General features: G+C 34.7%; 6 protein-coding genes, 1 long non-coding RNA gene and 2 pseudogenes across 11 annotated transcripts in view; 4 read left to right on the top strand and 5 right to left on the bottom strand.

Annotated features, from left to right (window-relative positions):
* The window catches only part of LOC145610076 (uncharacterized), a 9,887-nt gene extending 3,512 nt beyond the window's left edge, over positions 1 to 6,375 (top strand). For both annotated transcript variants that reach the window (XM_081665337.1, XM_081665336.1), the window contains exons 5-11: positions 165 to 269; positions 355 to 434; positions 1,378 to 1,468; positions 3,729 to 3,836; positions 4,587 to 4,673; positions 5,783 to 5,851; positions 5,940 to 6,375. In XM_081665337.1, coding sequence (XP_081521463.1) covers positions 165 to 269; positions 355 to 434; positions 1,378 to 1,468; positions 3,729 to 3,836; positions 4,587 to 4,673; positions 5,783 to 5,851; positions 5,940 to 6,071 — 672 coding nt within the window. In that variant the 3' untranslated portion in view covers positions 6,072 to 6,375. The remainder of the gene's footprint in view (positions 1 to 164; positions 270 to 354; positions 435 to 1,377; positions 1,469 to 3,728; positions 3,837 to 4,586; positions 4,674 to 5,782; positions 5,852 to 5,939) is intronic.
* LOC145612659 (large ribosomal subunit protein uL29 pseudogene) lies at positions 2,034 to 2,607 on the bottom strand (annotated as a pseudogene).
* Positions 6,376 to 7,565: 1,190 nt separating the features above from the next.
* LOC145610075 (fe(2+) transport protein 1-like) lies at positions 7,566 to 8,937 on the top strand. The gene is made up of 3 exons (XM_081665335.1): positions 7,566 to 8,234; positions 8,356 to 8,505; positions 8,632 to 8,937. The coding sequence occupies exons 1-3, from the start codon at positions 7,566 to 7,568 to the stop codon at positions 8,935 to 8,937; spliced, it is 1,125 nt and encodes a 374-aa protein (XP_081521461.1).
* Positions 8,938 to 13,852: 4,915 nt separating this feature from the next.
* LOC145611581 (uncharacterized) lies at positions 13,853 to 17,641 on the bottom strand. Of its 2 annotated transcripts, none has more exons than XR_014106409.1 (3): positions 17,127 to 17,641; positions 14,545 to 15,195; positions 13,853 to 14,279 (listed from the first exon to the last, which is right to left on the bottom strand). It is a non-coding gene; the product is annotated as an uncharacterized LOC145611581 (long non-coding RNA). The 2 variants fall into 2 exon arrangements; XR_014106410.1 differs by having other exon boundaries at positions 14,545 to 15,156.
* Positions 17,642 to 22,738: 5,097 nt separating this feature from the next.
* LOC145612142 (zinc transporter 7-like) lies at positions 22,739 to 26,204 on the top strand. The gene is made up of 3 exons (XM_081667514.1): positions 22,739 to 23,401; positions 25,511 to 25,660; positions 25,899 to 26,204. The coding sequence occupies exons 1-3, from the start codon at positions 22,739 to 22,741 to the stop codon at positions 26,202 to 26,204; spliced, it is 1,119 nt and encodes a 372-aa protein (XP_081523640.1).
* Positions 26,205 to 28,097: 1,893 nt separating this feature from the next.
* On the top strand, positions 28,098 to 31,920 carry LOC145611945 (pentatricopeptide repeat-containing protein At4g21705, mitochondrial-like). Its single transcript, XM_081667330.1, has 2 exons — positions 28,098 to 28,520; positions 30,351 to 31,920. Exons 1-2 carry the CDS (start codon positions 28,218 to 28,220, stop codon positions 31,587 to 31,589), a joined length of 1,542 nt encoding a protein of 513 aa, XP_081523456.1. The 5' UTR covers positions 28,098 to 28,217; the 3' UTR covers positions 31,590 to 31,920.
* Positions 31,921 to 32,559: 639 nt separating this feature from the next.
* Positions 32,560 to 38,751, bottom strand: LOC145612373 (monothiol glutaredoxin-S17-like). Its single transcript, XM_081667748.1, has 3 exons — positions 38,375 to 38,751; positions 36,307 to 36,381; positions 32,560 to 34,216 (listed from the first exon to the last, which is right to left on the bottom strand). The coding sequence occupies exons 1-3, from the start codon at positions 38,546 to 38,548 to the stop codon at positions 32,987 to 32,989; spliced, it is 1,479 nt and encodes a 492-aa protein (XP_081523874.1). The 5' UTR covers positions 38,549 to 38,751; the 3' UTR covers positions 32,560 to 32,986.
* Positions 38,752 to 41,012: 2,261 nt separating this feature from the next.
* Positions 41,013 to 50,638, bottom strand: LOC145611800 (putative nuclear RNA export factor SDE5). Of its 2 annotated transcripts, XM_081667167.1 has the most exons (12): positions 50,319 to 50,638; positions 48,420 to 49,138; positions 48,010 to 48,035; positions 46,610 to 46,669; positions 45,276 to 45,337; positions 44,834 to 45,042; positions 42,965 to 43,047; positions 42,794 to 42,850; positions 42,298 to 42,365; positions 42,112 to 42,221; positions 41,958 to 42,022; positions 41,013 to 41,343 (listed from the first exon to the last, which is right to left on the bottom strand). In XM_081667167.1, exons 2-12 carry the CDS (start codon positions 49,126 to 49,128, stop codon positions 41,227 to 41,229), a joined length of 1,566 nt encoding a protein of 521 aa, XP_081523293.1. In that variant the 5' UTR covers positions 49,129 to 49,138; positions 50,319 to 50,638; the 3' UTR covers positions 41,013 to 41,226. The 2 variants fall into 2 exon arrangements, 1 of the variants encoding a protein (XP_081523293.1); XR_014106454.1 differs by lacking the exon at positions 42,112 to 42,221 and having other exon boundaries at positions 41,261 to 41,343.
* A 4,871-nt stretch (positions 50,639 to 55,509) lies between these two features.
* LOC145610137 (uncharacterized) lies at positions 55,510 to 68,218 on the bottom strand (annotated as a pseudogene). Its single transcript, XR_014106219.1, has 19 exons — positions 68,034 to 68,218; positions 65,981 to 66,074; positions 65,680 to 65,800; positions 65,355 to 65,428; positions 65,171 to 65,247; positions 64,943 to 64,979; positions 64,758 to 64,843; positions 64,599 to 64,658; positions 64,341 to 64,486; positions 64,053 to 64,179; positions 63,778 to 63,933; positions 63,571 to 63,681; positions 63,352 to 63,462; positions 63,084 to 63,182; positions 62,850 to 62,980; positions 59,035 to 60,001; positions 58,416 to 58,940; positions 56,866 to 57,312; positions 55,510 to 56,083 (listed from the first exon to the last, which is right to left on the bottom strand). The product of XR_014106219.1 is annotated as an uncharacterized LOC145610137 (transcript).
* Between the last annotated feature and the right edge of the window lie 3,094 nt (positions 68,219 to 71,312).

Here is a 71,312-nt window from a genome sequence, read left to right as displayed (position 1 = left end):
CTAAGTGGTGCAAGTATGAATTCTGTTCTGCTTGTCAGGTTATGGATGGCTAAATTATTTGCTTGCTAAGTAACCTATTGCCCTTCTGTTTCTTAGCCATTCCTTCTTTTTCTTTGAGTTTTTTTTGTTGAAGTTATCTATAATTTTACTCTTTGTTTGAGCAGGATAGAACTGCGTACTTGTTTCTTCTTTTTCCATCCATATTACTGATTCTTAGATCTTGGATGTGGGATGACTGCATGCCTGCTTTTCCAGTTCAACTCTATCAGGTACAGGCTACATTTAACCACATGACATCAGTTTTGTTCCATTGTATGCTTAAGTTATTTACTGCTGTTTTGTATACTTTGTAAGGCCTGGCTATTATTCCTTTACACTGGTTTGGCTTTGAGAGAGAACATCTTGAGAGTGAATGGGAGTGATATTCGTCCATGGTACTTGCTTTTGCTTCCTTCAAATCTTGCAGTCTCATTATTTCCTTGTTATTGCCTTCCAACTTAAGTGTGAATTTTTACTTGTGCATGGGTTGATTGTATTTGGAATAAAATGTATTACTGGCTTACTTCATTTTGCTAGTCATTTTCCTTTAACTTGCTGTTCACTGTTCTTTTTAGGTCTTTAATGAGCATGACATGTTTGAGTTAGATGCTGCTTTATTGGACTTATACACATCAGTTTGTGGTGCTCCTATAGTCAAAATTATTAAGTGGGATAAGTTTAAATTTGATCAGTAGCTTAAATAGTACCATGGAAACTGCACATGTACAGCCCATTGCATCTCTCCTTTTTTTTTTTTTTTTTTTTTTTTTTTGTTTGTTTGTTTTCTTCCATTCTCTGGCAGTGTGAGGAGTTTTATCTGCTATCACTATGCACCCAAGGTTGATTTTATCTGCACTCATCCCCTGTTATTGGAGGGGAGCCGTGTGACAATAACTGGCATTTTGGTATGCTATGTTATGTTATCAATTTTTTATGATGTGTCCTACTGTTGAACCAAAGAAAATGTCCTTGTAACACCTGATTTAAAATTTAGAACATAGAGAGTGGTTTCACATAAAGGAGGTTCTCCTTTAATATATATACTAGGGAGCCTGCTGTGCTATGAAATTTGATTAATGCAATTATTTTTTACGTCCAAGGAAACCTTTAAGAGCTTTAGAGCTCATATCAGCAGAAAAAGCCAAATTTGATTAAAAAAAAAAAAATACTACTGTGATGTTCTGTTTTCTGGAACCATATTTGTGGTGTTTGCATCATCCTTCAATATTTCATTTTTACCCTCCAATGGGCTCCCTTTGTGTCCTATTATCTTCCTAATGTTCTGATCAGGCAATGGTTTTGGAAAATGACTTTAGTGACCTTGTTTAAATTTTATAGGTGGATATATCATCACTATTGTGCAATGGTAATGGCCCTGGTGAGCCTTACTTGGGAAATAAAAGGCCAACCTGATTGTGCACAGAAGCAGGTCAGTCTTCTTAGAGTGCTTCATGACTTTTCATCTTTAACTAGAGCCTGAAGTGATGAAATCATCTCATTTTGTACCTGAATAAATTGATCCGCTACATTAGTGGATATACAGCTGCTTATTCCAATTATCTACACTGTTATGGGTCTATTAGAAGAATTACTGCGACAACAGCAACAATAACAAATTCTTACTCCCAAATTGATTTAGGATCGGCTAACATGAATCATCATAATGAACCGTGCGACAAAGAAACAAAGACATAACAAGATAACTAGTTGAATAAGTAGAAAAAAAAAAGATGTGTAGAGTGAGAAAAAGAAAGAGCATCCAAGCAAAATTTAAGAGAGTTGTAAAAGAGTGCCAAGAATAAATTTTAGGAAATTTTGTCAGAAACCACCCGTTTAAAACACTTTTTTGTCAAAAACCAGCTGAAAATTTTTTTGTTGTCTTAGACCACCCAATTTTAAAAATTTGTTGTCAAATGCCACAAGAGTCTATTTTCCGGCATTGACTCTGAACTCTGGCGTTGACCCTCCCCACATGCAAGGCACGTGACTTTTGAACCCCTCACTTCACGTTTTTTCCCCTTCGAAAAATTTGGAGTTACCTCCATTATCTCTCTCCTCTTCCTTCTCTCTCGTCTCTCTGTTTTATCTCTCTCCTCTTTCTGTTTCTGGGATGAAGATCAGGTGGCAGAAACTTCTTCTTGTAAGCTTCCCTCAATGCCGACTTCTGCTTCTGTGACATTACTGTCAATACTTGCACAATCCCTAACCTCGCCACCTTACTGCAAAATCCCCAAAACAAAACCCAATTAATTCATTCAAATCATACAATAAACCCTAAAATTAAAAACCATTGAAAATTGAAATAAAAAAATTACATTTTTGAGAGCTTGTTAGGAGCACCGCCGGTAACCTTAGCAACACGGAGAAGAGCGAGCTTGAGATTCTTAAGCTGATACAGCAAATCAGCCTTAGGCTTTTGCCTCATCTCATGTGGTTTAATTCTTGCTGCAAAATTTCACACACAAAAAAAAAGGTTTAATTGAATCAAAACAGCAGTTTGAAGACATTAAAAAAGCTTCAATTCATCGAAAATGGAGGAGGGAGAAAAGAAATCAGAAGTGTACCCATTACTGAGTTCCTGAGGTGGATTTTTGCTGCAAAACGACGACGAATATGGAAACTCCTAAAAAGGATTTTTCCTGAGGAGAGAGAAGGAAGAAGAAAGAGATGATGGGGGGAAGGGAGGGGTTTTTAAAAAGCCACATGCAAGGCACGTGGGTAAGGTCAACGCCGGAGTTCTGGGTCAATGCCGGGAAATACTCTTGTGGTGTTTGACAACAAATTTTTAAAATTGGGTGGTCTTAGACAGCAAATTTTTTTTTCGGGTGGTTTTTGACAAAAAAGTGTTTTTAACGGGTGCTATCTGACAAAATTTCCTAAATTTGGCAAAGGAAATCAATAACGTTTATAAAACATGAATTGAGTAAAATAATAAAAGTAACTACTAAGTCCCATGATGAACTATCAATTTAATTGATTTTTTGCACGTGATGTACCACCTCTATTTCATATTATTTGCAATTGTGGAGAGTGCACGGACTCCTAGGCAATATTTGTTTGTGAGGGTAAGATAGAGAGAGAAAAATAAGAATGCATGTGATGAGGAGAGAGATAGAGAGAAATGACAACCTTAAAAGAAAAGAAAACATTAGTTGCAAATAATGTGTAGCATTCATTTTTGGCAAAATTTGCAAAAAAATATGAAACGGAGGTAGTATTACTCATAAATTTATTTAGAATCGGAAAATAAATCTTTTTCTCCGTATTTATCTTCACTTGTCGGACCTTAGAGAGCTGAAGGGACAGGTACCCCCACATGTACCAAGGTCACCACCAGTGCCCCCTTTAGGTACTTACTCCTTTGAATAATACATTGTTGGGACTAGCGTGAAATAAATCTGATTGTTTTCCCTGGAACTGGTATTTTTCTGTTAAAACTACATCCGGAGCTGTAGATAATTTGTTAAGGGAACTATTTAAAGGTATATTGCATCCTTTTTTTTTTTTTTTTTTTGACGCATTGCATCCTTGAAGATGATTTACTTTCCTCAAAAAGTTAGAAGCCAATTGTACTCTGATATATAAATGTGTGTCAAGGGACTGGTTATTATTTGCAAGTTATAGCTATCAGGCGTATCAGCTATGTTTGTTTGTTGTTGTTTTTGTAACTCCTGGTCAATGTCATACAGAGAGGGGTAAAACTTTTCCTACAATGGGCCATGATGCAAGGAGTTGCAATGTTATTGCAAAACAGATATCAACGGCAGAGGCTGTACACTCGCATTGCACTTGGAAAGGTATGTGCTTTATAAGTTGATAATGTGCTCATGTATGCCTTGTATTTTGCTTAGATATTAGGAGTTGGATGCTCTGTAGTTGTTAAGCTGCATGAAGCTTGGACCGTTATTAACTTCCAAGGTTTGGGGTTTTTCCTTCTCATTGTTTGGCTTGTAGGACTTGTTTATTGTCGTCACCTCTTTCAACATCTGCATTCTCATAGAGTCATAGTGGATCTTCAGCCAAAGTTCTCGTCATTTTCTTCTGTAATATATATCATGTAGAATGTGAAGCAAACTACCTGCCCCTCCTAAGTAATATTACATAATGCGGTGAAAATCTTTCTGCCATAATTTTAGAAATAAAAAGAGGGGAAAAGAGAAAAGGGGTAATCAAGAGAACCTCCTCCCTCCGATACTTACACGTTATGTGTTATGGTGTAGCAGTCTGCTGTGAAATGATTTTATGGGAAGAAAAGTATTCTAAAATGTTGAATAATACAGTAATAAAGTTATTTGTAACTTGAAGGAGAAGCTAGTTTGTTTGTAAAGGAAAAGGCTCTGTTAATAGAGCTAGTTTGTTTGTAAGGGTTAGCTTATCTAGCTAAATTGGGGGAGCATCCACCTCTTGAAAGGGGAATCATCTGTAATTTCCGGCTTATAGTCAATCAAACACCTTATTGCCTTATTCTTACATTTCATCTCTAGATTCAGTCCAAAGATATGTTAATATATAGGAATCTTACGTTGTTATCTTCTGACATATTTCAGGCAAAGAGAATGGATGTTGTGTGGGGAGAAACAGCTGGAGAGCATGGCCAGCTTTGGCTGCTTTGCCCTATACTATTTATTTTGCAGGTAATTGAAGATTAATTTATCTGCTTTAGTAAGATCTTTTATTTTTTTAATCGCTGCAGGATTTTATATTACTGCATACAAGTATTTTTTTTTATTTTTTTATTTTGGATTATGGATCAAAATTACCTTAAAAAGAACAAAATAAAGATTGAGGCTTTATAATCCCATTTGGGGTTACAGTCCTTAGAAATTTAAACATGATAACATGCTTAGGCTTGCACTTCAAATGTTTTATTGGGTGATCTTAGGGAGGGGTGATTGTGAAAAAGAGCTAGGGAGGGGAAAATTAGCAGGCCATTTACTCAGCATGAATTGTGTTGGTGGAATCCAGGTATCCGTATGTAGATTTGACCAAAATAGCTATTATGGGAAAATATTTCCCGCCATAACAAGATGACCTAAAATAATGAATTTCACGTTCACGGATTACCCTTATGCCACAACTCCACCCCCATTCCGTCTCTATTGCTACAAACAGCTACCTAACCAAAAGAATAGATTTAGGAGAACAACCCCTAACCTGGCCAGTGAACAGCACGGCAACCCTCACTTTATCCTCATTCATTTTATTCATTAAACATAAAAATCAGCGACAATTTCCTTCTGCAAATAAAGAAATAAGTATAAACAAAAACAAAAGAAGAATAATATTTAAATGATGATATTTGGTTTTAGAGGTGGATTTCTTATCTCCATTCAGGCAGAGCGATTGTGCAAGGCTGAAATTCTTTGGAGATTGATTCTTTTAAGGTTGTGACTCTCGACTTTTACAGCTGATAAATAGACCTCGGCTTTTCTGATAAGTTTGGATAAGTCATACACTTCATTAGTGGGCAGAAGTTGGACGGGAATATGAGAGCTTGGTTTTTATTCTGTAACTTTTTTCCTCCCTTCTCCAATTTAGCCTCTTCTACATATAAAATTACCAAGTTACTGCTGGAAATATATTTGTAACTGAAGGCAATCAATTTACAGTACTTTTTTATAATAATATTGACATGAGTGTGTTGATGCATGCTTGTTAGAGGATGAGTTGAATCCTGATTGCAAAGATCTGCCTTGGTTGAAGACTATGTTTCTTGAATTCATGTACTCTGCAAAATTTTCAGGGTTTTGAGGCATATGTTGGGTTATTGTTGCTTCAAACAGCATTTGTTGGATTTGTATCTGAATGGCAGGTGAGCTACCTTGTCTGTCCGTGTAATTTCCAGAAAGGGATATATGGTTTTACTTTGTGTGAGCATTAATATTCTTGACCTATTTCAGGTTGTATTTTGTGGATTTCTCTTGGTTTTGATGGCAATTGGTAATTTCATAAATACTGTGAAAACTTTACTTGTGAAATCGCGGTTTAAGGCAAAGATGAAAAGGACTAAAAGTAAGCAACAGCTCGAATAGGGATGGCATTTCTGAAAGTTCAAGTCTCATACTCCCGAATTATTTTTTATTTATATCCTTGGTCTGTTGGCTTTGCGTTTCTCTAATGTAACTGAAGATTATATTCATGTAGTTGAGATGTACACATTGTTCTATAGCATAACTCCCTTCCCCCTAAGAAAAAGAACAGAGGTCATTATGTATTTGTAATTGTTGGCTTACCACAATCATTGAATATCTGCATTTTTTTTGATATTGCTTAGATTAGATTTGTATTAATCAATAATAAACGGGATGTTACCCAGTATTCAATTTTGACATTTTATTCCCTGTTTCTCCTAATCATCTTTCTCAAAATCAATCGAATTTTGAAGGTGCACTCACTCTACGTGTATTATGCAAACAATGTCTCAACTTAAGAGCTTACAGCTTGTTCTTTGTTTTCGATTTCTAAAAACTAAAAATTGTGTATGGATAGCCACATACTTTGGTTTATCACAAAGTCTTATATGTGGCTAGCCACACGGTGTGGCCAGCCACTATAGGGGTTACTTTGCTAGTGTAACGGGGGTTACTGGTTAGTGCTAAAGGGGTTACTTTGTCATTGTTATAAATTTACTCGGTCAGTGTTATAGGGGTTACTAGGTTAGTGTTATAGGAATTACTCAATCAATGTTATAGAGGTTACTTTAAGTGGCCACACGGTGTGGCCGGCTACACACAAGACGAGCTGTTAGTTTATTAATACTATTCTAACCTACGAGTAATTTTTTACTTAAATAAGTGAAATGGTAAACAAACTAAAGCTTCAATATAGCGTAAAGAAAATGAGTGTTTTTTTATGTTAGAAGAGATGAACAAAATTTAACATACTTAGGCCCTGTTCTCTTACGTTGAAATTCAATTCATTTCAGTTTAGTTCAGTTCAGCTCAGCTCAGTTCATTTCAGCTCAGTTCAATTCAGTTCAGCTGAGTTCAGTCAAGTTCAGTCAATGAGAACAGGCCCTTAATCATATTGAAGTTGATAGCAACTACTCAAATTATGCAAAAATACATCTTTGCTTGTAATTAACAACTCATTGACTTTCGCATTGTTATCTATTATTCATCCAAAGTAGTAACCGTTGACAAAAACTTATGATGAAATATAACATCCAATAAGAGGCATGATACTTGCTAACTTATATTCTGTAAGTACGTACGGGCGTGTACTTTGCGCACGGATTATTCACTTTCGACTACTCCCTACACATGCCATGCACAAGCTCATTATACCAATTTTAATCTCTATTAACAATTCTAAATTAATTAGTAATTACAAATAAACAACACTTAATTACTTAAACTTAGACTACTATAAGTACTCAATGATCTTAACCCCAAATCATCATCACCAATCACACTCTTTTATTTAAAACAATAGTTAAAACATACACAAACTAAGCTAAGAGGCAAAAAAAAACAAAAAAAAAAAAAAGAAAAAAAAGAAAAAGAAAAAAGAATATGGTTAGGGCAATGTCTAACAAGAGAATGAGGGTACTCCAAACACTCTCGATCTCGATCGCTCTCCTCATGATCATCCTCCAAGCCTCCTCGGCTCGAGGGCAGGACACCTCCGAGTGCGATGTGGCCGCTAGTGGTGGATGTTATGACAAGGAAAAATCCTTGAAGCTAAAAGTCATAGGCATTTTTACCATACTAGTAGCTAGTGTGATAGGAATAGGGTTACCCTTATTTTCAACGGCTTTTCCTGCGTTACACCCCGATCGTAACGCGGCTATAATAGTAAAAATCCTAGCAGCAGGGGTAATTTTGTCCACGGGTTTCATGCACGTACTTCCTGATTCTTGGAATGATTTAACTTCACCATGTTTGCCTGAAAACCCTTGGAGAATTTACCCTTTTTCTACTTTTATTGCTATGGTTACGACGGTCTTGACCATGATGATGGACACGGTTGCAACCGCGTACTTTAAGAAGAAAGGGTTGAAGAGAATGCACAACCATTGTGGTAACCATGGTACCGACAACGGTGGTGGTGTTGGTGCTATACATCACATGCAAAGTCCTAGGGAAGGTGACATGGAAATGGTTGATCATCATGACATTAGTAGCAATAAAAAACAAGGTGTGGAATCCGAGGAGAAGCAATCACAACTCTTGAGATATCGCATTATTGCTCAGGTACGTACTACAGTAGTTTATTTATTACCATCTACCAAACAGGCCAGGTCGTTTATTTTATGTTTTGATTTGCAGTGCATTGTGCAATAGATCATTGTTATTGATTTGTTGTTACATGTAGGTATTAGAGTTGGGGATAGTAGTGCACTCAGTGGTGATTGGAGTGGCAATGGGTGTTTCTAACAATCCATGCACAATAAGACCACTTGTCGCGGCTATGTGCTTCCATCAGCTCTTCGAGGGCATGGGTCTTGGTGGTTGCATCTTACAGGTACTCAAATATATGTTAAAATAAATCTATATGTAGATTTATGATTCTATAAACCTAACCCAAAATCAACTCGACTACTGAAAAACTAATTTTGATGGTGTATATGTATAATGTATGTTATTTTAGGCCGAGTATGGGATGAAGATGAAAGCAATAATGGTAGCATTCTTTTCAGCAACAACACCATTTGGGATAGCTCTTGGGATTGGCATGCTAAGTTTTTATAATGAGAATAGCCCGGCTGCCCTAATTGTTGTTGGAGTGTTGAATGCTATTTCTTCAGGACTACTAATTTACATGGCTTTGGTAGACTTGTTAGCAACTGATTTTATGGGACCTAAACTTCAAGGAAATATCAAACTTCAATTGGTTTGTTATCTTGCTGCCTTCCTAGGTATGGGAATTATGTCTCTCATGGCAAAATGGGCGTAACAACTTGAAATATATCATATGTATGAAGTTCGTTAATGCATAAGAATTCCTCTTGTAAGGAGGGTCTTTTAATATTTTTCCTTTTTATTAAAAGAATGTATGAAGCTTGTAATTTAATTTGTGTGTTTATTTGTGTATTGAAATTATCATTTTATAATTTATTCTTAACTGAAGTTTGAAGCAACATTTCCATTTTCTTCTTTAATAAATATGATGAGATAATTGTCGTTATCTAATGCGTCTACATCCACCAATACTACGATATATTTTAACGAAAATGAATTCTCTTTAATGGTACAAACAAATAAAGTCAATAGTCCTAATGTTATACAATTAGAAATTAGTAAAGGACTTAAGGAACACACATGTAACTTTGTTCCACGTTAAGCAATATTTTGGTGGAACTATATGGGCTTTATTTTGTTTGGTAAAGAGGGGAAAAAAGGGAGCAATATATGACCAAATTAGATGGTTGAATCTAGAGCTGTCAAAAAATGATCCGATCCGAGAACTTGACCTGAACCGACAATGATCTGAACCCAACCTGCATGTACCCAGAAAATGGGGTGAAACTAGTGACCTGTAATCCCACATGAACCTGACCATATGTTAACCAACAACCGATTTGATCCAATACTTTTGACCTGAACCCGAACCTGCTCCCGACCTGAGAGTAACCGTCAACCGATTTAATCCGACCCAACAACAATCTGTACCCGAACTAGTACCTGACCCAACTAGAACTTGTACCCGAGTCATTATGGAAGGTTTAATAAAATTTACATGCCTTTTGTTCAACTTATATACTGGTACAATTCTGTAAACCCACAATCAGTAACATCTTGTATACCTTTTGCTCTCTATTACTCATATATAGGTTTAATAAAATCTTGATAAAGCTGATCAAATTATGCAAGGCATAATTATATATATTCAACTTGAGCACATTGATATTTATTGGAATTGAACTTGAACCAAAACCCAACTTAACACTAACTCGAACCCGAACGTACCATCTATTAACCCACTCAAACCTTACTCACAAACAACCCGAACCTGAAATTGGATCCGATCTGAATTTGGCTCGAATTGAACCCGACATAAATCCAAATTGGTGAACGACCTAGAATAAACTCAACTGAAATTGACACGACCCGAACTGGAACCTGATATGAGGCTAGATTGACCCGGCATAACTAGATCCTAATTTAAACCGAGACATGATTTGACTCAACCCAAATCCGATTTCAATACCCGAATCAACAACTCTACTATAATACACGAAATTGGAGCGATTTAAAAGGTGTCGGGTGCTTGTGTTGGAATTTCACGGAACACTACGGGATGAATCCCGGAATCATATAATATTGTGTGGACCCATATATGACCATTAATCGGCAACGTAAAGGCCCGTGAGAGCTTATAGCCAATATAAGAGGCATGTACGAAAACGGGTAAAATGACCATTTAAAGGAAAATTGGATGGTTCCACCTACCCAATTAAACTATCGGAGGGTATTAGAGACCATGGTAAACAACTTGGAAATTCTTATTTCCCTGGCGAAAAAAGATAAAAAAAATTACAAAATTGAAGGCTATATAAGCCACAGTTTTTGAGGAATTTTTGAAGTTTCAGGGCTAGTGGCAAATAGGGTTGAGACCCTAAAGCTGTCAAAAACTGACCTGACCGAGGACCCGACCTTAACCGACAATGATCTGAACGCAGCCTAGACTCAAACAATGGGTTGGATTATAACCTTCAAATTTGCCACTTTTCGCCACAGAACCCCTAAACCTCAAAATTTCTTTAAAAAGCGTGGATTATAGCCTTCAATTTTGTAAAATTTCGACCTTTTTTTGCTCGAAAATAAAATGCTGAGATGTTTACAATGGTCCCTAATACCCTCCAAGAGTCCAATTCGGTTGGTGGAACCATCCAATATGCCCTTAAACGGTCATTTTACCCGTTCACAACTTGAAGTGATTTCGTAAAATAAGCCTACCACAGACGTTAATGACAACATATAATGATCATATATGGTTTCAAACGGAATTATATGACACCGAGATGTATCCCTTGGGGTCTCAAGGCTTTTCGCCACCGTGCCCCGAAACTTCAAAATTTCCTCAAAAAGCGTGGATTATAACCTTCAATTTTGTAAATTTTTGACCTTTTTTCGCTCGAAACTAAAAATTGCCAAGATGTTTACCATGGTCCCTAATACCCTCCGGGAGTACAATTGGGTCAGTGGAACCATCTAATACGCCATTAATTTGTCATTTTACCTGTTCACAACTTGTAGTGATTTCGTAAACTCAAGCCCACCACGAACGTTTATGACAACATATAATTATCATATATGGTTTCAAACAGCATTATATGACCCCGAGATGTATCCCTTAGGGTTTCAAGGCTTTCTGCCACCGTGCCCCGAAACCTCAAAATTTCCTCAAAAAGCGTGGATTATAGCCTTCAATTTTGTAAATTTTTTTACCTTCTTTCACCCGAAACCAAAAATTTCCAAGATGTTTACCATGGTCCCTAATACCCTTTGAGAGTACAGTTGAGTCGGTAGAACCATCCAATATGCTCTTAAACGATCATTTTATCCGTTCACAATTTGAAGTGATTTTGTAAAATCAAGCCTACCACGGACGTTTAAGACAACATATAATAATCATATGTGGTTTCAAACGAAATTATAGAACACCGAGATGTATCCCTTAAGGTTTCAAGCCTTTTCACCACCGTGCCCCAAAACCTCAAAATTTCCTCAAAAAGCGTGGATTATAGCCATTAATTTTGTAATTTTTTACCTTCTTTCGCCCGAAACTAAAAATTGCCAAGATGTTTACCATGGTTTCTAATACCCTCCGGGAGTACAATTGGGTTAGTGGAACCATCCAATATGCCCTTAAACGGTCATTTTACTCGTTCGCAACTTGTAGTGATTTCGTAAACTCAAGCCTACCACAGACGTTTGTGATAACATACAATGATCATATATGGTTTCAAACTAAATTATATTACCTTGAGATTTATCCCTTAGGGTTTCAAGGATTTCCGCCATCGTGCCCCGAAACCTCAAAATTTCCTTAAAAACCGTGGATTATAGCCTTCAATTTCTTAATTTTTTGACCTTTTATCGCTTGGAAATAAAAATTGCCCAAATGTTTACCATGGGCCCTAGTACCCTCTAAGAGTCCAATTGGGTCGGTAGAACCATCCAATATGCCCTTAAACGGTTATTTAACCTGTTCACAACTTGAAGTGATTTCGTAAAATCAAGCCTACCACAGACGTTTATGACAACATATAATGAATATATGTGGTTTCAAATGGTATTATATGATCCCGAGATGTATCTCTTAGGGTTTCAAGGCTTTTCGTCACCGTGCACCGAAACCTCAAAATATCCTTAAAAAGCATGGATTATAGCCTTCAATTTTGTAATTTTTTGACCTTTTTTTTGCTTGGTTATAAAAATTGCCCAGATGTTTACCATGGGCCTTTCTACTCTCCAAGAGTCCAATTGGGTTGGTAGAACCATCCAATATGCCCTCAAACGGTTATTTTACCCGTTCACAGCTTGAAGTTATTTCGTAAAATCAAGCCTACCACGGATGTTTATGACAACATATAATGAACATATGTGGTTTCAAACGGATTTATATGATCCCGGGATGTATCTCTTAGGGTTTCAAGACTTTTCACCACCGTGCTCCGAAACCTCAAAATTTCCTCAAAAACCGTGGATTAGCCTTCAATTTCTTAATTTTTTGACCTTTTTTCGCTTGGAAATAAAAATTGCCCATATGTTTACCATGGGCCCTAGTGCCCTCCAAGAGTCCAATTGAGTCGATGGAAACATTCAATTTGCCATTAAACGGTTATTTTACCCATTCACAACTTGAAATGATTTCGTAAAATCAAGCCTACCAACGATGTTTATGACAACATATAATGAAAATATGTGGTTTTGAATGAAATTATATGATCCCGAGATGTATGTCTTAGGGTTTCAAGGCTTTTCGCCACTGTGCCCCGAAACCTCAAAATTTCCTCAAAAAGCGTGAATTATAGCCTTGAATTTTGTAATTTTTTGACCTTTTTTCGCTTGGAAATAAAAATTGCCCAGATGTTTATCATGGGCCCTAGTACCCTCCAAGAGTCCAATTGGGTCGGTGGAACCATCCAATATAATATTAAACGGTCATTTTACCTGGCCCGTTCACAAGTTGTAATGATTTTGTAAACTCAAGCCTACCACGGACATTTGTGATAACATATAATGATCATATATGGTTTCAAACGGAATTATATGACCCCGAGATGTATCTCACTAGTACAAAACTAACCTTAGATAACACCCAAAAAGCGTTACATAAAGTAGTAAAAATGTTATTATAGACAATAGGTAACACTTTATTGGGTGATACTTCCGCCCATGTTCCCTAAGGTCTTTAGTAACACTTTGGGTAACGTATGGTAACACTTTCGATAGTGATACTATAAACCCTCTTATGTAACACTTTTTATATTATTAGTATCATTTTTAAGTGTTACTTTTTATTTCTGATGTAGCACTTACTTATCTTTAGTAACATTTTAAAATCATATAATATCACTTTGTCCGACATTATGTATCACTTTTTGAACTAATGGAACACAATGTTGATTATTAAGTAACATTTTTCAATCATCTTTTGACATATATAGTAAGCACTTTATTCGACATTATGTAACACTTTATGCAAACTAATTATTATTATTATTATTATTATTATTATTATTATTATTATTATTATTATTATTATTATTATTAAAAAATGCGATTTTTTTAAATGTATAAAAATAATATTAAAATTTACAACAATTAACCATGATAGTGAAATTCATATTTACGATAGACAATGATTTGAATTGATATAATTTCATATTTTCTTGTATTAAAATTCATATACAATCAAATAATCCAAACTAAACAAAAGCCGACTTTGTCTCTAGACCACCAAATTCAAAAACAGAATGAGCAAAATAGTAGTCAGCGCAGTTACAACACACGACATTATTAACAGCAGCAGCAGCTAGCCAGCTAGCAAGTCAACAAATAGTGATAGCAGCATTCAGCAGTAACAGTGACAGCAGTAACAATGACAGCAGCAATAGCGGTAATTGCAGAGAGCTCCGAACTTTTCAATCTCGGAAAAAAAACGTTTATCTAAGTTAATCTTGTACTCCGTAGTATCTCCTCAAACACCGGCAGCTACAAAATATGCAAATGTGTTTCTTGTGACATCAATACTTGCTACTCCAATCCTTCATCTTGATCCATTTGATCCTATATATGTGAGAAAGCATCATATATCAAAGAACCAAAAATAAAGCATTCATGAAAATCATTAAAAGTATCACATTAGTTTTTAACAATTGGCCAAGAATATAGATATATAAGCACATTCTTGTAAACTACTACTTATATATGTGACACATGTATCTATATAAACTTGAATATAGAGACAACCGCATTATTATCCTTCAAATTAAAGAGCAAATGATACGTCAACCATTCAATGAAACAACATAAACCCCATCAAATTAGTTACCATCAAATTTGTTATAAGGCAGCAAGGTATAGTGAACCAGACTGATCGAACACCACCAGGCTTCTGAATCCCCGATCAGCAAACGTCTCATAGTTGGTGTTCAGTGTGTTGAAAAGGGGGAAATCTGTGGTGTATAATGCAAGATTTCCATTATATCCCAAGTTGAATGAGAACCTGCCACTCGAGTAATTCTTTCTAGAAAAACTTGCAATGAGTCGGTTGCCTTGATTCAGCGTCTGTGTAGGCAAAAGAGTGTCAGTTGGCTCATCAAAGCTTTGCCAAAGTACAGCAGAAGCCCGATCCATTAGCATGAAGTTTCCAGTGTCGAGCATAGCTGCAAAGGCAAGTGTCACTCCTCTGCTGCCGCTGCTGCCAGCCAACAGCCTAGCTCTCCATACCTCGCGCCCACTTGGGTCAGTAAGTATCAAGCTTCTTGCAGTACGTTCTACTTTCGAACCCCTGGGTACTAGAATGTCTCTGTTGGCAAACCAAGTTATGGTCCTTTCGAGTATTCTATTGAACCATATGGCTAACAGAAAACTTCCAGACTCTATCTTATGAAACCCGAAAGCAAAGTCTTTGGAGGGAGATACCCAAGACAAAGAGATATCCCTAGCAATGAGGGATGAGCCCAAGGTTATGCTGTTGTAACTTTGAGCCGAGATAACGAAGCACATTAGAAAAGAAAAACAGATATAACAAGGTAATTTTACTGATAAAACCATGGTGATACTGTTGTTATTACAGTAGAAAAAAAAATGCAGCAAGCTTTGTTTATTTAAGCTCTGCTTTATTAATTAAAGCATGTTGTTCATGGTACATATCATATATAGTGGGTATAGACAACCATTTATGAAAGTTAAACTTTATAAAAGTATGTAGATGTATGTCATTTTTCAAGTCCAATGAAAATTAAGGCTCAAAATTGTTTTCAGAAGGTTGGACCAATTTAAATCATGCGCCATTCTAAATTGACTTTGCTTGAAGAATATTACGTATAATAATGGAGCTACATTATGATTTATGTCTATTCCTCAATCAGTTTTGCACCTAACAGGAACAGAGAATACCTAATTCATGTACTAATAAATTTTGCTATATGATTTTTCTAAGTTAAAAATCACAAGATCTTTATATTTTCACATATTGATTGGATAAGTTAAGGAAGAATCAAACTGTTAGATACCAATTCAAATATAATTAAGAGGAAACTTAGGTATAAAAATAAATCACTATTCTTATGATTATAAATAGTTCATCTAGAAATTCAACAGTCAACGTTTACAGTTTTGTGAATCAAATCCTTGATGTATTAATTAAGATCATCTATATTCATTAAGGTGTTCTATTCAACCAAAAAAAATAAAAAAAAAATTAAGGTGTTTCGTATCTACAGAAAATTGTATCCATTTTGACTAGACACATTTGTCAACATGCAAAGATCATTAATACATGTAAATATTTTAGCAAGAATAAAAAAATTGGTAACGTTTTAATAATAACATTGGTGTTTATATATTGTAGTAAAAAATGATCAAATTAAGCACAAGAATAGCATAAAAAGTCATGGTGTAAGATATTATGGGACGGAGGAAGTTTGTTATCTATTGTCAGCAAGACAATAGCAATTGCTACTACAAAGTCGATAAATTTGTCGAAGAAGCTAGATCAGTTGGAATTTGGAAAAAGAAGCTACCACTCACAAATTGGAAATATGACAGTTCTGCCTGGTGGTGTTCAATCAGTCTGGTTCACTGTCCAAATATTTCCTCCCTCAATGTAAGCTCCTCAACCTATTTCCCAAGCTGCCTTATAACTGAAATACACTATGATGCCAATAGTATCCCTTCCCTCCCAAGGTTAGTCTATTACACCTATCTAAGTGGTTAAGTTATTAGTAAAAATTAAGAAAAGAAGCAGTTTCATAAGATTAAGTAATGTTTTTTGTTTGAGCATTGTACCAATAGAGGGAAATGCAAAGTTGTAGATGCAACAGACAAACCTTTTAGAACTGCAAAGTGTCAGCCCAATGTTGGACACTAGACAATTCCCGTTGGGAACCAATAAAGGATTTACTTACAATCCATCCATAACACCTCCCTCTGCCTTTTCATTAACAACATTCTACACTCCTCTAGTAATCCCTATACAATTAAACAACATGCCAATTGTACTTTATGTTATAATGGAGAGAAATCAAAACGGAGGATCACCTATTTCTTTTTTACCAAAGCTAAAAGAGGCTATGTTACAAAAAATCAAAAACTCATCTAAAACTTCAACCATACTCATCTAATCAGCAGTAATTGAAATAAAGAAAAAACGAAAAATCCCAAACTCATCTAATCAGAAGTAATTGAAATAAAGAAAAAACGAAAAATCCCATACTCAAATAAATACTTCAACCAATACAGATTCATGCAAAATTGAGCATGAAAATCGTGAAATTAAATATATTGATATGCAAATTCAACATCAAATTAATAAATCATAACAAGATCAGAGAAAGAGAATTAAAACCCTAACTTTAGTTAGTTCAAATTCTTGTTGATAATGGAAAGGAGAGGAATCAGCTAACTAACCTTGACTTTAAGGTGGAAGCGGCCGAGGACAGAAGCTAATAGGTGGCAATCGTTGTCTCATCCATTGGAGCACTGGTTGTTGTGTACATCTTCGAGTTGGAGCAATAGTTCTGATTGATGCAGGTACGTTGCGGTGGACGGGGGCTATGATGGAGCAACGGGAGCGAGGAGAGGGTAGCGATGAAGCCGAGGAAAGGAGGTGTGGTGGAAGCCGAGGGAGGAAGGGAGGAAGAAAGTTAGGTTAGTATAAGTCTACGGAGGGTCGATTTTATTTTGAAGCAAGTAAGCAGTTTGATAAGAAAAAAGAAATTAAAAAACAAAAAAAAACAAAGTGTTACAACCAAGTGATACATAATATCAAAGTGTTACAAGAAAGTGCTACATAATTTTAAAGTGTTACAAAAAATGTTACCTAATACCACAATGTTACAAAAGTGTTACGTAAAAATCAAACAATCATGAATTTGTTAAAGTGTTACCAAAGGGTGTTACTTAAGCCCAATTTTGTACTAGTGTCTCTTAGGGTTTCGAGGCTTTTCGCCACCGTGCCCCGAAACCTCAAAATTTCCTCAAAAAGCGTGGATTATAGCCTTCAATTTTGTAATTTTTTTGACGTTTTTTCGCTTGGTTATAAAAATTGCCCAGATGTTTACCATGGGCCCTACTACCCTCCAAGAGTCCAATTGGGTTGGTGGAACCATCCAATATGCCTTTAAACGGTTATTTTACCCGTTCACAGCTTGAAGTTATTTCGTAAAATCAAGCCTACCACGGACGTTTATGACAACATATAATGAACATATGTGGTTTCAAACGGAATTATATGATCCCGAGATGTATCTCTTAGGGTTTCAAGGCTTTTTGCCACCGTGCTCTGAAACCTCAAAATTTCCTCAAAAAGATTGGATTATAGCCTTCAATTTTGTAATTTTTTGACCATTTTTCGTTTGGAAATAAAAATTGCCCAGTTGTTTACCATGGGCCCTAATACCCTCTAAGAGTCCAATTGGGTCAGTGGAACCATCCAATATGCCCTTAAACGGTTATTTTACCCGTTCAAAACTTGAAGTGATTTCGTAAAACAAGCCTACCACGGACGTTTATGACAACATATAATGAACAAACGGAATTATTATAATCCCGAGATGTATCCCTTGGGGTCTCAAGGCTTTTCGCCAGCGGACCCCGAAACTTCAAAATTTCCTCAAAAAGCGTGGATTATAGCCATCAATTTTGTAAATTTTTTACCTTCTTTCGCTCAAATTTAAAAATTTCCAAGATGTTTACCATGGTCCTTAATACCCTTAGGGAGTATAATTGGGTCGGTGGAACCATCTAATATGCCCTTAAACGGTCATTTCACCCGTTCAGAACTTGTAGTGATTTCGTAATCTCAAGCCTACCACGGACGTTTATGACAACCTATAATTATCATATATGGTTTCAAACGGCATTATATGACCCCGAAATGTATCCCTTAGGGTTTCAAGGCTTTTTTGCCACCGTGCCTCGAAATCTTAAAATTTCCTCAAAAAGCATGGATTATAGCCTTCAATTTTGTAAATTTTGGACCTTCATTCGCCCGAAACTAAAAATTTCCAAGATGTTTATCCTGGTCCTTAATACCCTCCGGTGTCCAATTGGGTCAGTGGAACCATCTAACATGCCGTTAATTGGTCGTTTTACCCGTTCACAACTTGCATTGATTTTTTAAACTCAAGCCTAGGCTCTCAACCACTTTTTGCCTCCGGGCTCGAAACCTCAAAATTTTCTCAAAAAGTGTGGATTATAGCTAGAGCTGTCAAAAACTGACCTGACCCGAGAACCTGACCTTAACGGACAAAAATCTGAACCCAGCCTATACTCGAACAATGGGGTTAGTGACTTGTAACCTGACCTGATCTTATTGACCTGAACCCGAACCTTCCCCTTAATCCGACCCGAAAACAATTCGATCCCGAACTAGTACCCAACTTAATTAAAACCTGAACCCGAGTCATGGAAGGTTTAATAAAATTTTATATACCTTTTATTCAGCTTATATACTAGTATAATTCTGTAAACCTTCAATCCGATTTGATAAAATCTTTTGTTCAGCTTATATAACTTATGTTCTTTATTACTCGTATATAGGTCTAATAAAATCTTGATGATGCTTGATCAAATTATGGAAGGCGTAATTATATATTTCAACTTGAATTGACCACATCGATATTTGTTAGAATTGAATTTGAACCAGAACCCGACTCAACACTAACCCGAACCCGAATGTACCATATTATTAACTCATCCAAACCCGACTCAACACAACCTGAACCTGAAATTGAACCCGATATGATTTTAACTCGAATTGAACCCTACCTATACCCGAAAAGGTGAACGAACCGTTATAACTTGAACTGAAATTGACCCGACCTGAACCTGATCTGAAGCTAGATTGACCCGACATATACCTGATCCTAATTTAACCCGAGACCTAATTTGACCCGACCCAAACCCGACTTGAATACCTGAATTGAGAGCTCTAGTTGACTCCACAAATTTAAACCTATCTCCAATTGAATTAACTGCAATACTTTGACCTTCACATTTGCTCTTAGTTACTCTGTACCTTTTATGAAAAAATAATATATATATTTTTTTTTTTTTTTATAAATATACATATTTTAACAACGCTTTCCGTAATTATAGTCAAGTGAGAAAAACCATAGTATATGGGCTTTACTTTGTTTAGCGAGGAGAGTTTTGACAATGAAAAAACGAGCTAGTTTATTTGAACAATAATTTAGAAGGTCGACTCCATAAATCTACCAGCCACTTCCTTTATTACAAAATAATTATTGTAACACTTTAACTCTTACGTACATTTGCTAAAGCGCAACTACTATAAAATCAATATAATGTTTAATCACCTATTATAAGTATAAATCATATTTAAAAACCTTATAATCAAATTTGCACTAAGATGATATCCCTATCAATCTAATACTTCGTATATATTACTCTATTCAATTATTTATTTATACTGTTATTTCACACCAATAACAAAACAATGGAAAGTTAATAACTAATTTTTCCAAAGACTTCTAAACAAATCCATCTAATCAAAACGTTTAATATAATTATGCAACCAACTAATTAAATCGGCCAGACGTACGGCCAGCCAATGGAATTGAACCAACTCACTCTGAGCAATTAATTATGTATGTATATACTCTCTAATTACTACTCCCTCCGTCCCTAAATTACATTCCTCCTTTTTATTTTTGGTATTCCAAAATTACATTCCTCTTTTCTATTTTTGGTAAGTTTTTTTAAGTAAATCAACTCTCTTTTTTTGTTTTGTATTTAATGCTTTCTCACTCATCCTTACCTAATCTCACTCATAATCCTTGTGCCAAATTACAATGAATATGATTGGTTAAAAACTTTCAATTAGGAGCATGTGATTGGTCCTTTTTTTTGCAAAGGATTGATGACATGTCATGAGTAATAACTAATCTATCTTTGTACTTCCCATAGCATTATCTAATCATTGTTATTTGTCTTACTCATTCCTCCTTAATTCCCGTGTAAATTTTCAAAGAGGAATGTAATTTAGGGATGGAGGGAGTAAACAGGAGCCGAATCTATATAATTCTGTGGTAATTTAAGTTTCACTCATAATGAATAGATAAAAATTAGAAATGATAAAAAGGATTATGATGCAAGCACACAACAAATTAGTAAGCTAAGTGTAGTTTCATATGCATTATAATCATATTTCTAGGTCCAAAAATCGCTGCAATAATCTCTAGTTCAAAATAAGGATATATAGATAGTTTATCGTTGTGCCACACAACTTTTCAAAACTCGATACTATAATATGTATAATATCGAATGCAAACTAGATGAATGTTTTCTTAAACTTTATTATATAAAAATAAATCATTTCCACTAACTCTTAATCACTAATCAAATATGGATTAATACGTACACGTATAATTTTGAAGCGCTTGATGGAATTACCGCTGATAATAAGTATGTAGTTTTAAGAGCTTATATAAATTAATCTGAATTTATTTTTCTCATATAATCCTATCTGAACGTATTACGAGTAGACTTTATGTGGATAAAAGTATAAAACATTGTCTAAATGGTACTGTAGCGTTGTAGCCGTAGGTGATAATCTTTCGCAAGGATATTTTTGGTGTACTTCAATTTGTATTTACACTAGAATACAATCAAGAATTGAAGATGATTATCTCCATTAAAATATCAGCATTAATTACGGCTGCTGACCAAATGATGTTCATAATTACTTATTATTAATTATCCTATTATGATGCAATACATTTGACTTGCAATTCGTTGACTTTCATTGGAAGGTTAAAACTTCAAAGTCGAACCTTAAGTTGTCAAATGTCAAAGCATAAGTTGAGAGCAACATCTAATAACAAATTAAAAGGCATGCATGATGCTTTGCTATCATTTATATTCCTATCTATTGATAATTGCACACTCTGACACTCAAGTACTCAACCATGATTAACAACTCATCTAATTATATGTTTTATGATTGCATATAAAATAAACTTGGGACTCTAAGCCAACTATGCATCGACGAACTTAAACATACTGAGAGAGAAGCTATAACCACTTGTGCTATCCCTTACTCTTGATCTCATGCTTAGTTTTATATAATTACATTCTTTTAAGTTAGAATCTAAATTTACTCCACTAACTACTCATCTTTATATGCCAATATGTTAGTTTTTGTAGCAGTACGAATGTATACATTAAAAAGTTCTAATAATTATTTTCACGCAAATCACTTCACTAAGCTAACTAAGCTTTATATTACTACAGTAAGATTCTAATTCATGTCCATACTTCATACTCGTACTTCATAACAAGTCTAGCAATTGTCACGTCATTATTCCCCTAGCCATACCATTTAAGCAACAACTCCCACAATGATAAGCTACTTCCTTTTGTAATTTTTCGTACGTCCCACTTGATGCTATGTTAAACTAATACACCAATATAAGTGTACGTATTGTGTAGGGTGAAACTACGTAACTCTAGGAGTTATGTAGTTTGGTCTTATAGTGACTAGCATGTAGCTCTAATTATTTAGAAATTACAAGCAAATCCTTTCATGCAATCATTGTGCGTGGATGCTATTAGCTTGTATTATAAATAAATAATGATTAATGAGTTGGATAGTACGGGCGTGTACTAAGCGCGAGGAAATTCCCTATTGGCCCACCCCATCACATGTCAAACACAAGCTCATTATGTGTTCAAAATGCTACTCAATAAATCTTAATTACAATTAGCACGCATTAATTCAATATAGTAGTCAATTTTTTTTTTTTTTTTTTTTTGAAGACATATAGTAGGCAATTAAAAACAAAATTTTTATAATATTATATGGTCTAAAATAATTAGTCAACTAACTTGCTAGCTATTCCTCACATGAATCCTAGTCTATTATAAATACACAAAGCTTTCCAACACGAAACTACCATCACCAAATAAACACTTAGCTAACTAGAGAGTTCAATAGTTACACAAACAAGTACAATACTAGTACATAGTATTACAATAAAATATTAATGGCTAAAGCAATGACTAGCAAGAGAATGAGAATACTTCAAACACTCTCAATCTCTATAGCTCTCCTCATGATCCTCCTCCACGCGCCCTCGGTCCGAGGGCAGGACGCCTCCGAATGTGAGGCGGCCGCTAGTGGAGGGTGTTATGACAAGGAAAAATCCTTGAAGTTAAAAGTCATAGGAATATTTACCATATTAGTAGCTAGTATGATAGGAATAGGGTTACCCTTATTTTCGACGGCTTTTCCAGCGTTACACCCCGATCGTAACGCGGCTGTAATAGTAAAAATCCTAGCCGCGGGGGTAATTTTGTCCACGGGTTTTATGCACGTGCTCCCAGATTCATGGAATAATTTAACCTCGCCCTGTTTGCCTGAAAACCCTTGGAGGATTTACCCTTGGTCTACTTTTATAGCTATGGTTACGACGGTCTTGACCATGATGATGGACACGGTTGCAACCGCGTATTTTAAGAAGAAGGGGTTGAAGAGAATGCACGCCCATTGTGGTGGTAATCACGATACCGGTGGCGGTGTTGGTGTGGTGCATAACATGCAAAGTCCTAGAGAAAGTGATATGGAAATGGTGGAGCAAAGTCATGATAGCAACAAAGAACATGTAGTTGTTGCGCAAGAAAAAGAGACTCAACTCTTAAGATATCGTATTGTGGCTCAGGTATGAAACTATGAATTAGTATGTACGAGTAGTTAATAAAATTTGATTAATTCATGATCATGATTTGTTGAGAAAGAAAGTTTCTTATCATTTTGACCAAGTTTTATTGATCTACTTTGAAAAGCATGAATTTGATTCATGATTTTAAATGGTTGATCAAAACCATCATATTTAAAAAAAAAAAAAAAAAAAAAAAAAAGAAAAAGAAAAAGAAAATTGTTATGGATATATTGCATTATGTTAATAACTTTTACTCATATTTGATTCATTATGCTAACACACTACTTTGAAAGTTAGAAATATAATTGGTGATTGAAGGAGAGCAAGCATGTATATATTATTGTAAAAGTCAACATAATACAATAATATGTCTAGAACAGAGAAAGTATATCAAATGGCAATAATTAACAGGATATACGAATAACAATTTAATTTCTACACCTCTACCATCCCTTTTTAATGATTTTTTTATTTTATTTTATTATTATTTTTTTTTGACAGGCCATTTTAATGAATATAAATTGATGATAAAATATATTCCTATTGTAAAATTAAAGACTTCCATAATTATTGTAATTCAAAAGCAAAATATAACACTGCTTAATTTTTAATATAATCTTCAATCTTACAAGTTCCTACTCTCCAAGCCACACATAAATATATAATGCACTAATGCAAGAGATTAAGCTCTGAATGTTTTTAAAACTCAAATTACAGTAAATATTATATATAACTACTACGTACGTAGTAGAGTATAAAATAATTTATTTAATGCGAAAAAAAAATGTTCCTTTTTTTTTGGGTGCAAACGAGGGGCTAGGCCCCGAGAAAATTGAAGATAATAATATAAATATATGTAGGCTGGTAAAATAATAAAAATAAACGCTAACAGTCCTCCCAATTTGAAAATTTGTCTTGGTTGCTAGAGAGTAGGTATGAAGAAGACAAGGTGAAGGAAATTAATTAAAATGTCGAGTTAATTAACAATTACATTATGTTAATCACTTGTCTAGCTTGTCATAAGCTGGTGCATATCAAGTTTAATTAGTGTTATACATTATTTTATCTAAATGATTTATTTTCGTGTGTGGTCATTTTCATAGTATTAATATACAAGTGTATGAATTAGTCAACTAATGTAGTTTATAGATAGTAAATTTATTTATTTATTATTTTTTTTTTTATATATATATATTCTGATAAGTTAGGGTGTAGTTGTGAGAGAAGATTATCCTAACTTATTGTTCGCCTTTCCATTAAAAAAAAATGTAGTTTATGGTACGGCTGATCTTCCCTTGCTAATATTACCTCTGTTTATAATAATGTTAACATTTTACCTTACCTTAGTACTTATTTTGTTTGCTTGATTTTCACTTAATAAGTTCATTTAGGAAAATAAGTTTTAATAAGGGTTATCCTAGTTCAAATTACAAATAAAATAAGTTTTGAGAAAATCTAATAAGTTTATATTAGTTCAGTACATATAAGTTCAAATAAGTAAAATCAAGTGAATAAAATACACCATAATACTACCCCGTTTTATAATAATGTGTCTAATCGTTTTCATCCATACGATGATAATGTATACACATATTCTAAAATCTCAAGTGTTGATGGTGCTAGATAAGGCAAGTTAGCTATCACTATTGCTTTGATCTGATTCATTTTTAATTTGTATCAACAATTTCTAATAAGAATGACAAGGATGCACATGCATATATGCCTTAGAAGCTATAGTACATTCTAGATCCACCAATTTGGGTGATTAAATGAAATTATTAGACAGAATAGTCCAGCCACAAAAGAGCATAATCTACGTAATTAAAGGCTAATTAACCTTTGAGTTAGAATGAGTGAATGACTAATACATACGGATTAAATATAATTAATTAAACTAGGATGTAGTGAAACTGTCAGTTTTTCGATTAATTCCTGGAAACTGAAGACAAGGGATTATAGACTTTCAAAGTAAGAGAAAGATAAATATATACACAAGTTGTTCCTTGAACCTCTTTTTTAAGGATAAGCACATAGTTCATATTATATAATTGGTACATAAACTAACAAGTAACAGTGCATACAAATGACCGAATTTATTGATTTATGCAGGTATTAGAGATGGGAATAGTAGTGCACTCGGTAGTGATAGGACTTTCAATGGGTGTTTCTAACAATCCATGTACTATAAGACCACTTGTCGCGGCTATGTGCTTCCATCAGCTCTTTGAGGGCATGGGTCTTGGTGGTTGCATCTTACAGGTACTCTATAGTTACATATGTAATCCTTTTGTCCCTTTTTATTTGCACCTGGACTCACTTTTTATGAGATTTTTTTTTTTTTTTTGTATCAAATGGTAAGGGACGGAGGGAGTATTTAACTAAAGACTGAAAGTTCAAGCTAGACTTGACCCAATGACCCCTCTACTTTTGGTCCAAAATCAGTCCATGTTCTATAAAGTTGATTTTAACATGTACTTATTCATAATGAATGTTTCAGGCCGAGTACGGGATCAAGATGAAAGCAACAATGGTAGCCTTCTTTTCAGTAACAACACCATTTGGAATAGCTCTTGGAATTGGCATGCTAAGTTTCTACAATGAGAATAGCCCAGCTGCCCTAATTGTGGTAGGAATACTAAATGCTACTTCATCCGGGCTACTAATTTACATGGCTTTGGTGGACTTATTAGCATGTGATTTTATGGGACTTAAACTTCAAGGAAATATCAAGCTTCAATTAGTTTGCTATTTGGCTGCCTTCATTGGCATGGGAATCATGTCTCTCATGGCTAAATGGGCGTAAGAAACGTATACAGAGATTGTTATATCTACCCGTTTAAAGAAAAAAAAATAAAGAAACTACTGGGATACCATTAATAACTAAAATTAAATGTTAACTTGTTATATATCCACTGATCTGGGCAGATAAAGTCTTTTTTCTTAACCATTGCACGAATATATTCTCCTATTGGCAAAAGGGATGAGATCTTTTTGGAGTGCAAGTAATATAAGTTTCTTATTTGTAAGTGTATGTGTGTGACATTTGTAATCTTATCAAAGGTTAGGTTAGGTTAGGCATTTTTTTTTTGTTGTTGTATTGAAGCTTGCAATCCAATGCTCTATAGTTGAATAAAATTAAAGCTAATTTGTGTACTTTGTGAATAGAAAATTAGCAAGTTGATTCTCAGTTTTATGGTCAGATAAGTACGTTGAGATGCTTCACCTTGTCACTATCTCATACGTACTTCATGTAGATTTTTTATTTGAGTTGATTATCAAATTATCAATGTATTGGTGGAAATTGTCAATTTCTAAGCAATGTAAAATTGTTTTTGGTTGGCATTGCAAATCATAAGACTGCGACTCTAATCTAAAATATGATCTCGTTGAATTTTGAATTGCTTTCTTTGACAAAGGGTTTATTTATTTATTCAAGCTATAAATATGTAAGTACTTCCTTCGTTTCCCTATTATTGCAACATGAGGGTTGGATACGAATTATAAGATAAAGAGAGAGATAGAGAGGAATAAAAATTGGGACTCATGTTATAAGGAGAGCAAAACATGTACGCCAGGAAAAGGTTACAATATTCGTGAAACATCCTGAAATGGTAATTGTTGCAATATTAAGAGAACGAAGAAAGTATATAATTACATAGTATTAGATTATGTCTTGAGTTTGTTAACCCTCTTCAAACGACCATTATGGGGAGTCTCTCTAGTCTTTAGGTTGATTTGTATTATCCTCAAGTTTCAAGATTAATAAAACTCTTTTCTCTCTTGTTTGTGGATGTAACTTGTCATTTTTAACTACAAATAAATTACGAAAATTTCATGTGTGTTTAAATGTTTTCCACTTTTCTCTTATTTTAATGTCTATTAAGTTTTTTCACTTTTAGCTTTTTTGTGAAATGATGTATTGGCTCTTACAATTTTTTGAGTTTAATTTTGAAAATGAGTTGTTTCTTAAAAGCATGCAACTAATAAGCTCTAGCATTACACAAAACCAATAAGACAATTAAAGAACTTCCATGTTTTTATTTTGGAATAGGTGACTTAGCTCTAACCAGAGCTTTAAAGAGTAACAAACTAACAACCAAATTTTAGTTGCAATCACCGAATAAAATCAAGTCCTAAATTGCGCTTAATAATGCAACATATTAATATTGAAATCTCATTCTTGACTAAAGGCCTGTTCATATTTACTAAGCTGAGCTGAATTGAAATAAAATTAAGCTAAAGTGAACCGGCCCTAAGTGAAGCCCGAATTTTTAAAATTGTAGTATTGATTTCCAATAATTAGCAATATGAGGGAAAGAGAGAGGGTTTTAATATGTCAATTTATGTTGTACTCGTCGAAAAAAACACCATACTCAATAATTTCATCACCATGAGAGTGAAAGATAGCTCAAGTGGTTAGAGCTCCCCTCCCGATTTCAGGTGATACTAGGATCAATTCTCATCATCCGCCCTTGTGACTCTCTAAACACCAAAAAAAAATATATATATATATATATATATATATCCAATCGCCACAAAACCCCCTTTCCCTAAAAACTAAACTGAAAAGGAATTGAATAAATCAACCAAAACCAAATTGGTATCCACTTCTTTGGGCCAACATTCAGTTTCCAAAAACTAAACACAAGAATACACTCATTAAGAGCCCATACTTTCTTCTCACAACATTAATCAATCTCAAACCAAAAATCCCCCTTTTCCTTAAACCCTCCTCAAAAACCCTACAAAAATCACCTTCAATTTCTTCATCCATTTCCTAATTTTCCCCAAATTAAATCCCCCCATTTCAGCAAAAATGAGCTCCAAGCTATTTGTGATCCTTAATCGATTGAACTCAAGGCTAAATCAAGCTCAAATTTCATCGGAAAAAGCCCTAATTTTGAGCTCAAATGTTATCAATGGTGAGAGAAACTACCACACTACTACTAAAACTAGGGAGACATTGTATTCAAAGTTAAGCCCCTTAGGAAGTCCCGGATTCAACGTGCAACCGGAGCTTGATGGTTGGGTTGAAAAGGGCAAGAAGATTAGCGTTGCTGAGTTGTTGCGAATCATCCATGATTTTCGCAAGCGCAAGCGATTTACTCAAGCTCTTGAGGTAGATTATAAATGCTGAAATTTGTTATAATTTTGTTAAATTTTATAAGCTTTTAAATGTTGGGTATGTTTGATAATTAGGTTTTGAAATGTTGTTTTTGTAGAGATTATATTGTAAATTAGAATGTGGAAAAATGTGTTCATTTTATATTTGAGATTACATATTTACACGATAATTTGTGGGATGTGTGTGTAACTTGATTCTGAATTTGTGGGTGTCTGTAAAAATGGGTACTTGTGAAGATATATAGAGTAACAGAGACTTGATCTTGAATTTGAAATAATAATGGGTAAAGGAGGAAGGTTACGGTTGATGATAACGAGTGTAAAACTTTGTCGCATCCACTAGCATGATCGTAATACTGGGGTTTGTTGGTTTGAAATTGAATTGGAGGTAGTGGCTATGTTAAATGGTGAGATACGATTTTTCCTAGAAAAGATAAGAACTTAGAAAGGGAAAACCCGCTACTACATTTGCAGGCTCACCTGCCTCAGCTAGTATGCTTTTGAATTCTTGATTTTAACTGAAGTATATAAGTAGTTGGCTGGATGCTTTGCTTTGAAACAAGGTCTAAAGTTTTATGTCTTGAGTCTTGACTCTTGATTGGTGGGAAGCAAACTATTTAGATCAATTGACCTGGTTCGGCTCTAGTAGGCCAATTCATAGGTTATTAGTTTAAGCTATTCAATTTCTAGAGTTATCTTTGTGCCTGAGTCTTTGTAGAATAGACGAATGAATTCAATATGATGAAATAGTCTATCCAGCCTGGCATAGAGGTCATGTACACTGTTTTGATCGTTGTCTATACTCAGTGATGTGCTTTTTTCTTCCTTAGTTTTCAAAGCCTCATTTTCTTTGGATAGAATAATGTAGTTGCCTGCATTTGGACCTTTATATAGGATATTTGATTCACAAAACTCAGGTCTAAGGTATGGGTTGAAAATGAATATGTTCCATGCTTTGTGTTTGTTTGAGTGAATTGCCATCTTTAAACCCATGCTTCTAACCCCCAATAAATGGAGTCTAGAAAACTAAGGGAGGTGAGGTTTGTCGCATTCCTAAATGTCAGTCATCAAATGAAAGAGAGGGATTGATTCCTGAATGGAAACAAACACATGGTATTAAAAATCATGTTCTAAAATCATACTACCTTGTTTTTATTCCCAATTCTAAACTCATAACCAATTGTGAACAAAACACCCCTTCAAGTGTTGCAATTGGTGAGACACTGGATTTTCTTGCTGTTCACTTGTTCATTGGACTAGAAGTTGCTGAGAGCTTTGTGTATGTGTTTTTAAATTAGCCTATGTTGACAAAGCTACTTTTATATGTGATGCTGTGAGTAATGAGGAATAAATGCTGAGAATTTAATTCAATTTGGGAACTTGTGTTTTTACATTTCTTTGCCCTAATAAGGATCGGTATGCACTTTTATTTACTAGTAGTCCTGCTAGTCAGTGCTATCTTGCTGTCTTGTTTGATGATTGGGCTGCATGATCTGTTGGCCAAATCAATAGGTTTTTGCTTGTAGGAGTTAGGCAGAATGCTTCAAAATAAATCGTAAAATGCCTAAAAGCTGAGTGCAGAACAAACTACTCCCTCAATCCCTTTTTGTTGCCCAATTGAGGACTTGAGATTTGGCATGCTTTTAATGAGAGTGAAAAGTAGAGAGGATAAAGTTGGTGGGTTGGGGTGGGCTCCAAAGGACGATCAAAGGGGCACAATGCTGGAATATTTGAGTAATTTGACATACCTTGATGGAGCAAATATTCAAATGGGTTTATGTTTTTTTAGCAGGGTTCTTAGCTTGTGATTGACCCATTGTTGCAGGTTTCAGAATGGATGAACGAGAAAGGAGTCTGTAAATTTACACCAGTTGAACATGCAGTGCAGTTAGATCTTATTGGCAGAGTCCGCGGTTTTTTGTCTGCAGAGAGCTATTTCAATAGCTTATCTGAAAAAGACCAAACTGAAAAGACATATGGTGCTCTTCTTAACTGCTATGTGCGACAGCGACAACTTGACAAGTCCTTATCACACTTACGGAAGATGAAAGAGATGGGTTTTGCATCAACAGCTCTTACTTATAATGACATTATGTGCCTATACACAAATATAGGAGAATATGAGAAGGTTCCAGAGGTGCTAGTTGAAATGAAGGAAAACAAGGTCTTACCTGATAATTACAGTTACAGACTGTGCATCAATTCATATGGAGCAAAATCTGATATTGAGGCGGTGGGAAATATATTGAAAGAAGCAGAGACTCAACCTCACATGGCAGTAGACTGGAACACCTATGCAGTTGCTGCTAATTTTTACATTAAAGCAGGGATCACAGACAAGGCAATTGATGCCCTGAAAAAGGCAGAGGTCAGAGTGGATAAGAAAGACGGCTCTGGCTATAACCATCTGATTACTCTCTATGCCAAACTAGAAAAAAAGGATGATATTTTGAGGTTGTGGGCACTGGAGAAGAGTGATTGTAAGAGATGTATCAATAGGGATTATATTAACGTGTTGGAATCTCTTGTGAGGATTAATGCAGTAGAAGCAGCTGAGGAAGTGCTGAAGGAGTGGGAATCATCTGATAATTGTTATGATTTTCGGGTTCGTAACATTGTAACTGTAGCATATATAGACAAAGGAATGCTTGAGAAAGCAGAGGCTATGCTTGTGTCAGAGAAAGAAAAGGGTTCAAGTCCCAACACTTGGGGATTATTAGCAGCAAGGTACCAAGAGAAGGGTGAGATGGATAAAGCAGTCAGCTGCATGAAGGCAGGCTTATCATTTTATGTAGAGAACAAGGGTTGGAAACCTAATAAACAAGTCATTTATTATCTTCTTAATTGGATTGGTGATGAAGGCAGTGTTGAAGATGTTGCATCCTTTGTCAAATTGTTGAGAAATGCAGTTCCGGTAAATAGACAGATGTATCATGCTCTAATCAAAGCCCATCTACGAAATGGCAAGGATGTGGATGGGATGTTGGAGGAGATGAAGGCTGATCAAATAAAAGAAAATGAAGAGACGAAAAGTATCCTCAGTATGATACCAAAGGAAACTTAATTACCTACCGCTAGTCTTGGCAGGAAATGTGTAGCTTCTGTGTGATCACACTGTCCACAAAAGATCATATAATTATTCAGGTAATGCAGCTACTGCATTGAGGATGAGGTATATTTAACGGCATTTGAAGCATGTAGATGCAATGACATGCCCAATTGCCACAAGCACGTTTTTGGCAAGGATAGACACAAGTAATCACAACTTTTCCAATATTCTGATCTTATGTAGTCTGTACCAAGGAAAACTAGATCACTCTGTAAGTCATTAGACAATTATCCATTTATATTTTATATTTTCAGACTCTGCCATTAAATTGATCAATAAAAATCAAGTTGTTAAGCAGTTTATTCAATTTTCATCAACATCAACAAAATCCAGTTTTTGACCATATAAACTTAATTTGTTATTGCTGACAACTATAAACTTCATCAGTTTATTGTGTATTTTTTTCTAAAAATTTCTTTTTAAATTTTAAAAATTATCATGAAGGTAATTAGAACACTAAACACTCAAAAAAATCTTTCACAAATAATCTCTCTTTATTGTACATAATAAGAAATGGAGGTAGTATTACTTTATAACCAATTGTAGTCATACCAAGTGGCCGACCACGAACAAGAATTGTTGTCTTGTTGAGTAATTTCTACTTCTGTTACACAACAAATGCATTGTTTTACCATTTGTACTTTCATTACGTTACTTTGTATTGAATAAAAAAGTTACATTTAGACTAATCCAACAATATTTTACCCATAAATATTTAATTTCTATACTTATCTTTTACTCGCAACTTTTTAACATTTCAATATTCATTTGAAGTCTCAATCTCTATTTCCACAAAACCAAATTTTATGCTTGTATTTATCTTTGATCAGAAAGAAAAAGGAAAAATATATCAAAGTATATGTAATGCTCCGGTATATGTAATGCTCCCATGTCATGACAATATGTTAGTATAAATAGTGCAAAATATCAAAAACTTTATCTACTATAAAGTGGAGGCATTATTTTGAAACAAAAGCAGCACATGTTTGTCCAATCCAAGTAGCCAACTCATAAACGACCCAATGTATATGATACCACTTTCTCAAAACAGTGAAAACTTTTAAGAGAAAAACAGTTGCACATAACTACTCTAGCCTAATACCCCCATGTCATGACAACCACAAGGGACAGACCTACTCGTACCCTTGAAACTATCACCATCAAACAACTATAAAGAGAGCAACCTCAAATGAAAATAGCCAAAACATAAACTTTCACTACACCGCGAAACTCTTGAACATGTATGATGTAGAAAAATTCACATTTGGCCATAAATCAATATGTAAGACTACTGTGCAATCAAGTTGGGGACTGATATTATTTTCAACATCCTGCAATTCACATAATAGGACCTACTCCGAAAGAGTTGATTTAAGCTCTCCATTGTTTTTCATCTCCAAAATGATATCACAACCTCCAATCAGCTCACCTTTGTAGTAAAGTTGGGGATAAGTAGGCCAATTGGAAAACGTCTTCAGCCCCTGTCTCACTGCATCGTCACTCAGAATATCAAAAGATCCAAATGTCACGCCTTCATCCGTCAAAGCATTCACCACCTTGGAGCTGAAACCACATTTAGGAGCATCAGGGGTGCCCTTCATGAAAAGCATAACAGGTGAGCTGCTGACCAATTTAGTCAAACGGTCATCGAGTGTTTCATGAGGAATAATGACCCCTTTCTCAGCCAAAACCCTCCTGAGCTCACCACTTTTCTGCATCTCCAATACAACATCTGACCCACCAATGAGTTCACCCTTAATGTATAGCTGAGGGTAGCTGGACCAATTTGAATGAATCTTGAGACCTTGACGAACTTCAGTATCATTTAAGACATCAAAACTCTTATATTCTACCTTTTCTTGCTGAAGAATATCAAGAACTTTTCGGCTAAAACCACACTTTGGTTCTTCTGGTGTGCCTTTCATGAAAACCATGACAGGACTCGAGTTGATGAGGCTTACAAGGCGAGAAGTAACAGATGCACTTATCCCAGTCGATGCTGATACACCCCCATTTCCATTTCCTGATTCTGATAGTTTCCCGTCGACGACATTAGAGGAACCTATATCATGATCGCTGAAAATGTCTTTTAGCTCATCACCCTCATGCATAGCAATGACTATATCACATCCACCAATAAATTCACCTTTGCAGTACAGCTGAGGATATGTTGGCCAATTGGAGAATTTCTTCAACCCTTCTCTAACTTCTTGGTCAGTTAGGATATCGAAGCTTCCAAATGGGACTTTCTCTTCATTCAAAATATTAACAACTTTCTGGCTGAAACCACATTTTGGCTCTTCTGGGGTTCCTTTCATGAATAGCATAACTGGATGAGACTTAATCAACTGTCGTAGCTTCTTGTTAAGATCATCACTGTGACCAGTCTGATTGCCCACTGGAACTGCCTTATTGTATTTAGCAAATTCTTTCACTGTTTCTAGGACAGTAGCTCCAGCAGCCAAACCAAGACTGGCAGGTGCAGCAGGTTCATCAGGGTTGACTGATCCAGCAACTTTGGCAACTTTGTTGGCCAAGCTAGATGGATCTGCTCCCTCCAATGTATCGACAGCCTTGCCACCCTAATTAAGCAGGAGATAAGATTAGCATATTCGACAAACTAAGTGCATAATGACCAGAAATTTTTCATCAAATTATAAGAACATAAAATTACATTTAAAAAAAGATGGACAAAAGAAATGGCTCCTTTATTTTAGATAATTAAAAACTAATTACATACTTCCTCCGTTTTCTTTTAGATGCAACACACTTTTTCACGGTATTTAAGAAATGTGGGGTTCACATGATATAATACACTTTGAAATGGGATGAGTGGTTGTTAGGAGTGTAATTTAGTGGGTCATGTGCTTTAAATAAATGAAATAGTATAGTATTTCCCTAAAGTAACTTTCTTTTTATAGTGTGTTGCAAGTATTGTGACATTTCCTTTTTAAGGAAGTGTTGCAAGTAAAAGAAAACGGAGGAAGTAGTATTTTATTTTCAGTTTATGGAGCAGAGCAAAGGTGATAATCTATAATACCATTGCTATTGCTTTGTGGGTGTCACAGCCTAATATCACAAATGAGGTCTCAATACCTTTACAATGTGGTCATAATGAGGCCAAGGTTACCCTATGCCAGGTGCAAACAAAATGAAATAGTAGCATTTTGATGGTCTTGCCAAAATCTATTTAATTATATGATAATCCAAACTCAATAATGTATAGCAATCATAAATGCAAACACGAAGAGGATCCCATTAATTTGACCATATTTCTCTATATATTTATTATAGAAATTCTACAAAGTCAACAACATATGCAATCTAACACCAGTGAAAAGACTTCTATAACAAAATGCTCCAATGACTACAATGATCTACGGGAGCTGCTGCTCAATTTATGAAATTGACACTAGAAAACTGAACTTCACAACAATTAAAAAAAAGATGGAGAAATCTAACAAGACCCGACTTGTTAATATTTTTTCTTTTTTTACTCCATCCCAAAATAATTTGCTCACTTATTATGCCATATAAATATAAGTTAGCAAGTTGTTAAATGTTTCATTGACTATAAAAAAATAGATGTGATCATTGTTATGGGAGATAAATAAATATCTAAAAATAGAATAAGGTGATGTACCCTAAATTCTAATACTGGGGAAGATGGGTAATTTTTTTTTTAAAAAAAAAAAAAAAAAAAAAAAACATTGGTCATTGTCATATTAATAATATCCGCAAACCAATCTAAGACAGAATAAGAGCATATATAGTGAGCACATCATTTTAGGACACAGAGAGTACATATTAGCATACAAAAACAGTCAAATTAGGAGCTCAAATACTAAAACTAAGATTTAAACACCGTATTATATGTAGAAAGAACATAGCACATATCATTAATGAAATAAACCACAAAAGAACATATAGCCGATATCATTGAAACAAACCACAAAAGAACATGCACAAATTAGCCTTTAAAAGGCTAATCGCTCAACAGAGTGTTTGTTAACTTTGAGCTATCCCATCATTTGCACGTTTATTAATGTCCAAAGACTCCCATCCATTAGAGAAATCAAAGAAAGTGAACAAGTCCTAATCAGGATCGTGTAGCAGTCCATTGCAAGGTATGGGACTTGAGTCCTACATTGGTCATATGGAGGGCTGAATCTGCTGATGTAAAATTTATAATGGACTCCTCCCCTTGAGCTAGCTTTTGGAGATGGCTCTCCTATTGACCTACATCAATCTGCTGAAACTCAACAAGATTTCGTGCATTCCCCTGATTAAAACCCCTAGAGGCCAACAAAGACCAAATTGTTTGGACTTAAGTTGGCTGAACAAAGGCAAACTTTGTTCTCCTCTCACTTAGATACAGAGGGAATAATAAACTAGATCAAGTTGTTTCTAGCAGTGAAGTATCAATCAGATGTCCTCAGAATTAACCTTCTAAAGGAAACAACATAGTCACAGATGCAAAGTTAAGGGTACAAGCCTACAAGAAATTTGGAATTTCACAGGTGAGTCTATTTCAGATTTCTCTCAGTATGACCTAGGAAGTATCTGCATTACAGGCATTGAGCTAATATAAAGGTGTAATATCAAAGTAGTTCAGCAAATGATGATAGCTGAAACACCCAAATATAAAATTTAAGACAATTTGTAAGCTTACCTTAAAAAAGACGAAGTAAGGCACAGCAGAAACAGAAAAAGCCTCAGATATCTCTGGTTGCTCCTCAGCTTCAACCTACAAAAGAGTGTGCATAGATCAGACCTCATGAAAATGTAAAACTAATATACCACGCAAATTTAGGAATTATTTCACTGTCAGAAACAAAAAAAGATGAATTAATACCTCATCCATGTTTTCCCTTGTAAGAGTTTATCACTCACAAATCCAAGATATATTTTTACACATGAAAAATCAATTGTCCTAGAAAATAAGAAACTAAGAAAATCATACTTCACTATGTTGGGATTTCACGCTTACCTTAATATCTTTTATACCATTCAATATCTTTAATACATTTAAGTAAAAATTACAACAGATTAATATTTTGAAAATATATATCGAGCCAACTCTAACAAGACCCCACATGAATAGTGTAAAAAACAATCGAATGGTGGAAATGGTGTAAAATTTTTGTTGTTGTGATTAAAAACAATAAAGTATAAAGTATAAGACAAAATAAATATATGGTTCAGCAATAATAAAGATGCACTATTTTCAGAAGCATATAGAGGCATACAGCTACCTAGGAGCGGTTTTAAAAGTAGGGGGACAAGTGCTTTCGATGAAGAATCATGAAAATCAGCATATTTATAAACAAGCTAAGCATGGGGGGGGGGGGGGGGGGGGTGGTGGGCACTTCTGCTTCTAGGGTACACTGTGAATTTCAATGTCAATCGATGACTTTGATGGATTTAAAATAATAGTAAAAAACTCATGGTAATACAAAGGCTGAGAGTTAAGTCCTCTACATGCTATTCACTTGACATACTGTAAAAATCTTATTATTCATCTACCCAAACTTTAAGTTCACACCATTCAGCTGCTTAAAATAGCTGACAACCCAAATGCTTTGGGTGATGAACCACCATGGTCCATCCTAAAGCGTACCAACCTGAACTCATAACTCTCCACCTCCAACTCAATCCGGCTAAACCATTTAACAGGTCTGCCCACAAGTCTACCACTGTTTTAGGCCGTGACTGGACACACTCAACTTAAACTTGAGGAAATGAGGAGCTTGTGCTTGTTCCTGTGAATTAAGATCCAGCTCACAATGAAAAACAAGTGACTAAAAGTCCTCAGAATCTCAGATAGCCAAGCGACTTATTTATATCAAGAGACTCCACCTTCTTTGACACCTGAGCATGCAATTTAAGCATTGAGTCTCCAAGGAAACCAACATAAGATTTCACAAACTTCAGAAATTCAGCCTTTCAAATAGGAGCCTATTGCATATGACTATATAAAGAGCAAAAATATGTGTAACATATCCCTCAATAGAATCCTCACCGAGTCACCGGCCAATGAAGGTAAAATCAAGAATGGCTAGCACAGTAACGTGAGCCCTCCTAAAGTGAATTCTAGATAACTTGATTCTACTACCCTCCAAATGTAAACAGAGACAAAATCTAAAAGTGAAAATATAACTAGACCAACTCAACCAACCCTTCAATTCAAGTCCATAAGTCACAAAAAAGCTCGCAGAGTACGGTCCATAAGATCACACTCTCAAGAAAGACTCAGCGTCCCCGAATCCAATACCCCCCGCCCCGCCCCGCCCCATACAAAAAACAAAACCAATATTCAAATGACACAGATGCTGTCATTGAAAGGGCCAAAGGATGTATATCAAGACTAAGTAAAGGAAGATGCTGAAGATGCTTTTAGTGAAGATGATGTGGGCAATACAACTAAAGATTATACAGTTATTAAACCCTAATACAGACAAAGTCATTAAACCCTAATTAGAAACATAACAATCACCAATTCAAAAACAACACAAACAACATGATTCAATCAAAAAACCCAATTTGCAGAGTATAATAAATCAACAAAGTAAAGTAAACCCACAAAAATTAAACCACTAAATCAAGTTTTTTTTACACATTTACAACAATACAGCAAAACCCAACACCATATAATCATAAAAAAGTAAAAATAAATATTAAAATTCAAAAATTACAAATAAAAAACTAAAATCAGCTTTTAAAAATTAAAAAATGATTACCCTGAAGAACTGGGCATGAGGAAAATCAGTAGAAAGGTGAGAGAAAACTTGGTCCATGTGTTTGGAGGCTTCACACCAAGTCGCCCAGAAATGTAAAATGACAGGATTACCCTCGCTCACCGCCTTATCAATCTCCGCTTTTGACCCAGCATTCTTCACACTTCCACTCCCCATTTTTCAACTGTTTAATCTTCAATCTTTCTCTTCGATTAAGATGAGAAAGAAACACAAATTAAATTGATTGATTGATGAGATTTGATTTGATTTTCTGGGAATATAAACCCAGAAATTTGAAGAGAAGAGTAGTTCTGGGTGCGACTTCTTGTGAATGACGGTTGTTTGAGAGTCGATGTTAACGCCAAACTCCCGAAGAATCAATCGATCTTCGCCGTTGATTTTTTTGTGTTTAATGGGCTTTGATGCTCGACTCATGTCACGTATTCTATTCCAGAACCTTCTCTTTTTTCTTAGCAAAATTCGCTTTATGTCCGGTACTCAGCTTTGGGTCGGGTTTCGTAGACTTTTAGTCCTGATACGGGTCGAATAATTTGTGATCTAGTCTGCTGATCTGTTTGCTTCGCTGTAAATATGGTTAATATCCCATTGCTGAAACCTTTGAAGAAGATTGAGGATGTCGGTGATGATGTGATCGATTTGCCATGGAACGGACCAAACTTCTTTGACTACGTTAATTACTAGGAGATTATAATATACTTGTATCTATCTATAGTCAAATACTTATAATAAAAAGCGGGTCTAAAACGGAATATATGCCACATGACACCTTTCACCAGTATTAGATTTATGTCACATCACCCGATCACCGTAAAATCTTTCTCAATGATATATGTCACCGTAACACAAGACCAACAAGAAATGAATTAACATTCTTGCCAGCTTTTCTATCTTTTAATTATTTTGATATTTAATTATAATATACTAAATACTTTGTACAAAACATCAATTTGAGAGCGCTTATTTAGTACTATATAACTTTCTTATAGCCAATATAAATTTAACTAGACAGCGAAAATAATTATGTCATCCCTCAAGTCGTTGCCACTAAAGTTAACAAAAGCATAAGTTTTAATAATCAAATGATTAAAAATCAACCTTGGTAAATCTTGGTTATTATTCTCCGTTATTATATTACGGAGTATAATTTTTACTTTATCATCATACATTAATTATATGTACTAATGGTTAAAACTATACATCTAAAGATATGAAAATCAAATTGTTGCAAGTAAAATGATACAGGAAAGTGCTAATTTAATTTGAGTGAAAAATTACTTATAAAAAATGCACACAAAAAAATTGATGTGAAAGAATGAGAAAGTGAGTAAAGAGAGTACGTAATGGACATTTAAATTCCGTCCATGAATGGCAATATGGCATTGCTCGTGTTAGCTTCATTGTTGGTCAATATAGCATAAGAACAAAAACTCACAGGGCTAAGTATTAAAATCTTTAATGAAAATAATAGATTGGATTACATACTACCTTCGTTTCATATTATTTGCAACGATAGGAAACACAGGAAGACATTTGAACAATTTTCCAACCTTTAAACCAAATAACATTCATTTGACTCAAATCCTTTTAACTTTAACGGCCTCAGGGCCGTTAGGCCCTTCCTGGACATTGAACTCGACCTTCTGACCCTCGGCCATGTTTGCTTGGCTCACAGAGGCATGAACAAAGATTTCAGCACCACCATCGTCGGGGCCTATGAATCCAAAACCCGCTTCAGCACTGAACCACTTCACAGTCCCCACGGCCATTGCTAATGACTTTCGTGGTGATCGATAGTTTGAGTATAAGAATGGTGGGACGGTAATGTTATTGCTACCCTTGACCCTTAGCTTTTACGTTGTAAGTAGTAAGGTCACGGGTTTTATAGTAGGTAAGAAAACTCCTCAATACAATTCCTCCATTTCATTAACATTATTATTCAAATATTGACTTGATCACTTTTTTTTTTATCATTATTATGTAATAATGTATATGTTGCTTGATTAATATCAATATATAATTTCCCATGTGTAATTTTTATTAATTGATAATCAAAGTATAATTGATTAAATATGTACATTCACAATAATTACATTAGTTGGTGTATAAGAACGAAGAATTATATTCAAGCTCTTAATAATAAATTTGTTAGAAAAATTGAAGAAACCAGCAAATTTCCTAACGTGGAAGAGTAGTGCATAGGCACTAATTTATGCCGGCACAGCAGTCCAGCACGAGAAGCATGGAAACACTAACTAATACAGTAACGATTAACGGGTCGGGTATTCCCTTCGTTCCTTAAAGCTTATATTGTCTTATTACGGAACATAGTATATTTTTTCGGTTCAAATTTTAATATTACCTCCGTTGATTATTATGTGCAACTTGGTAATATTTAATAAAGGTAGTAATTTTAACCATTAATTGTCATTGATATAAATAATTAATTGCATATTTGCATGTGACATATTTTTATTCGTTTTTTCATGGGTAGATAACTGTTTGGTTAGCTTCAAAAAATTGCAATTGGAATTTCTTTCATTTCACTGAGAACTGACAAATATAAGTTGTATTTTTGTCAACCTATTTCACCAATTACTATTTAAGTATTTGACACTAAAAGGATACCAATATTCATGAGAAATGAATAGCATTGCAAATTAGGAAGCTTGCACAAGCGAAAGTTGATCAGTTTACGATAAATACCTTAAGAAACAACAGCCATATAAATAGCCTTCAAGGACGACCATATATTGGGTTTCATGAACAAGAAATAAGCACAAATGGCCTTTGGATGCATTCAAAATGAATCAAAACCCGTGTATAATATTCTTGTATTATTTTCGACCAAAGCTAAGGCGTTTTGGGTTGATTTCATCTAAGCGTACCAAGAATGCACCGGAAGTCTCATCTTCAATCCATCTAATGGCTTCCCTCTGCAATAGCTTTGAAATCTGTCAAACAAAAGATAAAATATCACCTTATGCTTTAGCTATGTTCATTTCTCTAATAAATGCAGATTCAAACCCAGTAGAACAAGCCATATAAGAGCACAAAAATAAGAAATTTTGCGTAAAATATAGGGGAACAAAAAGAAATAGTGTCCTACAAAATAATGTCTTTCAAATGTATTGCATACAAGAATGAATAAAATTCCCATCTCCTGCAAAAAGAGGAAAAATTGGATGGTAGCATACAAAAGTCCTACTCGCTATTTGAGATGTCGGAAACTTGGAACATACTAATCAGCTTCCTTATTTACACTTGAGGTTCTTACCTATGGTTTATCATTGAAGATTGAAATAATAAGTTCATTGATGTTTAAAAAATAAATAAAATTAATCCTTTTTAAGGATCAACAATATAAAGAACATGCATATCAGGCTTTGGTAGTTTGGTCTGGATGAGGAGATAGATACAATGAAGATTACTACTTTTAAAGTGGTGATCTTCATTGTGTCTATCATGCTTATCAAACATAATTCGCTACAAGGGATGCATCACGAGAACTTTGAACAAGCAAAGAATTTGAGGCAGATCGAAAATAATCAGGAAATTCAGGACATACCAGTCGCTTGCGCTTTTCAGCATCTTGATCACCAGTTCCAATAATAATTTTCAGATCCCTAACCACTGAAACAAAAAAAATAGCCGGTCAAGGTCATAGCCACTGCCTCCATGTATTGTCACGACAAGAAAATAGGAAGAAAATGATGGCATACTAGGAATGCCAGAGAGTGTACGAAGGTGAATTTTCACAAGACTTATTGCTTCTTTAGCATCATGATCTTGCAAGTCTAGAGACATTTCTTCACGCATCTTGTCATCCCCACTACCATCATTGAAAAACTGAAGGTTACATGAGGGGATCAAGGCATAACAAAATCCATCTATCTACAAAAATTCACCTGGTCTCAAATATTTTTGAGGCAGATTCTTCGTCAGCTTCACGAGCCTTATTGTAAAAGAACTGTCCCTATATCCAGAAATAGATGATAGAATCACTAAAAAGGCCAAACGTACTTCAGTTTAGATAATTAAATTCTATTACTTAACAGCTATGTACCATGAGAAATGCCAGACAATTAACCAATTGCAGCAACAGTAATCACAACATGGCCAAAAATCAGACACATATAAGCATTTCAAACACTTGTGTAAAAATGAGAAAAGCAAAGAGTTTCAAGATAGAAGCAGTAAAAATATCAATCAGTTTAAGTATAACTATAAGTTTCATGTTGATGGAAGTGTTGCCAATAAACTGAGAAAATTCTTGTCGAATACAAACCAATGGAAAACTATTGATATAACGCTCAAGTGCATTAGTATTAATTACACAACTGTTGTTGCATATTTAAAACACGTCACTGATAAGCGTAACCTGGAAGAAGAAAGAATTCCAACCTTTTCCAGCAGTAATGTCGCCAGTCCACGATCACCCTTTGCAAACGCTTCTGCAGCCTGTCAGGAAATTATAAACACTTGTCAGTAGCAACATTCAGTGACCATCATGGACGAGTAGACAAAATTTGTAGAAGATTTCATGGTTGGACAAAATTATAAAAGAAAACTTACAGCTTCATAATATTGCCTCATTGTCTCACGATGTTCTTTTACAGCTTTGCGGAGGATATAATAGCTACCTTCTTTGGCATCATCTACAAAACAGAGTATTATGATATAATAACAAAGCTCATCCATAGTCAGGTACAAAGCACACAAAATAATAGCTTCTTAACATAGTCAACAATACACTGAGATGCTAAATCTTCCATCAGATAGCAAAGCCAAGTCCAAATGAGGTACAAATCTGTTTACAATTTCTATAAATCGCAGACGTGAAACTAGAAAATACTCTCTCCAACTCCAAACAATGGACCATGTTTTTATTTCCGGCCTCATCAGAATGATAGAGCACTTTACGATTAAGTTAAAATTTGTGCTCTCCTTAATACTCTCAGTGATACTCTTAAATAAGATGTCCAATATAGACTGAAATGGTGTTGAACTGAAATTTTTGAAGAAGCTAAGAACATTTATCATGGTATATAACTTAATTTCTTGAAAGAACCCTAATTAGGGATGGAGGCCGAGGGAATATATAACCACAGAATTAGAATATGTATACTCTGGTATTTGAAGATTGGTCCATCTGTTACAAATATGTTACATAGCTTCACTATGCAAGAATTATGACAAACTAAACCAAAAATGCATATTTATCTCATCCTACACTCAGCAATCAGCAAAAACTTGAATTTCTTTCCTTTATTTTTTTTGTTCGATAATTACGATAAACCATTACTACAGGTAAATAAGTTTGGCACTTTCCACTTTATGATAAATCACGCACTGGAAGTGTCCATGCAGTTCCATGAATGAAGCATACTTCATTGGATCATAACAAATCCAAAGATATGCATGAATCTACACGCAGCAAAAACACAAAAGTCTATGCAGCAAGCAAGGACTAACCACGGATGGAAAAGAAAAAAAAAACACAGCAAAATCAGGCCACACGTGTCATTGTTTGGTGTCATATATGTGCATATTGATAAATTGAACCATACGTCTCTTGGGAGAGAGAAAGATAAATAAGATATTAGATATATCCTACCAATCTTTCAATTAAAACTAATTATAACTACATGATACAAATACCTTCAGTGCTCATATGCAAGAAAACAAAATTGTGCATGAGCTGAGCAGTCCCACAGAAATCATAAGTTTCTTCTTCATGTTGCATACTGGACAAATATACTAGTTAATTTGTTTTTGTATTCTTGTTAAACATAAATCTCAACATCTTTAGTTTACATCATCCATTTCTTCAGTTTACTACGAGTATAAAATGGTACGATAAAGCTTAACATCATAAGATAACCAGATAAATTTAAAGCCCAAACACAACAAATCTACATATATAGAGAAGTGAGAAACTCTTATATCACTAAGTTTTTTTTTGTTTTTTATTTTTATTTTTTTTTATTTTTTATTTTTATTTATTTATTTATTTTATTGAAGTTTCTTATATCACTAAGATAAAAGATAAATGTGTAGGATAATGTCACAAGAGAGATACAGTCAAAAATGGATTGAAGATTATACAATGAATATTATGAAATAAGGGTTTTACATAGGCTGCACAATGCAACAAAGCAGGATAGAGCAGCAATATATCCTTCTATGATACCATGGTACTTATTTAATTTTCCTTTTCTTTGTAACAAGTACCTTAATCCTTATTAAAGGTTATTTAAAAGGGCTGTGGATTTATAATAAGGTGAGTAAACATTCTTTTTAACCATTAAAGTCCAAATGATATAGTTTTTCTCCATTCTTTCAGTCAAATTTAACATATATTCCTTTACACTGACAGTTTATTCGATGCAAGTTATAACCAAGAATTAGATTTTCATATGGATTTTAGAATATGGAAAACACCTTTCACATTGTTAAAGTGAAGACTTGTGGCCTTAACCTCACAATCCTCAGCAACGTCATTCAAAGGCTCAGTCACAATTTCTCTGGTTGCCCAAGATCTTGTAGCATTTTTCAGAACGGGAGCGCTCACAATCAAGTCTGCTTGCTCACAACTATCACTGGATATCCTTGATGGGATTAAATTGGTTCTCATGGTCCTACTCTCATTACTGCAGAGAACAACCAAAAGTTGGTTACTAAAGCTCAAGAAAAACCCCTCTTCTTCCCGGGGCAGAATTATTTCTCCAGAAACTAATTCATACTCTTAGCCTAGGATCATTTACTGCCCAAAATCAGATTCCTAGTGTTCAGGGAAAAAGATATAGGTGGGGCAAAACTTCATTCCTCCTTGTGGTACAAGGAGTGGGTCTGGGGAGAATTAGAAGTAGAAGTTACTGCAGACCTTTGCTTTTGTTCTTGATTTTCAAATGAAAGATTCTTGGAGTTCGTCTGCAGATTAATTTCCTGTATATTGTAAGTAAACAAAAAGCATAACAAATGATTAGTGAAACAAACATTAAATAGTCACGTTCATCTAAGCAGGAAATGTGAGTAGGCAATGAAAACTAAAAGAGATATGCTAAAAATATTAAGTTGTCACAGCTCCTCAAATATTTGCTTATATTGGCTATATGTAGAATTTGATTTAATTATTTTCCACTACAATCTGAAAGCAATACCATCTGACACCTAGTTTTAGAAGTTGGTAAGTTTGAAAATGGTCCAAGGTACTACGATCAGGTGTGCATTTAAGCTTCTATATTTGGTGAGCAAGGCTTCAAAGTGCAGAGAAAGCCTAGTGAAAGCAACTAGCCTAGTGAAAGCAACTATAAAAAAGAAAGCACGCATATTTCACTTACTCCATTTGCCTCTACTTTGAATGAAATGATACCTGATGTCACATCACAGTAACACTATACATTTGTGTAATCTTTAACTTTCCATCCTACTAAAATAACTAATTGGTCACCTTAATTCACTTAACAGTTAAACATCAGCTCTAACCTAGCAGTAAGCCAATTAGTGACTAGAAAATTAGCAATACAGATATCAACTTAGTTTAGGCTTGTCTCTACCACCTTCTGATGAGAATAGGATCTGGAATGCGGCATGATTTCTAATGTGACAAAGTAGCTATTCAACTTACTCGATGGTTTTTTGTAATTAAATTGCACCATCTTCTGGCTTATAAAGAGAGTCAGAGGACATTAAACACTTAACAAAATCCCAGGGGAGATATCAAGCATGACAAAGAAAAAAAAATACAGCATCTGGGGTCAAGGGACGCTCTTTATAACTTACAGAACCAGTGGACCATTCGAATATTATAGTTAAGAAAAGTAGCTGATGTACCATGAGGCTAAGATTGTGGACCTTAGACTTCCAAACAAAAATATTGTATCACTTGTTTGGGCAATAGATTTTTCACTCAAGAAATTAGCTCAAAATTATTTTCGTTTTCCTTGCCACTTCTACGAGTCCTGACTCCTTTCTATTCCTCATCATCTTACACTCCTACTCTTTACCCTTCTCCATTAAGGAAAATACCTTCCCTACATTTATTTCACTTTTTTAAAATATTAGGGTCAAGAAGTACAACTTTGACAACAAATTTTTTTTAAAAGTATATGCTTCAAAGCATGTGAATATTTGACAAAAAGACCAATACACTTGAATAACTGCTTTTGAAAGTTTTCCCTAAATAAGTGGAAAAACAATTTCAAATGATAAATTTACCTCATATTGATTCCTTTTGTCAATATTTTCAGCCATAAGAGCTAGCAATGTCTCCATGGTCTGCATTTTTTAAGCAAACATAAGCATGTGTTATAATCTTCAAAAAAAATGTAATAGTTAAGGACTTAAGATGGATATAATTTGGGACAATGGAACAGGAATTAAAGGGGAAAAAAAGGGGGCAGAAGTACTCAGATACTTCTGCCACAAAAGGCTTGAGATAAAAATAATATCGTAGATTAATTGATTAAATCTTTTTTGTTCTCCAATCAGGATTTTGTTTGTTCAATATTTATTTAGGAAATTCATATTGAAGAAAATAAAATAGGAAATAAAACCTTCAAAAAAGAAAAATTAAAATAGAGAATAGAAAATGGAGATATCAGCCCTTCCAGCCTTCTCTTGTAGAACAATTTTCATCAAATAGACATGTAATGCCTTTCTAAAAGTTTGTAGTTCTGCAAGCACACCTGCTGCACTAGTCAACCAGATTGCCATCAAGGCAGCAACTTGAGAACCAATGTCCAATGCACTACTCATAAGCCCTTTTCCAACTGTTTGGATACCAGGTCAGAGAGCTGACAAATGAGAGAAGACAACAATAACATGTATTTAAGTGTATATTTGATATAACCAATTGCCACATGTCATCTGAATTGTCACCATAAAACTTGACACAAATCCGCAACAGAGATGCAATACTATGTTTCCATGTATCCAAGACCCGCCCCTTTTTTTAAGTCTAGATATAACAATTAAGGATCGTATATAAGGCAAGTTATGTGCAATGCCAATGTATCACACACAAAAAAAACAAATTTGATCCCCTTTCTCTCCAACTTAGGCATTTCAGGGAATTTCCTCTATCTCACCCCTGAGGCCAGCAACTATTTATCTTGCAGAAACCTAGTCATCTAGTTAGCAATGGCATGACAGCACCTAGTCACTTTACTTAGCTACCCTTGTGATTGTCATAGACCCAAAAAGAATCTGTTTTAAATCACCTTTGAATATATGAGGTAATTAAAAAAAAAAAAAAATAGTTATTTGAATTAAGTTCTATGTATAAGATACTTAGACAAAACTTTCCTATTTTCAAAAATATCCATCCGTAAAAAAGTTAAATTGAACCTTTTTTCAGCTTTGATGCACATCTCTGCAGATAGTTCATATCATTCACTTTTGTGGTTGGTAGACAACAATAAACTGGTGTTCTAACAGTTGATAAACCATAGCTTCATCCCCAAGAACATAAAAAATTCTTGACAGTCACACATAGAAAGCAAATAGCTCATTAAGAACATGAAGCGTAGGAAAATGGGAAATGGAAAATTAGTGCGCATCACAATGATAAATATGGATGGGAAAAGAAGCATCAATAATTTGAGACATAATCACACCTTCTTCATGTCATATCCACAATGACCTGGCATTCATTCAAAATTTTAAAATAATTAGTAGTTGCAACAAAAAAAAATTGCTCAACTTATTTTTTAAGATTAATGCACAAGAAGAGTAAAAAAATGCTATTACAGATCTTTTTATTTTTAATTAGAATAAATTTAAATCATAGACATCAACAGATATCTAAAGTTCTAATCTATAAGACAATGTACCACGAGTAATCTATAGTGCTGCAATCACTTTTAATTTACTAAGGAAAGTTTTTAAGAATTGACAAAGATAGAAGTTGGCGGATCCCACATAATTAAATGATCAATTGACTGTACTATGCTCGTAATCATGAATAGCACAAGGACATCCACGGGATAAAATTTGATAGCAAAAGTAAAGAAAGCACAAGTGTTACCTAAGACTTCTCGAATAGCACTTCTTTCCAGTTGAGATCCATGTCCAAGCATTTCAAACAGAAAATTCTCAATGTCATCATTTGAACTGACATCGCTTGCTGATGAGGATCTATCAGAAGAACTCAAAGTAGCATCCCTTGAAAGCAAGGGTTCTTCAGAAGTATTGACAGCCACTGAGAAATCATTTGCCTCTAGTTTCAAAAGCTCTGTCCCATTGGGAGCTCCGTTTGATCCGGCAATGCGCCAAACACAATTTTTCCCATTAGCATGTGAAACAGGAGCCACTGAACGCATCTCTTCTTTCACAGGCTTTGTTGAATTAGGACTTCTATTTGATCCGACAACGCGCCAAACATATTCTTTCCCAGAAAAACTAGAATTTGTACCCACCGAGGTAGGATTTCTTTTCAACTTTGACGCTTGAGAGCTGCTCCTATTAGCATCACGTGACTTGTCATAGTTATTATAATTAGGAGTTTCTGAAGAAATTTCACAATTGATCAATCCCTTTGATTCATGGGTTGCATCGGCAGATGGACCTGTCTGCATCCCACACAATATATCACCAACTAGGGTAGCATCTCGGCCTGCCTTACAAAAAGCAGAAGCAATCTCCTCAAGAGAAAATGCAGAACCAAAAGTATCAAGCAGACTCTTCAATGCCTTGTCTTCATTATCCAGCTCTTTTGTAATTGTTGGATCCTCCATTCTGATGAGGCTTCAGAACCACAGAAAAAATGTTAGCATAGCACAATAACAAAATTTAAAGAAACATTTACGGAGTACTCCTGTATTCACAGCCATTCTGTTAGATGTAATGCGCAATTTCATATTAATGGATCAGAAATGACACAGGAATCCATCTGAAAACTGTAGAATTGAGCAATTGATTGTCAACAAACAAGCTTACGAAACCAACAATGACTTATTTTAACATCTCCTGAGGCACGGCATTACCACAACATATGCAAACTGAATATAGGACTCCTGAGGGCGGGGGCAAGCTACAAATATAGAATGCTGGAATAGCATACCTCCTAAGGTAAACAAGGCAAAGTTGGAGCAACACATTTGTTAGCACTAAGTTACTATAACTTGCCTTAAAAAATAATAAGAATCCCCCACTCTCATATGCCAGAAGTAGAAAAAAGGTTTGATACGAGACACACACCACAAAAATAGGTAACTAAAGCCAACTAAGGTCTCAAGCAGTCCCATTACTAGTGAGTGTCATACGCCAAAACATCGAAAAAGGAAGCTCATAACATGACTGCAATGCGATATAAGGCCTCAATACAAGACCAATTGTTATATTTCCCATTTGGCTTGCTTCCTAATCCCTCTATTTATTTCCTCTTCGTCATAAGTAATTTGTACTGAGAGCATCAATGATGCTTCAACATCGTTCGTGTGGTTCATGTCATTGCAAAGAATAGACCAAATCTAAAACCAGCATTGCCTGTACTCTATCTATTCTCAATTACAGTTGATAATACTTAAATTCTCCAATTAATTCCTCAATTCTTCAACTATTAGCAGTTATCATCACAGCAAGTAAATTTATAATATGCAATCAACAACAATGTATTATTATAATCTGACAGTAAATTTACCATAATATTCTTTTATAGATTTATGCAAACCAACCCACAAGTGGTAACACCCATTTACAGAAACATACAATAATACCAATATATGAATGCTAAAATAGGATACCCACCAAATCTATAAGATTAAGACAGCTTTATTGTTTAAATTTACAGTATTTATTATAAATCAATCATTGAAAACCGATGATCATCAATTAAATACCACATTAATTACCACAAACTAACATAATTAACTGAAAAAAAAATTGCATGAATAATAAACCAGAAGAATTCAAAGAAAATGCTTACTTTATTTGACTTCTGAAGACTTTCTTCAGAATTTAGGGCTTCAATCTTCAAACCAAGATATAAGAAGGAAAAAAAAAACCCCACTTTTGTTTTTATAGTACTAGAGTGAATTAGAATTTTGTACAGCAGAAAATCGCCCAGAAAAGTCTGTAACAATTTAGAAGGAGAAAGAAAAGATGAATCTTTGAATGGAAAAAAAAGCAGTTATATTGAAATACCCACATCAATATTCATGAAGTTGCATCTTTCCAAGCTTTCAAATTTCGCAGGACAAAATAAAATATCAAGGCACAATATAACTGCAGCCAGTAAGCGTTCTGCATTTGGTGTTATTTTGATTTTTAAGCTATTATTTCATGCTTTTGGTAAGTGTTGTAATGTAGTAAACGGTTGTTGACTCCACATTGACCCATCAATTTCCATTTTTTTTTTATAAAAAAAGGTCTATATGCCTATTACTCGTATAGTCTATAGTCGTACTTTGGTGCAAACAAACGTGGACTGAGGGAGTATTTTACAGTGTCCTAATGTGCAATTACGCGAATTCGACATTGTATTTAAGTGCACAATGTTAGTCCGTAATAATGCACTTGATCAAATGACAACTCGTTACACGTATTAAAAACTGTGTTGGTTTAGTGTTAAATAAAGTGTATAAAAATCGATTCTACTCTTATTAAAAAATTGTCTCCTTTTGTTGAAGAGTGAAACTTACCAAGTCAATTTAAAGCATTTAATTTCTACTAAAGTAACACTTCCTTGACATAAGTGGTGATTTTGTTCTTGGAACAAATATCACATTTAATATCGATCATACATGAATAAATGTTCTGCAATTAAGTTTAGTCTAGTCTAATGCTTTTAATTACGAAGTATTTGCTAGATTATACGCAATATTCATTTCATTACCAATGTGTCATAACAAATAAGATTAGAGTTAGTTTTGGAGAGGCAGAATAAGAGTTGTATAAACTTTTCCTCTGTATTAGTTGCTTAATTGTTAGGCAATCAATCTAAACTTTTTTATCATAGATGGTGTGAACTATGTCACTTTAAATTGAAAAACTTGATAGAAATGCAAAAGGCATGAAGGATGGTTGTTGATGGTTAAGCAATTGGGCATTGAAAGGAAGTAAAAGAAAGGTCACAAAGGGAAATTATAACTAAGAAGAAGCAAAATATTAAGTTCCTTGGAAAAAGTTAAGCCAATTAAAGAAGATGATACTCATTCCCATTTTCTTGGTAATATGATTTAGAGCTGATTTTGGCTTGTTTTAGCATTTTAGGCTTGTGTAAACAAATAGTAGGGTTTCAACAACAACAACAACAACAACAACAACAACAACAACAAAAAAACTGTAGATAGGAGGGTGTGTGGGGTCTATTGCACAATAATTTATGAGAATTATAGGACATTTAATTATCATCTGGTTTCGATATTTGCTTGAAACTCCTCCAAGTTTAATCTTGTCTCTTTTTTTTTTTATTTTTTTTTTATTTTTTTTTGAGGGAACTAATCTTGTCATCTTATGCTTGCAGAAATACAATTTTCCATATTTTTATCACAAATTACACTGGCCTTAGCATCAACAAACCTATTAAAACAGGTTAAAGAACAAGAAAAAAGAGTTTACAAAGAACAAAAATCACATTGAAAGCAAAAGATTGCAGCTTACCTAACAGTTTCTTGCAAAGCTTTTACAAGTTCATGCAAAGAAACAATATGTCTAAAATGGATTTCATACTTTATAAATATTAACACCCCTAAATCAATATTGTCAATGTGAAATTAAATAATACAGCACAATGGTAGGATTAAAAAGCTGTGCACACTTGGGATTTTTGTTCCTCATAAGCTCCCATTGGTTGCATTTTTCTTCGGCGCAGAATCTTAATAACAATCACCTTCCCTCTACAAATCCTAATGAAGATGTATCAAAACCAGGATGGACATGGCCCTTGCCGGTCCCGCCAATCGCAGGCTTGCCAAACCCGAATCCTGAGATCCATAGAGGCCACCAATCCCACCACGGAGGTGGTGGAGGTGGAGGTATAGGAGTAGGTGGTAGGGCTGCTGAATGCAACTGCCACTGTAATTGTGATTGTGAAAAGACTCAGTGTAAGAGTAATGCAGGCGTAGGTGGCGGGCCTGTCGTATGCCTGCCCATGACCTGTGATGGTATGAACGGGTGCAAAGTTGGTGGTGGAATAAGCAATGAAGGTGCTAGCAGTTTTCAAATCCCGCATTTTACAGTAGCAGGAATCGGTCCAAATGGACAAAGTACATCCCCTGTAGACATAAATGTTACAGATGCAGGACGTCACTGATGACTAATGATCATCATGTATCCAAGAAACACACAATGAAGGGTAGGATTTTGGCTTGTAAGGTTGAATATGTAGGAAGGTATTCATAGAATGGATTTGTTTCGTGGTTTGTATAATGGCTGTGTTCATGTATAGGCATATAGAACTGCTAATTAATTAAGATACAAAGTATCAACGATCAAGAATTCAAGATATAGGAGTTCAAATATGGCACTGTACCTAACAATGGACACTTTTGTCTCTTAAGTCTAATACAATCTGCAAATTTGGCGTGGTTTTCTCACAGCTGTTTTTACTACGTATATTAGATAATAGAATCAGTGTGTTATGAACTTATGAGATTGAATCACAGTATTAATGGAAATTGATAAGATAGATTTTAAAACTAAGTGAACAACTCAACAAACCATACACTTATAAACCACAGAAATTACTAGAAAAGGACTTGGATTAATATCAAAGATCGTAAATCATAGTATGTCTGAAATAATATCTTGGTCTTTAATAAAAAAAATGTTAAATAATGCAAGTACACAAGACTTTCTGAATTGAAATAAGTTGCATGGACAAAAACAGCATGATCAACAAGAAGATACTTGATGCTTTCCTACCACCATGCCACTGGCATGAATCCAGATTTTAAGGACAAACTGCAAAACATGTACATTTACGTACAGATATGTTCAGCCTCTGAGCTATGACTTGAGCCTACTACTACAAGCCTACAACTATTTAAGCCCTTAATCCATAGCAGAACTATTAACTGAAAATGGAACCATCAAAATGGGCTTCTATTTCTCTGTTGGTTTTAATACTCACCTCATCCCTTTCCCTTTACTCTGCTGCAAGACTATTACAAGAGGATACCGATAGGTCTAATGGTAAAGATACATATACTGAAAAGATATTAGAAACTGGACATGGTTTCGGAAAAGGCTTTGGCTACGGCAATGCGGGAGGTGGAGGAGGAAGTGGTTACTTGGGAATGCACATCTTCAACCCCGCCATCCCTGGTTTTGGTGTGGCACGTTTCCCAGGCTTTCATATTCCCATTATTTCTTTTGGTAGAGGAGGTCAAGGTTGGGGCAATGGTGGTTTGCCTATAAATGGTCAGGGTTGGGTTAGTGGTGGTTTTGGAGGAGGTGGAAGCGGTCAGGGTTGGGGTAGTGGTTTTGGAGGAAGTGGATTCGGTCAAGGTTGGGGAAGTGGAGGTGGAGGTGGAGGGGCTGGTCAAGGTTGGGGTGGTGGTGGTTTCGGTGAAGGCAGTGGAAGCGGAGGCTGGGGTAGTGGTGGTTTCGGTGAAGGCAGTGGAAGCGGAGGCTGGGGTAGCGGTTCTGGAGGAGGAAGTGGAAGTGGTGAAGGTTGGGGTAGCGGTGGTTTTGGTGAAGGCGGTGGAAGTGGTCAAGGTTGGGGTAGTGGTGGATATGGAGATGGTGAAGGTTGGGGGAGCGGTGAAGGTGGTGGAGGCGGTGGAGGTGGTGGCTATGGGAGTGGTTATGGAGGAGGCAGCGGCTGGGGCAGTGGAGGAGGAGGCAGCGGCTGGGGCAGTGGAGGAGGTGGCATGGGAGGGTATCCTGGATATAAAGGGGGTGAAGGAATGGGAGGTTATCCTGGATACGGTGGGGGTGAAGGATGGGGCTGGGGTGGGGGCAGTAGTTGGAAACTTCTTGATGGATACCATTACACACAAGCTGGGGATGGCGTCTCTGCACAGCCTCCCTACTTTGACAATTTGTTTGATTCTGCTACACCAACACAGGGGCAACCCCTGGGAAGGAATGAGGACAATTTGCATGATGATTTAGCGCAGCACAGAGATACAGTAGCTCATGCTCCATCATCCGAATAAAGCTTGCAGCTAAGGTGTTTCTTGCTGGTTTCAATCTGGTGTATATGCTCTAGAATTAGCAGCAGAAAACAGCATGCTCTGTTTTTATGATTTATACAATAAAGCACTAAACCTCCTATGTTGATACTTGATAGATGAATAAATAATTTGGTTATGGTAAGGTAGCTAAACATAGGTCCCAAATTGTCTGAACAATTACAATCTTCAGAAAACTCCCCAACTTGTATATTATGGCATCGCATGGTATTATCTCCCCAGCATAGCTATAAACAAGAAGCCTAGCAACTTGCTGAGCAATTTGAAGACTGTATACGTTTTAGTCAAATCTTATGAATATTTAGTGCTTCTAACCTTAATTATCAACTCCCAGATTTTCTAGCATCTTAGATTAAAAATAATTAGCTAGTAAAAAATGTCTAACCAGATCAGAGATTCTCTGTTGTTTACAATTATCTCCCTCTATGACTGGCTCTGTCCCACTTTGCAGCATTCGACACACAAGTAATACAGTGAAGTTTGTGAGCATGTTTACTTGATCTGCAACATCTTAAGTATTTCCATCAGCTCCTATAGCAGCTGCTTTCATCTAGCATAGTGAATGAAAAAAGATAATCAGCCTAGCACGTTCAAATAGATGAAGCCTGTGCGCAGAAGCCTATGTATCAGTCAAATAAAAAAAAGCACAAAAATAATAACACAGGCACGATCATGAAGCTAAATACTGACAGAGATCAAAACAATTAAAAATGACAGCTATGCACATTAAAAGCAGAGGAGTTTAGCAGTTTACTGGCTAGAAATTGAACAGAACTCCCACAAGCTTCTGTTATTCCTTTTGCATCATCAGATAAGACCAAAGACACACCTCCTACCCCCACACTGAAGGTCCTCCTATTGGAATCCGGTGAAATTATAATAATAGAACAACCTGTTTGATACGATGATACCTAACAGTATAAATTCTTACCATCATTAAGGTGATACTAATTTCATCTAACAGAAATACATTACAGGTTTAATAACAAATGGTCTTTACTGCAAAAGTTATTACAAGAGGATATATGAACAAAACATCAAAATTAAAATAGGGCAGACCATACTCTGTCTATGGTACATTTATGCACACAGAAATTGATGAAAAGGCTTCAATTGAAGCCTACCTAGATCATATTATTGTATTAGATTTCACTGTACATGAAACATCTTAAGGTAAGCCAAACAGTTGAAGTCTTTACTTCTATCAGACTGATTTCATTGGCTGTGAATGTACAAAAATTTTCACTTAATATATGCAACTGTACAGCCATAGTTCATTGGACTTTCTTGCTCAAATTTCTCAATGCGCAGATGGTTCTTCAGCATCTCAATCACACATTCTTTGAGTATTCCAGTGCCCCATTCCATGTATGATAAAGAGAAGAGAGTGAGTTTCCCTTGCTGCTATAGCCATACTGAGTGTATGAGAAGCTTCCTCCGCCCTCATGCCTCGAAGATCAAGAGTATTCTTTGAAGTCTGTACAGCTGCTCCATAAGATAATTCCTCGTCTTTCTTACCACCTAAATAATTCAATGTCCCTGGCATACGACCCTATATAGACAACAGTAGATAATAAACAAGCTTAAGCAACTGTTCTTCACAAGTCACAACAATACAAATTTCAGTATACAATACCAACTACCCTAGATAATCCACAATCCATACGACCATACCTGATCACTAGATCAGGCAGCTCAACTAAGTAATTGACACCAAGCCAAAGCAAACAGAACAATTATTGCCAGGTTTTTATCAGTAATTTGCAAGAGAAAGAAAATTAAAATAGCCACATATATACATAAAGATTGGTAAAAATACTAGAGGGGAATAATATAAATATAATTGGTGTTTTCCTATTCTTATTCTTTCCCTTCATAAACAATAGAAGGATTACTATTTCACATAAAGAAACTGCAAGTATTTTGTATGAAAAATGCACAAGGCCAGCCAAAACAACAACATAAACAAAAAACATTTAAAAAAAAAAAGAAAATAAGAAAAGACCAAAATCATGTAATCTACAAAAGGGTCAAAGACGCATTGAAAATAAAATAGATAAATAGCCTCCCTCTTTTTTTGCATTCAATTTCAGTTCATATAAAACATCATTCATAAAAGAGAAATCTTTATAAATTTGCAATGATATTCAAGAGTTTCGATTGCTAAACATCATAATTGATGATGCACAATACCATTTTTGCCTGAAAAGAAGTGCATTCATTTGCTATTCTTTACACAGAATCCATATTGATTCTTTGGTCAAACAGAATATAATACTTGTAAATGTTAGAGTAGTTCAGAGAGACAACAAATGTCATAAGAGTGCATAGTACCTGCTTCTTCACAAGTGAGCGTGCGTCAGCTGCAATACCTTCAGTTGGTTGGATACCACTTTTATCCACACGGAATCTTACTTTTCCATGCTGGATGAGAACAGTTTCATCATCTTCAGACACCTCAACCACAGAAGCCAGCTTACCTCCTAAACGTTTCACATGGACCTGCTCACCAGGTTGAGGTGTATGCATAACTTCCAAATCTTCAGAGACCCTATCCAACATAGGACGATGACTTTGTACCAAAGTTCCAATTGTTGATTCAGCCTTTTTCACAAGAGATCCATACTGATCAAAATCAGCGATTATTAATTGATTCTCAAACTCCTGGACCACAGCTTCTAACTTTGATTTCACAAGATCGAGTTCTTCTTCAACTTGCTGGGTCTCCTTTGCAATCAGAGCCTTCTCACGCCATTCAAGATCTTGAGTTTCAACTTCAATCTTCATAAATTCAAGAGAAACATTTAGACAGTAGAATGGAGTTTGAATAAAGTTCCTCATTTGATTTAGCAGAAAGCACAAAAGACTTCAAGCTTAAATAATGCAAAAAACAAAAGGAAAAAAAAAAAAAAAAAAGTAGTTTGTTCACATATTTGACATGATCACTACATAGAATTTAGTTAAATCAACGTTTTTATTACACTTAAAAGGTATCACACTCCCACAGTTCTGCCATAGCCCTTTATTGGAATCCTGACAAAGGTTTTTCAATTAAAAGAAATTTAAGACGAACTTCAAAAATTAAACATATAAATTAAAAACCTTTAACGCGCAGGTTTTTAGGAATAGGGAAAAAAACATCATTTTATTAAAAACCAATACAAAGAATTGAAATTGTTATAGACTGCTAATGGTATGGATCAGATCATCCTCCTCTTGAAATACAGCATGTTTGTCAAAAGCGCTCGTAGAATTATGGAATAACTCTGTGTGAAAAAAAAGTGAAAAAGGAAATTTGTGTAACAGCAATAATAGTTAGTTTTCAATTGATTTGGTTTGTGAAAGGGGCTTGAATAGATTAATAGTTTAATTGATTATGTTTAATCTTACTCCCTCCGTAATTTATCCATACTTGTTACCCAGACTCTAACATGGATATGGAACTTTATACTTCATTTTGGACCAAAATGTTATCAAAATTATCCATAAAATCGGTAAGTCCAAGACTGCCAGAAATTTGTTCTCCAATTAATATCATGCTATTGGTAGGATTGAATTGAAAGATTCAAGTAATTCATTGCACATCTAATTCGTTCCAAAGAATGTAGATGCATCCATTTGCCAAAAAGAAATATTCGAAAGTTACCTGTGGTCAGCAACTTATGCAATATCCAAATCATTAGCTATCAAAAGACGACTCATCTACCCATATCATCCAATGATGTTTGGACCCAACCCAAATTATATCACCAAATTCAACCAAAAGAGTAAACCCCAGTAAACAACTTCTATAGTCTACACATTAAAGCAAATGGGAGTTGGACTTAAGTCACTTAACATATGATTCATAAAAGGTCTAACAGGGCAGATCTCAAATTTCTTACCTCATGATAAAGATCCATTACATCAGAATGAAGGGATGCAGCTAGTCTAGCCCGTTCACCCATCCTATTTCTCTCCTCCGATAAAGACTGATATAGCAGACCTTTTCTCTGTGCCTGCTTTTCTGGCATCAACCTCTCAAGCCAGCTTTCTGCATGATCAATAATCTTATCATCAAAGCCAATTCTCCTAGCAATTCTCAAGGCGTTTGATTCACCAGAAGATCCCCATAAGACCTGAAAAGTAGGCTGTAGAGTGTCCAGCGAAAACTCCATAGCTGCATTCTCAAATCGAGCATCCATGTCCTTTAGGCGGCTTAAATCAGCATAATGGGTGGTTACAACAGCTAAAGTCACTCTATCTTTTAGATATTGTAAGATGCTGGAAGAAAGTGCTACTCCTTCCGAAGGATCAGTCCCACTCCCAATTTCGTCAATTAGGACAAGTGAATCTTTTGAAGCCACCTCCAAAATCTTGCCAATTCGCAAAATGTGGCCACTAAAAGTAGAAAGGCTTTGTTCCAAGGACTTCAATCGGAAAAAGGGGAGATAAGGAAGAGTTTAGAATGAATGTAGAAATACTTGTGGCAAATCAGCTGACAAAGAAGAGAGAAAATCCTACCTGATGATCTCCTATATCTGCCAGAACTAAATCAAACCAGGGGAGCTTGGGAATACTTTTAGCTGGCAAATACAGGCCAGCCTTTGACATTAGGGACACAAGTCCTAGAGTTTTCATGGAAGCAGTTTTCCCACCCGCGTTTGGCCCTGAGATGATCACCACATTGGTTTTATGTCCAATTCTAATGTCTATTGGAACAGGAACCTTATACACTTCATCAGGCAGCTCTTTGATGGATTTTATACCAGCTTCCCCATTTAAGTTCTCTGAATTCCCTGATTTGGGTCCTGATATATCCTTCAAGCTACCCATACATGGTTCAAGTAGCAAGGGATGTCTAATTCCTTCAACATCTACCAATAAAGCATCATCATTAGTAACTGAATATAAAATAGGACATCTTGCATCTAACCAATTAGCATAACCAGCTCTTGCAACTGCAAGATCAACCTCTCGGATTCTATCTAACAAATCATTGACAGCTGCTGCTGACTTTCCAAGTTCAGAAGCAAGCATACTTAAAATAGCTCGTTCCTCATCCTTTTCAGAATTGGCCAGCCAGACTTCCATGTTGTTCAAGTCCACTGCCTCTTTAGGTTCCATGAAGTATGTTGCTCCAGAACTACTGATATCTAAAACAACACCACCGGGAAGCAAAGATCTATGAGAGGCTTTGATACCAACGCACATCCTAGATCTACGATTTGTGACCACAGCTTTGTCAATACCTCCAGCTTGAAATACTTTATGTGAAACACTTCTTAAAAGAGAATCTAAAGCATCCATGTTCTTCTTCCTTTCTGACCTAATGAACTTCAAGTCATCGCTGGCTCTATCCAGCACTATTGAAAGTTTACAGTCTACACAATATTCCATCTTCTGCTCCAATTCAACCAGGAAATTGCAATTTTGGAGAATTTCAAGCAAAGGATAGCTCCTGTTTCAACAGATGAAGCTAAGTAAACTCCTATGGACTAGTTACGGACAACGTAATAAAATAGAACTTTGGAGAAGGAAGCCAAGAGAAAATAACGGGAATTCTCATACTCCATTTGTTTCACAATAAGCTTAACACTTTCCTTTACACTAACTAACTCCAAGACATGCTTTTTACTTTAAATATCTTAAATTACATAGTTTAAATTTATATTAGTTAATATTTTGAAAATATACATCAATTCGAATCAAACAAGAGTCAATTTAATTTTTAAACATAAATGTAAGAAAAACCGGTCAAAAGTTTACAAACTTTGACCATTTAATAGCAAATGTCAAACTTATTATGAGTCAAGGGGAGTAATAAAATGGAAATTCATAGTTGATTGTGATTTTGATGCAATTAATTCATCAACAATGTTGCTACAATCTCAGGCCTTTGAATGGTTGGACACTCCCAACTACAAGCTGATCAGAGTATTATAAGGCTCAGCCACTTTCTGATTACTTCCATGCTTAATCTTCTCTATTCTAATTAAATCGCTACTGGTGTTAGCGGTTTATACAACTTTGACACTCGATAAACAAAATACGTGTACTCGGATATCAACTGGGGCTCCCTCATTATATATACTCCTATATCATACATACCGTGCAATTCAACTAACACAACAATCAACAATAATATAATTTCCTTTCGATTTCGAACCAATCGATTATAGCAGTTATATAGCAGAAGTATACAAGAACAATACAATTCACCAACAATCAAATTTACACAAAAACATCATTAGCACTAAATTCAATCAAAAAATAACACAACTAACTAACCTCCCATCATCATGAGAAGAAATCTCCAGCAGCTGCTGAAACAACCGTTTCGCCGACCGCAACGTCCGCTTCACCGAACAAAGCTCCCCAATAGAAAGCAGCTCACCGGAAGCAGCCATATCCACCACAGCAGAAACATCATCAACACCAGAGAAGTCAAGAGGAGTGTGGAGGCCCAATGCAGCAGTGGTCTGGGCCAGGAGCCTCTGACTCTCATCCAAGGTCCGGCCCATTGGAATGGACCCGTTTTGGGCTCGGGAGAGACCCATAGTGGTGGAAACGAAGGGGGAGAGGTGATTGCAGAGACGATTCCATTCCAGAGTTTCTAGGGTTTCGCGTTGAAGCGAGTCGGAGTTGGAGGAGAGAGAAAGTTGACAGGAGAGTTTTCGGTGGTTGTGACGGCGGTGGAGGAGAGAGAATCGCCGGTGAGGGCGGTGGAGAATGGTGGTAAAGGAGAGTGAGAGTGAGAGTTTGAGCTCCATTGGAGGAGCCAAATTTGGGATTTTTTAAATGTTATCCATTTGAATGGTTTGTATGTACTAATTGGCTGTGATTACTTGCACTCTTATGATCGTGCTTCAACCCTCACAGTCAATCGCAATGGACCCGTATTTGGTGTCTTTGTAGGATTTGAATCCCAAATTTACAAGGTAGGCATCTTGTTAAGTGAGGCAAGGACCTGCATTTAGGTTATGTTTAGTTCAACCTCCTTTTTATAATAATTTTGAAGCGTAATGCTATCCAATATTTATTGTAACTTACTCTACTAGTTTTGGAAGTTTGTTTGTGTTAGAAATAATCCTTAGAATGATGGCGCTTGTAAAAGGATTGGAGTTGGCTCGTAATATTTGCATCATTAGATTAATGGTTTGATTGGATAGTCTAGCATGTGTGTAACAGTGAAGAAATGAAAGATATACGAGGTGATACGAATAGAATGATGAGTTCATCATTATCAAGAATTGATTAGCTATGAGGATCAGGAGGTGAAAGCAAATCATGTTAATCGTGAAGGGAATCGTACAGCGAATTGGCTTGCAAGTCTAGGAGTGATTCAACTCTGTAGGATCGTAAATGAGGATAAATAGTGGTGTTGCATTGCCACGTCTTATTCCTCATGTAGTGCCTTAGATTAAAGTTTAATTAGCTTGTTTTTGTTTCTCACAATAATGTAATACTCATAAATCATAATCCATCTTTTGGATGTCAACAATGCTAACATGATGATAATTCTTCAAAATTTTAATTTGTACTCGTAGCAATGAATAATTTTCAAATATTAACTTTTTCAATATATTACTCATTGTCTCATTAATAAATGATACCGTATACAAAATACTTAAATAGTATTGATAATTAGAGAATAGAGATGTATATTTGCAGAAGCATTTTTCATAGACTTGTGTAGTTGTGTTGTTAAGTTAGATGAATATTTTTGTGATTTTATTCTTTAGTTGTGTTGTTTAGTTAGATGAATATTTTTGTGATTTTATTTTTTCTTATGAATGGACTCAATTCTTCACCTTATTTTTGTTCATTTGAAAGGAGTTGCAACAGGAACAATTCATGTCATTCCCCTTTAATCATTGACAGTTTGTCATCTTAACCCTGTGTTTCTCCCTATAATTCATTCAATGAAAAACACAATGCACAAAAAGGTTGGTAATTGATTGCAGTTCAATTTTGTACAATATCCTCAGTTCTGCTACCAAAACCTTTGTTAACATTATCAAAACCACGAAAACTTCGGGTCACCTACATCAAATTCCAACATCGAATCTCCAAGAATAGTTCCTCGGCGAAGATGCTGTACACATAAATACTATGTACACTTTGGTCTGCTGATTTCCAGTCATCTTCAACTGTACAACAAGCAATCATCTACATAATTTGTGCCCGGCCACCTGAATAAAAGACGAGAACAATAGTTATATTTAGTTATTAGCATTCAGATTTCTTAGGCATAAGAAAGGAAAACAAGTGTCTATCAACAAAAAATAATAAAACAGATTAGCAAATTACCTTAAATAATCCAGGCATCTAGCCGCGGCTATTTTGCTAAAAGACGGTTTCCACAGGCTGCAGGAGCATGTTTTCCTTCCTTGTACACAAGATTTCCTCTTACAAATGTTGCCAACACTTTACCAGAAAGTTTTCTCCCCATGTAAGCAGAGATGCTCTATAGTATATGAAATCAATGAATAAATTAAAATTAGGAAGCAAGTTTATTAAAAGCATTTGAAGTGTTTTGTTCTACAGTTCATATATATACTGTAACTTACAGGATGCTTGAAGTATGAAAGATGATTTTCGTCAAGATCAAAATCTGTTTCAGGTTCCCATGCAACTATATCTGCATAATTCCCAACTGCAATAGACCCCTGCACATGTTCATAAGCTCAGGTTAGATTAATGTTACAGTTTGTGTCTGAATTCGTGCATTAGTCCTAAACTTCGTTCTTTTACATGGAAAACGCTTATCATAGCTTACAGGAGGAAATAAACTTGTATAGCCATTATATTAAATTTTTGTGAAATAATGTACTGCACCTTTAAAGGTAGGCCAGCAAGTTTGGCTGGTTTCTCGCTCCACCATGAAGCTATTTGTTCAAAAGTTACTCCATATTTACGACCAGAAGTCCATGTTGCAGGAAGGACATACTGCACATAATTGAAGGAGATTGTTTTAGGCCGTTTAGCTGAATGAACAAGTCAGGATACTGAGATAATAGTAATAGCACGATACTTCATAATTTTGAATGGACTGACCTGCAAAGATGATACTCCACCCCATGCCTTCAAGAAATCACCCTGCTGTAGAAGTTTAAGGTCTGGGAGTGCTGGTGAATGGTCAGAACTCAGCATATCGATATCTCCACCCTAATATAACAGAAAATTCAAGAAAATCCAATTTAATGATTGAAATTTGAAGTATGTCATCACAATTAGCGCACATGTGTTGGTATAGGAAAATACCCTCAAAGCCTCCCACAATTTTTCTTTGTTTTCAGCATCTCGGATAGGAGGAGCACACTTAAATCGTGTATCTCCATCAGGAATCTCATCTGCGGAAAATGACAGGTAATGAGGACATGTTTCTATGCTTATGCTGTCACCTCTAGCCTTTGCATTCTGCAACAAAAAAACCGACAGGAAATTACTAACAGGCATTATATTATGTTGCAGGATAACCCAAAACACTAAACACTTTTACACATTCACAAAGATTGTGAAAAATGGTAATTATATACCTTCAGAAGGTTTAAAGAAGATTGAGCATCAGAAAGATGGACAATATGAAGGTGAGCTCCTTCTGCAGGACCACCAGCTCTTGTGTTTTCGCTTACTGTCAAAAGATTTCTAATAGCTGCCTCCTCCCTAGCATAGTAAAGAGTAATGAAAGTTCAATAACAGCACGAGCCACAACTAATCTATAGACTAGTTAAGAAACAGTAACACTCCTTGCATGAGGGATCATCTATGTATTTTAGGCTCAAAAATCTGCATTCATTAGCATAATAAGCTAAGATATAACTCACATTGATGGGGGTCTTGTCTCAAGGTAAGTTGAATAAAATCGAGCATCTTTGTTATCATCCTTCACTGACTTGTCTGCAAAATCTAGTTGAACTTCTGCATGTACGAGCAATGGTCTTTTGAATTTAGCCAAAACAGACAGTCCTTCCTACAGAACCAATATACAGATTCAACGTTAATACAAACGTAGAAGAAGCACAATGGTATTGAAGCAGGGGAAAATCAGAACAGAGAAGATTACTAAGAAAGATAATAATCACCTTAATGTGGGTGATGTTTGTCATGGGGAAGTCATTGATTCCTGATGGACACATGAAAGACTGTAAAAGAGAGTGTTAGTAAATGATTATGGCACTTCGAGCTTCAAAATCTAATGCAAAACTCATGATCAAACAAAAGAATCACAATGACATTCTTACCTTTAAACCGAGAACTCCAGCTCTAAGGAAACGCTCTACAGCTGTGGCATTGAGGGCATTATCAGGCACTAGACCACCCCAGAAACCTATAGCAATGATCCCAAGTTAAAAACTCTATTTGACACAAATACAAAAGGGAAAAAAAAAAAAAAAAAAAGGGATTAAACAAGGTTTCTGGAGCTTACCAACATCAACAAAAATCCTGTTCTTTGCAGCATCGATCTGTTCAACACACCGATAAAATATTATATAAGCTTTTATAGACGGCGAGTTTGATCATATATTCATATGTAATGGATTTGCAATAAATGTTAATAAACAATTTTGTAGTAATATCTTAGGCAAGGACTATTATCAACATGTTTATAGCTTTGGTCAAATAACAAAATGAAAAGTTTTGCATAAATCATTACCTTAAGCTTAAGAGTTTCCTCAGAAACTGTTGAAGGTTCGCTGTTCAAAGGCATGTCTATCAGGGTCGTTATCCCACCTGTCAAAACATTGTTCAGTTTCGATATATGCTTAACAACCAGCATAGTGTAGCATGCAGATGAAAGGGAATTGCAATCACAAAACACAGGGGAAAACTGAAAGTACCAGCAGCAGCAGCTCTGGTACCAGTAGGAAATCCTTCCCACTCCTCTCTTCCAGGATCATCCAAATGCGCGTGCCTGGAGTCAGAAAAACAAATCAGTTGTTGAAAATACAGGATAACAAACATTTCCTTGAGATAAACTAATCAAGAAAGTCTTAGTCTAGCACTGATTCCACTTGCTCCTTGAGATGAAAGGAAAAAGAATGAAGTTATATTCATCTATGAAGCACAAGATAACACGAAAGGATTCAGCTTATGTTAGTTCGTTATTAAGTAACAATGATGCAGATGCGAATGCAATGTAGGTCTCTCGGGTAGATATCTTACACATCAATTAGGCCCGGCATGACAACAGCCTCCCCAAAATCAACTATTGGACCATTCCTGATATATCCATGCCAATCTTCTTCTTTAACAAGGCTAAAGACTTTGCCATCTTTTATCTCAACTGTTTAAATTGTGCACATTGAAGAAATATGATTAATTGGTAGTTATGGAAAAAAGTTTAATTTGCGACGAGGTTTCTTAGCTTCTTTCTTTAACTCTCGCGTATGATCATGTCAAATACAATCAAGGTAAACTAAAAACCATCTTTAAGTGGAAAAAATTATGACAGTTATAAACAAACCTGCACCAGAAATGACACCGTCCTGTGTTACAATCCGCTTGCTAGATATCCAGTAATGGTTGTGTTGTAGAAGGCTACATCCACTTGGAGCAGTCTGCAACATCATCAAAATTTTCTTAGTTATTGATTCTACATTTGTATGATTAGCTTGAATTATACTAAAGGTACTAACACAATTTTAAGCTTTTTTGACTATGCACAAGCATAACAATACAAGTTAATGCATAATGTGCTCGAATTTTAGCAAGCTCATTTTGGGTATTACCCCATCCCTTTTCCTATAGTTAACTAGTTAAGGGTCGAGTTTGATCAAGTCTGAGAACTAGCCAACTACAGAATAAGGGTAACACCCCAAATGAGCTTGTTCAAACTCGACCCTTGATATTCTACTCGAAAATAAGAGGGATATCAAAATAACTTTAGGCCATGGAGTGTTAGTTAACATGATTTTTTTATGTACCATTTGCTATTTTGCTACATACTACGTACAAGTACAACCTTAGAATGATAGAATTGGTTAAGATGAGATACTCCTATCACATCAAACAAAGTGGTGTTAAAGTTATTTTTTTTTTTTTAGACAGGAGTGTTAAAGTTATTGTGATTCATTATTTCTTTATATTGCAAAGTTGCAACCATCAATACTGTTAAATATTTTGATGAAAATTGGGACCAATTTAGACCAAACGTACAGCTACTAAACTTCTGGTCTGCCCTTGATTTATACAGCTCATTTGAAACGTGTAGGCTAACAACAGATACGAATAAATTACTCGATTTGTCCCTTAAGCACACCGTCTCATTTCCCATATAATAGTATTACCTTATCATAGTAGTATTACATCGATAAGTACGGAGTACACAAGTATTGAGGTAATTTCTTACAAATAAAACACAAAAAAAAAAATGTGACAACCTTTTAAAAACGGAAATATTATAAGTTAAATCATGTAAGTAAGAAGAATTTTAAATTACAAATTGAAACACAAGGATAATATAAAGTGTAAAAAGATCTTGTCAAAAAAAAATAAATAAATATAAATAAAGTGTAAAAAGAATCAATTGAAAATTGAATCCAACTACCACTACAGTTTAGGATTCTAATTTGATACGAATTAGAGATTACTTTATAATAACAGTTGAAAAAGTTTTAGTGCCGTAATAATTGACCATATTATTCATGTGCATGAATTTGGTTGTTAGTGCTTTTTCTATTAAATTTTTATGAAGTACAGTAGATTTTTTTTTAATTTTTATTTAATTTTTTTTTTTAAATAGTGCTAGTACTATTTTTGTGCGGTTAACAAGAACTCAGACTTCTCCAAACACTTTGCAACTTGCATTGTATAACAGCCGTAAATTGCCCGTCAAAAATTCCAAAGAAAAAGGTGGGAGAAAATAACTGGTAAGACAATCACTTTGATGATGTATTTAAGGGTGACAAAACCTCAACAAAAACCTCATTTTACCCTCTACTTTAGTTGTTATGCCACGATGTTAAAATAATGTCCACAAAACGTATTATTGTTGGATGTATCACTCTGGAATCTCCGAATTTGTTTCCTACAAATGTGTTTGTATATGAGAATATCTTTCGAAAACAACTAACTGTACAATAACAACCCAATATAAACCCTACACGCTCGCTTTTAGTAATTACATTAATTAATCAAAATAATAAACCAATAGAATCAAAATGAAGCCCTAGACTTTATGATTCTTAACCAATAGAAGAACATGAAGCCCTAAACTTCATGATTCTAACTTACCCCACCAAGAAATAGTATCCCCTAAACCTTTGCACCAACAAATATAAAATAAAATAAAGGCAAAATCAAAGATTATACATGTGTAAATAAAAAATAAAAAAGATTCTCTACAATAACGAGACAGACGAAAAATTTAATTACATATAATTAGTTTTTGAGAATAACTAAATCGAGTAACCGGAGAGAATCCTTTCGTGTATGATCGTATCATAAACATGAAATAAAAAAAAAGAAAATGTGATAAAAGAAACGTCGAAAAAAAAATATGGGAAAAAAGAACGGACCTTGAGAGAGAACTTAAGAAAGAATAGGAGAATGGAAGCAATAACAGGAAGTAAAGAGAAGAAGCTCCGTTTTTGAAACTCCATTATTTTCTCTCTTCTCTTCTTTTTTTTCACTCACACTCTCTCTCCTCTCTCTAGATCTCTCTCAATAGAATTTATGAATCAAAACAAATAATGAATCAACGTATGATATAAATCGAATAAATATATATACACAAAACAAAGATACTTAGACCTACGCACTAGAGGGGGACAACCACTTGACTAAAAAAGATTAGGTCCTTTTTTATACTATATTATTTTAATTTATCATGACTGCGGAATTCTTTAACCTCTTATTTTTTGTAATCGTTGTATATCTAAAATATCTTATTATATCATACTACTATATTAGAGTAGTTAATGAGTTAATTTGAGATACTTTTCATCTCGATCAATTAAAAACACGTATTCTTTACGAGTTAGTATTATTGTATTTTATAGTACATGTAAATAGATACGAGTAAGTATAAACCGTTGTATGAAAAATATTCCGAGAGGAGGGTGGGACCACGGGAATCCTTGGGATATTATAATGGAAAATAAGGAAAGGAATCAAAATGCTCCGTGATGTAAGGGACCAATTAGAGACGTTTGCAAGTTGGATCTTTACTTTCCAAATTTGTTGTTTACTTTATAAATACGAATAGTTAATTATTTAAATTAAAAGATATATAAAAGATTCTTTGTTCTTATTCATTTTGGTGTTCACGGCAAGTGGATTCTAGACATGCTCGTGCTGTCATTCACACTTATTTGCATGCACCTTTGTTTTTTTAGTTACGAGTAGTTTGTATATAAATAAAGTATAAGGTATTTTTGTTTTATTTAGTCGCAAAATTTCTACTTTTTACAATTTTTTTTTTTTTTTGAAGACTTTTTACACATATATCAATACTAGATTTAGTATAAATATTTCAACTACTAATTAATAAACAAGTTAGTTTTAAAAAAAAAACTTAATAAACAAGTTTTTTTAAAAAAAAAATTAATAAATAAGTATTTTACTAGCATAAATAATTATACGAAGTAGACATTATGAAAAGTTAATGGAGTTTATAAAAATGTATCTTATACGGAGTATGAATTACTACAAATTAAGATAAATCTATCTTATATTAAAAATATGTAAACAGCCTAAAATTTTTTATTTAAAAAAAAAAACGAACATAGGACCTAGTCATACAATATTCTAAAAAAATTAAAAATTATATAATTATGAAATGGCGTAGATATTATTTTGGAAAAAATTATAGATTAATTAGCTAGCTAAAAGCCAAGGGGTAGTCTGCAAAGATGCCCACCACAATCAGCACTCACCGGCCATACACGACCCACACCAACCCACCATGCATAAAATAGGCCCCATGCTTCTGGTCAGCGATTTAACACTTACAAATATAAAAATAAAATAAAATTTAAAAAAGTGGTAAAAAGTTGTGTAAAATACTACACTACTTGTATAATTATTATGTTTTGTATTTTTTGGATTATTATTATTAATATAATTATTACTCCTTAGTATTATTTGCAATGTACTCCTTTCTTTTATATAGATTAATAAAATCTTTCAAAAAAAATTATACATATAGGTAGTATCAGATTAATAAAAAAGATAGAATTAGGGTCTGTTCTCTTACGTTGAAATTCAGTTCAGTTCAGCTGAGTTCAGTTCAGCTCCTAATTTCCTTCTCTTATAAAATATTCATTTCATTTCAGTTCAGCTGAGTTCAGTTCAGTTCAGCTGAGTTCAGTCAATGAGAACATGCTCTATTTGATTTAATTTTCAATGTATTTATTATTTCTAATCTCTCTTGTAGATCCGTATGGTTTCTTATTAATGAATTAATTAATCTTCCCTTCAAAATATATATATATTATACAAGTACTAAAAATCTTGAATCTTTGTATAAGGGGATTTAAGGGAAGAGTTAGTTTATTATGGATACGAAATTTTTAACGCAATATTTTCATAAACACACAATCTATGTGAATGGATTTCAAAACTCATACTAAACCTGTAATTTCAAGCATTACAAAATTTGCTACTCTGTAGTTCGTTCCCAAGACTTTATGTCTTTATGAAGACCAATTTAAGTTGGAATTGAAAAAATTAGTCTATCTGCATGTAAAAGCAAAATCAAAATATATATTCACGAGATATGTTTAAAACAAATAAAAAGTAAGTTCAAATGTAAGAATATTAGTTCTCCCATTTGTATATGCTTCTGATAAATTTTTAATTTACAACTTAATTTAATTTATCATAGATTGTAAATGTAAAGGATATTTAGGTGGTTTAAAATGTAGGAACTAGATTGTTATGAGTCAGTAAAAAATAATTTTAAAAACGTTTTACACGGTGTGGTCAGTCATATTTAAGAATTTATAAAATACATATATAGTATATCTTTATATGTAAACTAGTAAACTATATACAAAATACAAGTAGATGAATAGCCTAATTCACTCTCAATTGGATTACACTCAATCAAAACTAGTCTTAATTCTTGTTTAGGATTTCTATCCTAATCATATAACTATATTTTTTTATTTTATTTTTTTTTTGAGAAATAATCATATAACTATATAAGCAATAGAAGTAAGTGTGGATATTTCATTATATTGTAGATAGTGGTCATCATGATAATATAATTCGTGGAACAAAATTAATCTTCATATTCGATAAGATTGACACCTTGAATTATTACTGTCTACTTATTACTTCGCATAAGATAAGATTGAATTAAAATCTTGTTAATTTTGTTTACATATTTGGAAGATTTCGCAAATATATCGAGTTCGAAAAATTAGGTAAAATAATAATTTTATCCTATTTTAAAAGTCTTTTTTAAAAAATTTTTGTGAGTAAACTATGACTCCGTGTTGTTCATTGGAATATACCATTCCAAATATAAATCCAATTGACGAATGAGGTGCGTGTACCTTTTTTTTTTTTTTTTAACTTTAAAATAACCCTATATATATTTTAATTTTTTTGGAGGATAAAATAACCCTATACAAGTATTTGATTAGAGAAAATGAATAATACGAAGTAACAAACATTGAAATAATGCATTAAATATGAACTACTATTCGAAAATGCTAGGAACCTGGAAAATATGCTTGTTTAGACTTTTGATCCACGCACTCGAGTATTTATAGCAATAAATAAAAGTCCAAATCAATTTTCAAGATTCAATTCACTTAACCAATAACAACATTATTACGAGTACGAGA

The sequence above is a fragment of the Chenopodium album genome, chromosome 24 (assembly GCF_948465745.1).
Source record: "Chenopodium album chromosome 24, dcCheAlbu1.1, whole genome shotgun sequence".
Taxonomy (NCBI): domain Eukaryota; kingdom Viridiplantae; phylum Streptophyta; class Magnoliopsida; order Caryophyllales; family Amaranthaceae; genus Chenopodium; species Chenopodium album.
Note: the sequence above shows the minus strand (reverse complement) of the source record. Positions and strands in the feature narration are given on the sequence as shown.

Bases quoted from the DNA above. Each gene is read 5' to 3' on its own strand.
- LOC145611800 (XM_081667167.1), bottom strand. From the start codon at position 49,128: ATGGAGGATCCAACAATTACAAAAGAGCTGGATAATGAAGACAAGGCA. The intron at 43,048-44,833 runs GTGTTTTCCATA...TCTGTTTTGTAG, and splicing joins TCACTTTAACAATGTGAAAG to ATGATGCCAAAGAAGGTAGC. The intron at 42,222-42,297 runs GTGAATTTTTGT...CAATGATGGTAG, and splicing joins TCAAAAATATTTGAGACCAG to TGGGGATGACAAGATGCGTG.
- LOC145610075 (XM_081665335.1), top strand. From the start codon at position 7,566: ATGTCTAACAAGAGAATGAGGGTACTCCAAACACTCTCGATCTCGATC. The intron at 8,235-8,355 runs GTACGTACTACA...TGTTACATGTAG, and splicing joins GATATCGCATTATTGCTCAG to GTATTAGAGTTGGGGATAGT. The intron at 8,506-8,631 runs GTACTCAAATAT...ATGTTATTTTAG, and splicing joins TTGGTGGTTGCATCTTACAG to GCCGAGTATGGGATGAAGAT.
- LOC145612142 (XM_081667514.1), top strand. From the start codon at position 22,739: ATGACTAGCAAGAGAATGAGAATACTTCAAACACTCTCAATCTCTATA. The intron at 23,402-25,510 runs GTATGAAACTAT...TGATTTATGCAG, and splicing joins GATATCGTATTGTGGCTCAG to GTATTAGAGATGGGAATAGT. The intron at 25,661-25,898 runs GTACTCTATAGT...TGAATGTTTCAG, and splicing joins TTGGTGGTTGCATCTTACAG to GCCGAGTACGGGATCAAGAT.
- LOC145612373 (XM_081667748.1), bottom strand. From the start codon at position 38,548: ATGGGGAGTGGAAGTGTGAAGAATGCTGGGTCAAAAGCGGAGATTGAT. The intron at 36,382-38,374 runs GTAATCATTTTT...ACTCTTTTGTAG, and splicing joins CTCATGCCCAGTTCTTCAGG to GTTGAAGCTGAGGAGCAACC. The intron at 34,217-36,306 runs GTAAGCTTACAA...CTGCTTAATTAG, and splicing joins CTTACTTCGTCTTTTTTAAG to GGTGGCAAGGCTGTCGATAC.
- LOC145611945 (XM_081667330.1), top strand. From the start codon at position 28,218: ATGAGCTCCAAGCTATTTGTGATCCTTAATCGATTGAACTCAAGGCTA. The intron at 28,521-30,350 runs GTAGATTATAAA...CCATTGTTGCAG, and splicing joins GATTTACTCAAGCTCTTGAG to GTTTCAGAATGGATGAACGA.